The sequence below is a fragment of the Nicotiana tabacum genome, chromosome 22 (assembly GCF_000715075.1).
Source record: "Nicotiana tabacum cultivar K326 chromosome 22, ASM71507v2, whole genome shotgun sequence".
NCBI classification, from domain to species: domain Eukaryota; kingdom Viridiplantae; phylum Streptophyta; class Magnoliopsida; order Solanales; family Solanaceae; genus Nicotiana; species Nicotiana tabacum.
In genome coordinates, this window is record NC_134101.1 from 91,350,657 (window position 1) to 91,422,745 (window position 72,089).

A 72,089-nucleotide genomic window follows, 5' to 3' on the forward strand; every position below is an offset into this window, starting at 1 on the left:
ATCATAAAAAGATCACCATATCATCTTTATATGGTGTCTTAGTAAATGAATATTGTCTTTAACAATATGAGTTTAACTTAAACTCAATATTCAATATGTGCGCACTACCATATATTTAACTACGCATTCTTTTTAATTAATGCAGGATTGAGTTGAAGTCCCATTGTTCCCAGCGTCAGGCTTTTAGTAATGGGGAAGTCTCCGGGAAAATGGATCAAGGCTGTGCTTTTTGGGAAAAAGTCATCCAAGTCTAGTTTCACAAAGGTGTGAGAAGCTTTTATTGTACGTTAGTGTTCTTGGCTGTCTCTGGCTGCAATAGTCAGTGTTTTCTTGTCTTATATATTGCTACCGGGCTGGTGGTCGAAGACAATATATTCTCTCTCTTCCCTGCTCTTGTTGTTTTCCCTAATAAAAATGAATCCTGGATGCATGAAAATTACTTTCTGGCTGTGCTTTAAAAGTTATACGTTTTTGATCTCTTTTATGAAATAATTTGCTACTTGAGTTAGATTTGACCTTTGGGAAATTAGAGACTTTCATGGATTATTAAGTAATCATCTTAGCTACTGACTGACCCCCCCCCCCCTCTTATGAAATCATTGATATTTTCATGATTTCTTTTTAGATCATTTAGGGACAATGGCTTGATGAAACTTGAAGAACAAGATTATTAAAATCAGTTACAAAATAAAACATTAGTAGAGTTCAATGAAATTCATATGATTTGGTTGTGAGAGTAAAGAAGTGGGATGCAAATGTAATCTCTCATATATTACGTTCATCAGCTACTTATCTTAAAAAATTAATACTCCTTCCGTCCCAATTTATGTGTCATACTTTCGTGTTTAGTCTGACCCAAAAAGAATGTCATACTTCCTTTTGTAGAAACAAATTTACTTTAAGTTTCCTAATTTACCAGTCATAAGATGATTTATAGCCACACCAACTTCTAGGAGCTGCTACGCGCCAAGACCCAGAATTCAAGTGAAAATGGAGTTCTTCCTGCAATCAAGCAGAAATAATATGAATAGCGAGCCAGTACTCTATTTATAGATTGGAAAAAAGGGACTCTCTGAAGGGGATGAAGGCCCACATATTCAAAATCTCGGCTCCCCTCAGGGAAAAAGCGGGATACTTAGCTGAAAGGGTGAACAAAGCCGAGCACCTTCAAAGGTTGCTCTAGTTGCGTAAAGCCTTGTGGATTGATTGGGGGTGATGGCTTGTTTTTTGACCACAAGTTTCAAAAGTCCTCCTTTCTTTCTTAAACTCCGTGCCTAGTCAAACACCGCTATATAAATTGGGACGGGGGAGTAGTAAATAACCTACGTACCAAGCCTCAGTTTTAAATTATTCCACTGCTTTAACTCTAGCAATTTAAGCCTGTACACATTTATTTGAAATACTCTTTAGTCCAAAGTTTCCTTTTCTTCGTATCTATAATTTTGCTTAAGAATATTTTTCGAAATATTTACCATCTCAATCTGTGTTCCATATGTAGGACATCAGCGGTGAGAAAAGGTTTGTGACAAAGGCATTTGCGGGGGATCTTGCCCCTAATCCACCAATCCAGAATGTTGATAGGGGTTCTGAGACTGCAGTGGAGAAGGGAACAAGTATTGGCATCACATGTGATAGTGCTGCTTTATCCTCTGTGATACAAGATATAGAGTCGCAAGTTACAAATGGAGCACTTTCAGCTGATGATGCGGAGTTAAAACGGCTAGAGCAAGCTGCAACAAAAGCACAAGCAGCCTTTAGGGGTTACTTGGTAATGTTCATAGCACATCATATCACTATTTGATGAACAGTGGTGTCTTCACTAAAAATGCCAATATTCGTTGGTTAATATTTGACTTAGTTTACACTTGCGAATACATTCTGCATGTACATCCGTATATGCATAAATTTCTAAAAGTAAACAAAATATAAAGCCTTTTATTCTGTTTATCAGGAGTTTTTTTGATGTTCTATGATCTTCTGCACTGCTATTTTCTGTGTGACTAGGACTGTTATTCATCAAACAGTGATTGGGGACTTGAGTTAATGCATCCTCATGATGATCCAAGTTTCAGATGCATTAACTGGGTGTTTTTGTGTTTCTTATTTCTTTTACTTTGCTTTACTTCAGATACTGGATAAGAGAGGTGTTTCTCTTTATGTATATCAATTTTCAAATAGAATCCGATATGAAGTCTAGAAGCTAAATCTATATATCTTGCTTGCCTGCCTGCCTGCAGGGTTCAGTATTGCTATAGGTAGAATAAGTGGTTTACTAAAAACTGAAGAAGCTCCAATGCTTTTAGTTTCTTCTAATTACAACCAAATAACCCACCTTGAATTGTTCTTTTGTTGAAGGGGACCATGACTTATGTACTTGTTTGTCAGGCTCGTCGGGCATTTCGAGCGCTTAAAGGCATTATACGGCTGCAAGCTCTTGTTCGTGGGCACTTGGTAAGGAGGCAGGCAGTTGCTACTCTACGGTGCATGCGAGCAATTGTTAGTGTTCAGGCATTAGCTCGTGGTCAAAGGGCTAGACTTTCAGATCCCACCCATCAAGTCCTTAGGAGGTACAATTACGGAGAACATAAGGTAACTCTTGGAATACATGTCTTATTAAATGCTTTTGTGAAAATGTCCTCCTTTTTCTTGCTCATCTCCCGCCGCTATCCTCGTCCTGTTACGTGAAAGCATTGTTATAAGAACGAGACTGACTCGATCTTTATGAGCAAAGATTAAAGAGCTAGTTTGATGTATTATACCTGTAGGTTAGAAGAAAGTTCTATTTAACATTTGTTGGACCCCAGAAACATAGATTGCTGGTTTAAGCTTGGATAAATGAATTTGATAGTTTAAGTTATAAATTTATGATTTCATATTTTATAAAACTTAAAAAGAATTTTTGACAGTACCTGTGTTTCTAATAGTGTGTCAATCACTAAGTTGTTCCAAAATGAATAGTGTCACATAGAATTGGATGTGGGATTATCTTCAATTGCCATCTTTTTCTTTTGGATGAAGAATCTTCAATTGCCATCTTTGAATGCATTATTAAAAATATGAATCTTACATAAGCAGAGTTGTTTCTTATTGAAGCAATCACGATCAAATATTTTTTTAAGTTCTGTATTTTTTTTCCTACTTTCTTTAAGAGTTATTGAACGATGTATGAACTTTTTTCAATATTTGCTTAGTTTCCATCCCAATTTGCTCCATCTAATTTCCCTTTTCGTCATCTAAATCTACTTTACCAATTTCCCCCAAGTATTCTGCCTCTTAAGAATTCAAATCAATAAAACGAGTCTCTTAATGGGACCAATTAAATTTGGACATAGTTCATGGTTTTCTTATATTGAGCATACCCTCTTCATCCAATGTTTTCACTTTGAAAGTATGAGGTCCCTTCCCAAATGGTGTTTTGTCACTTTTGATAATGTTAGCGGAGCACAAAATGCAAAGTTTGACTTTGTTGCCACTGATCACCATGAACACGTATCAGATCTGCTAATGTGCCTCTGTTCCTATTCTTTTACCTTGATAAGTTTCTGGATAGTTTTCATGTGTTTTACACATGATATATAATATGTCTGTGCTATTGACCCTGCATTATGTGTGTTCTCTGTTTGAGCAGGATGCTAAGCAGGTGGATTTAACTGTTGTAAGCATGTCTGTTAGGCCAGAAAAGCTAACAGCTAGTGCATTTGTTTGCAAGGTATTGTTGACCTTTTCTTCCTCAGATGAAACAAAACAGAAAGAATCCATCTTAGAAGGTTAGAATAACCTGGTATCTGATATATCTTCAACTTTCTGTTTCTTTAATATATAAAAAGTTGATTTTATAATAAGTTGTAATAGAGTAACGCTGTCTTTTTATTTTTTCCCGCATTGTGAATTTTGCCTCTTCTTGATGCCTTAAAATGAAATCCATTACCTTATCTAAAAAAAAGTTGATTTTATAAAAAGTTTTGTTTTGTTTTATTGGATAAAGAGATTTGATATTCTGCACATATGCCCAAGTTCCTAAATAATCCTAACTTCCTTCGCATCATGTCCATCTTTTACTAACTCGCCTTGTCTGAATGAGTATAACTGATGCCTCTTTGGCCCTTTAGTGCTCTGGAGTATTTTGGATTTGTCTTTATTGTGATGATAGTCCTAGTCTTCTCAGGTCAATTTGATAGTGCCTTGATGCCTTCCAAGTCAACTGAAACCAGAAAGTTGTGATACTTCATTTGCCGAGGAAGTTAAATATGTGTAGTACCAAATCGGTCTTTGATGCCTTAATCCTTGGAAAAGAGTTATTTACTAGTTGAGAGGTTGTTCAGGTTCTTGTTCATGGTATATTAAGAGTTGTGAGGTATCAATATAATCTAAAAAGTGGTAGGATTACGGTAAAGGAATAAGTGTTCACACAGAGGGAGGAAGGAGGGGAGTTGCTTCAATTGACAAAAGCTAATACCATATGATGTACATCACTGAGCTCTAATGATATTTCTTCTGAAATGGATGTGAAGGATAACAAATGAACGTAGTAACTGATGACAAGTAAATAGTAAAATATTCTTTCTCTAGACATGAATATAATTTGACAGTTCTATTGTTTCTTGTTTTAGCTTCTTGCTGCAGTGCCAATCGCCATGCCCTTGAGCCTTCAGTATGATGAGTGTGAACCTAATTCAGTTCGGCAGTGGCTTGAGCGCTGGTCGCTATCTCGCTTTTGGGAACCACTTCCACAAGCGAAGAAAGTTGTTGACACAAAGTCACAGAAAAAACAAGCCAGCGGACAGAGTGTTGGGACAGAAGTAGTAAGATCAAAACGGAGTGTCAGGAAGGTTCTTTCAGCAGCAACTGGTGATGTTAGTACTGTAAGTTCTTCTGATCCTGAAAAACCCAGGCGTAACATAAGGAAAACCACAACTCATCAGATAGAATCAGTGCAAGATCAACCTCAAAATGAACTTGAGAGGGTCAAACGGAATCTAATAAGAGTTACTGCAGCTGTGGCAACACCTCCAGAAAAGTCAGATGCAGAAACTGATAAGGCACGACAGATTCCTATTCCAGCTCAAGCTCAGGCAAAAACCTCAATATCCTCAGCTTCTAATGTTGGTGAAGTACTGGTGGTTAATTCTCCTGAGAAAACGAGTGATTCAATTTCTGAAATTGACAAGTTAGCTTTGACTAAAGCTCCTATCAGTGATTCAATTTCTGAAATTGACAACTTAGCTTTGACTGAAGCTCCTATGCAAGTAGCTGGGGAGGAACCAACTGATGTGTTGCATGATCATCCTACAGTTGAGCAACAGCAATTACAAGAGGAAAATGTTGGTAAAAGCAAGAACAGTCCAATTGTTAATGAGGAGCTTAGCTCCAAAGAAGATCAAACTAGTAAAGAGAGAACTAGGAGGAGGAGATCTCTTCCATCAAAGGAAGAGAACTCCGAGAATATCTCTCAAAATACACCAAGTGTGCCCAGCTATATGGAATCAACTCAATCTGCAAAGGCGAAGCTTAAAACACAAGGGTCTCCTAAGGTAAGTGAAGATGGAGCTGAAAATGTTGTTGTCCGGCGTCATTCTCTACCATCCTCTACCAATGGAAAAATCAGCTCATTGTCTCCTCGGGTGCAAAGGCCCGTTCAAGCAAATGGAATAAGTGGAAACAAGAACAACAGATCAATGCCAGCTTCTAGAGATGGTAAGAAACTAAGAATACAGACTTCTCTTTCTTGTTGAGTTGTACGGTTTAAGTTTTGAAATTTCCATTTGATGATGCAAAGCTGCCTCAAATTAGTACACCTTCATTATTGCTTATATGTTAATTGAAATGTTTTTTTTAGTTTAAATAAATCAGAAATGAAGTTGCTTATCAAAAAAGTAAATCAATATTGTATTTACAAGCTTGTTCTTAGTCAGATCAAGTAAGCTATATCTGGAAAATTTCTTCTTCTTAATTAACTTATGGCAATCATCGATGATTAAAATCCATTCTTTAAAACTGGGTGATGCTGCGTCATTGTTTCTTTGGGTTCATGAAATTCTCTCTCGCTCGCTCGCCAATTAGAACTATCAAACCACTTGCATGTGTATAATGGAGTAATGTGTATTTCTTTTCTTGCTGTGTTTATGATGTCCTCTTTCTTGTTTTCTTCTCAATTGGTTCTTGTAGTCATTAGATCAGATGTTTATGAGCTCTTTAATTTTCATTGACTTCAATAATGTCACCTTTTGATAGAATTGTATGGATATAGAGGACATATATAATTGACTCCAACAAGTTTGAGACTGAGGTATCATGGTTGAAATGTCATCAACTCCTCAAATGATTACCTTTCTTTGCGTTAGCAGAAAAAGCGCTTCAACCTGGTTGGAGGAGATAAGTTCAACAATTTGCTCAATCAACAAACAGTAATGGTGCATGTGGTGGCAATTTTGTTTCTTGTGCTATCTTCAAAAGTTTGAACTGCTAATTCGAAACAGCTGTTGTTTGATATCATAAGCATCTTTATCATGTTTCCATTAGTGGTGTGGGTTTATTTGCATGAGAATGTACAGTTGGTTGTAGACCGAGAGAGAATGTTTCAGTTAACAGCATGTGTATGTTATTTTTTAGTTACTGTTTTTTCTAACTGATGCGGTAAGCCCCATATGCTTTGACATAATTACCTTTTTTTTTTGGTCAGGAAAGATAAACATATATTAGATAGTAAACTATTACATGGAGCTAGTAGCTAGAGTTACATAGTTACTACATAAAACTATAGGGGAATCTCTAGGGAGATTCTGACTTGGGGTGTCCCCGGAGGGACTAACATTTGTCAGTGCTTATGGTGGATATACAAATGGGGAGGGTGAAGGGGAATAAAAGAAGGAATTTTTACCTCCTATAGCAAAGATTAACACCTTATTTATTTTAAATAAATATCATTTAAAAAAATTATATTCTATAGATACTTTTTTAAGATTTATAGCAAAATATTTAATTTTGGTTATCTCCTAGTCCTAAGCCACTAAATACGCTAATCAGTTACACTATTTTCTTTCTCTCTCTACTTTGATACATCTCATTCTCTTCCCCTATCCCATTAAAATTTCCCATCTCCTCCTTCCACCGGATTTGTGCAAAGCCCACTTCAGAAATTGCTCCGGTTCCCGCATCCGATGACTACAACGGCATATTCCTACAGCTAGAAAACCCAGGGGATCGATGTTTTTCGTATTGTTAGAATTAAGAGAAACTTAATAAGTGTTTAAGGTTGAAACGTTGGCACATGAAGATCTGCTAGTGATGAGAAAAGATACGTGCAATCAAGTACATACACTTACTTCCTTTTCTTCCTTCTCGTAAATTATCCCTCACTAACATTTTGATGAACTAACTTGACTCCTACTGAGTTCAAGAAAACTTCTGTTATGATGTAGAGGCCTCGTGAATACAGTCCCTGCCAATTGAAAAAATTTCACTGCTGTATAAGCTGGCTCCACTAGCCTCGTGAATACCGTAAAATTGAGATATGGATGTTGTACGATGATTTTCTGTTAATATATGTCAATATATTTTATATGTCAATGTATTTTCATGTATTTCATTGTATTCATTGTCTTTTTTTTTAATTGTAATTCAATGTATCTCGTTGTATTTCATCTATTTCATTGTATTCACTGTCTTTTTTCTCTCATTGTATTTCAATGTATCCCGTTGTATTCTATGTATTTCATTGTATTCACTGTCTCGCTATATGCCATGAATTTATTCATAAGTTTTTTTTAATTAATATAATTTATGTATTCAGATGTATTATATAATTTCTCTGAAGATTGCTATGTTTTTGGGTATTTTTCGGTTGAGAATCTTTTTTATAACTGAAAATACAAAATTTGTGTGTTATAATTGAGTTTGTTGAGTTATATTAGGAGTCTATTATGTTAATTGATTCACTTTCCCTTTTAAAAACAGTGTAATCCCCTATTTCACGCCGTGAATATAGTCGAATACAATAATCTGTCCAGCTGTAATCCCATATTTCACTCCATGAATACAGTCGAATACACTCGAATACAACAACTGATTAGCTGGACTTCCCTGATTCACGCCTATTTTTGCTACTGTATTCATGAATACAATAGCTTAAATACATGAAATACATCTTATAACCACATAAAAGGTATCTATAATCCGTAATATAGCAAATGGTATCTATAGATGACTAATTACTACTAAAAGATAGTGTTTTATGAAAATTCCTCATAAAAAAAACAAGCCTTGACAAAACGTTTAGTAGCTACGCCTTTTAGGTCTGCTTGGTATGCACATGGCCGTACGGAGGATTTTGTGTAAACAGTGTCGACATTTAAAAATGTGATCAAATAAATCAATTATTGTAATGACATCATATAAAAAATTAAAAATACCATCTGTGATATATAAATAAAACACAATTAAATATATTATTACAATCCTACTAGATTTTTTTAATATATTACATTCTCATTAGAATTAATACTAAATACTGTGTTTTCCATATTCATTTTAAAATTATTTATTATGGCCTTAATATTATAGGCAATTAGTGATGTAGTGGTAACTTTGCCCTTAACTAATGGTCGAGGGTTCAATATCTAGATTTTTATCCTTTTAGCATACAATATATAGGGAAAAGAATTTCTAAAATACAATATATAGGGGAAAAAAATTTCTAACACTAACAACACACGCACACGCAGCTACAAGGAATCGAACTTCTGATGACTGCAACGCCCGACCAAGTGACCTAGGAGCTTTTACGTTAATGCAATGCCACTTTTTTTTATTTGTCTCATCTTTGCATATCAGTTAGATATTCATATACTATTTAGTAAACATTTCCGACTAAGTGGTGTCAGATGATACCGCTTGAGACAAGGTATGTCCGCCCCTGGATATGCATCCAGTGCAACAAACGTTGGTGACGACAAAAGCAGCATTGTAGTATCCGGAAGGGTGGTGCCATATTTTGCTAGGTGGTCAGCGACCGTATTTTGCTCCCTGTAAATATGCGTAACAGTAGGCTCATTTAGCATGCGTAGGAAGTACCTGCATGATAAGTGAGTGGATTTGTTATAAAGTGAATGTATGATTACCTTAGCATCCATTTTTACTTCCAAAGGTTGGAAGTTAAATTGAAGAGCAGCCAATTGAAAACCGCGTAAAAGAGCAAATAATTCCATGTCATTGTGTGAACCAGAATGTAAATGTCCAGCAAAACCTAGAAGCCATTTCCCATCAGAATTTCGAAAAATGCCGCCATAACCATTAGAGTTATTTGAGGAAGCGCCATCAGTGTGTAACTGATAGATTCCAGGTGCGGGAGGGTGCCATTTCACATACATGGGGAGTTTGGGTTTGTATCTAGGCATAGAAGAAGTGCAGTGGTAAAATTCTACTGCTCTAGTGGTGATGGTATGTGAGTTGGGGATATGACGTAAATTGTGAAAGGAGTTGGAGTTGCGAGAGAGCCATAAATGCCACAAACAGAATGGTATAAATGTAGATGGGGGTAGGGAATAGGGTAATGGTGCTGCCTTAAGGTGGGTAATAGCGTGAAGCCATTGGTTCCAGGATGTGTGATGGCTATACATACGTGTTAGGTTTTGGAAAATATTGAAGGTGTTCCAAAGTGCTGTGGCATTTTCACATTGCAGGAAAATATGTTGAATGGTTTCTTCCTGATTACAAATATGACATAAATTATCTGGAGTGATACTAAGTTTGTACAAGTAAGCTTTAGTGGGCAGACGTTTATGGTATAATAGCCAAAGGAAATGGGCTATCTTAGGAGGAATATGGAGGTGCCATATCCAACTAAAGTGGTTAGTATTGTCTGGCTGTAGCAGCGTATGGTATGACGAGTTAAGAGTGAAAAAGGAGGTTGGAGTAAGAGCCCAGGATAGGTTATCAGCGGTATTAGAATGTTGAGGGAGGTAGATGCTGCAGATTTGGTTTGTGATATTTGTAGGAAGGTCAAAAGAGAGGGAGGAAAGGTTCCAGGTGTGATTGCTGATGAAATTAGCAACTGGGTAGGGTTCCTTCTCTATGAGTGAGGGGTCCACAAATAAGTGGTCTTAGTGTTGTATTTGGTTTAATCCAAGCATCATGCCAAAAATTGATAAAATTGCCATTAGATATTTTCCAAAGGGCACCCTTTTGACAAACGGACCATCCTTGTATTATGTTGCGCCATATAAAAGAGGGGAGGTTTGCTCGACGTGTTCGGGGTTTACAATATTTTGAGATAAGGTTGGATGCCCAGAAAGTAGTGGGAGAATGGAATAGACGCCACGCGAGTGCTGCGTGCAATGCTTTATTTTTTTCAGATAGTTTCTGAATACCCAAGCCTCCTTGTGATTTAGGGGTAGTGACGACCTCCCATTTAAGAAGATGTAAACGTTTTTTATGTTCAGTAGTACCCTAGAGGAAGTTACGCTGGTATCGTTCAAGATGCTTTATGATATAGGGGGGAAAGCTTAATGTATTGCATGACATGATTTGACAATGTATTTAAAGTACTTTTTATAAGGGTGGTACGACCTGTCAGTGAAAGAAAGTTAGTTTTTCAACCTGCTAAGCATATTTTAAAATTATCCAAGACAAATTAAAAATCTCTTTTTTCTGGTCGTTTGAGAAAAATGGAAAAACCTAAATATTTTCCAAATGATTTCCCTTCTTCCATATTGAAATATTGGAGGATTGAATTCTTGGTGTGTTGAGGGCAGTTATTTGAGATTTTTTTTTTTTTTTGGACTTGGCTAGATTAATCTTCATGCCTGGCCATTCACTGAAATGCCGTAGAGTATTAATAATTGTAGCGCAAGAGGTGGGAGTAGTGCAGGATGCGAGTATAATGTCATCCGCGAAAAAAAGATATGATATGGGAGGAGCATTGGGAGATAGAGTGATGGGGTGCCATGAGTTGTAATCCAGTGCATTTTGGATACTTCTGGACAATATTTCCATACAAGGATGAATAAATACGGTGATAAAGGGTCTCCCTGGTGAATGCCACGAGCGGGTTGAAAAGTAGTAGTAGGTGCACCATTGAGCAAAATGGAAAATGAAGACGTGGATACACAAGACATAATTAATTGAATGAGTTGTGTAGGAAAATTGAAGTAGGTAAGGGTATGTTTTATGAAAGATCATTCAAGACGATCAAAAGCATTTTCTAAATCAAGTTTTAGTAACATGCTGGAGTTAGCACCTCTCATTGTACGAAATTTATTGAGAATTTCCTGAACAATAATAGCGTTGTCTGAAGCTCTTTTGTGTTGTTGAAAACTTGTTTGAGTAGGGCGAATGAGAGTGTCCAAAAAAGGCTTGATGCGATTGACCATAATTTTTGTGATGATTTTGTAAATAGTATTACATAGACTAATTAGACGATATTGGTGGACCCTTGCTGCATTTTTAAATTTTGGAGTGGCATAAAAAAGTAGCACTTATATTCTCAGGGATGGTGCAAGAATAGAAAATTTGGTGGCAAAAGTCAAGGACAAGTCCTTGGATTTCAGGCTAATATTTTTGGTAGAAGAAGGGATGAAGGCCATCCGGACCTGGTGTCTTAAGAGGTTTGAAAGAACGTAACACAAATATAACTTCACTATCCTCTAGGGGCCTCTTAAGAAGGCTGCGCGCTTCAGGTGGGAGAAAATGGTAATGAGCTCAAGGGAAGGTGGTGTGGGAAGAAACAGATTCAGTGGTGAATAATGCAGTAAAGTGTTGCCAAAGAGTGTTATGAATTGAAGGTAAAGCGTAGTTCCAATTACCCGCTTCATCCTGAAGGGTTGTGATTCTATTTTTTCTACAACGTTGAAGGTAGTAAGGTAAAAGTATTTCGTGTTGGCGTCGCCCTCATTGAGCCAAGTGACGCGTGACTTTAAGGCCCAAAATTCTTCTTCCAATTTAAGAATATGATTGTACTCGTGTGTAAGTTCACGTTCAAGATTTTGTAAGAAGGAACTAGTGGGGTAGTGACAGGAGGATTATATGCCTGCCAGTCTATTGAGTAAGGACCTTTTGGTTTTAAATATATTACCAAAGGTAGTTGTATTCCATTTTTGGATGATATTAGTGAAGCACGGGATAGCGTGAAGGTGGTCAGAATTGTCCTTCCAAATTGTAGAAACCATAGATCAGACATCTGGGTGTGAAGCCCACATTGTTTCAAACCTAAATACCTTAGTAGTTGGGGGGGGGGAGCCTGTAAGTGAAAGCTGTATGGGACAATGGTCAGAGTGCGTTCTAGGTAGATTAGTGACTATCGCATTTGGGAATAAATTTATCCAATCATAATTAGCAAATAAGCGGTCTAATTTTTCTAATATTGTATGACCTTTGGAGCGTTTATTAGTCCACGTAAATTTACTCCCTTTAAAGCCTAAATCAGAGAGACCACAGTAGCTTATACAATTCAAAAAGTATTTGAGCGCGAGAGGCAAAGCCCATTACCCCCAAATTTTTCAGTAGCATGCAGTATTTCATTAAAATCTCCACTCACGAGCCAAGGACCCTTATAAGAGTAATCATAAAAGCATTTAAGATTTTGCCATAAAATACATCGATCAGAATGAACATTACTAGCATATATCGCAGTAAATAACCATTTATGAGGAAGAGGAAGTACCTGAACCATGCACTGGATTTCTTGATGTGTCATAGCTATCTCATCAACAGTAAGCAAGTCATTAAGCCAAAGAGCAATAATACCACCAGAATGCCCCTCAACAGGCACTTGGGCCATGTTAGTAAAATCGAACTCGTCTCGAATAGCAAGATGATCAGTAAGGTGAGTCTCTAGGAGTGCTACTAGGGCTAAGCGATGGTAATCAAGTAAGTAACAGAAGTTTCTACGAAAGTCTGGTGAATGAGTACCACGACAGTTCCAAATGATGACATTCATATTAGGGGGAAGGGGGTGTGGTCGTTCCACTGCATGAAGTGTGGGGTTCAGAACCACCGCATATTTCCCCACTTTCGGATTGGTTGTGGGGCGTAGAATGATCGAACAGTGGTGTAGATTAAAGGGACAGATGAGAAACAATTTTTTACATACTGCTCTTTGAGGACACATACTTGGATTTTGCGGAGATAGATTACCTCCGTTCTGGTTTCTCTGTATTGGCGCATTATGACAGCCGTTTCCATTAGGTCGGGATCTTCTGGTTCGTTTGGATTGGGATGGAGTGGCCGTGGAGCCGCTTGGACATTGTGAGTTGGAGAGTAAAGTTCATGCGGGCTGGCTGGAGATGGTGGTAAGGTTTTCAAGAGGGTAGAAGCTAGTATGTAGGGTTGAATCCAAGGAGTGGGAGGGATTTGAGGTGGGTTGGGGTAAAAAGGTAGGTTGAGAGACCGCGAAAGATGAAAGTTGGCTTGGGATGTCGTATTGGAATTGAGGGACTAGTTGTGCTAGCTGTAGAGATCCATTGCTAGTCACAGTCCCTTGGTTACTATTTGAGCAAGATCGGATGGATTGTAAAGTAGTATCATTACCTCCTGATGGTTGACTTCTATCGTGAAGGTGAGGGCTTGATTTTATAGAGCTAGTTCCAGCCAAGACTGGGGTTCGAACGTCGCATGGGGAGTTTGGGCTGTGAAGATTCGCTAGAATGGGAGCGTATTTGGTATTGGGGGGTTTATGTTGAGATGATGAGTGTTCTGGGGTTGAGCGGGCGTGGGGGAGATCCTGGAGGATCGACGACGTCTGTGATAAGTTTGGAACGGGGATGGTGTTAATAATCTGTATTTGTAAAGCAATTCTGGAGAAAATAAAATAACATAAACAGAAATGTAAATGAAATTAAAAAAAACAATTCAAGCCCACTGAATTCACAGTGTTTTCTTAAGAAATTTAATCCCCTCCTAGTACCCAAGGTTATGGATTACTTCCTCCCAGGATAGAACGAATTACACACTGGTGTAGTGGTACTTCAAACCCCAGTGTTTCAGCAAACACAGAGTTCGGTAGCAAATCACACTTACTGTTGCTTTGTTTGATGTTACAAGTATGCAGAGAAGGAGGAGAAACTCAGAAAATCGTATGGAAATTCTGAGCAGAATAAACTTGTATTTATAGCCAAAGTTGGGCTGAAATCTGAAGAGGTACAACTCTTCAGAATGGCTGTTTATGCAAAACGGCCACAACATAAATGCCATAACATAAATGGCTTTTTACTCAACAATAAAGAGGGAAAATAAAGAGAAAATACTGAAGAGGGTAGTTTAATTTTCAGTTACATAACTGAAAAACGGATTGGATTTAATATTAATATTTATTTTAATATTAATATTCTGTTATCAAAATAAATATTTAATAATATTTCTGTTAATATTTTACTATTAACAAATAAATTTGGTCCAAAAAATTAATCAATCAATCATTTGACCGAATCCGAAGCTGATCCGAGCGAGCAACGACGACGGCGACGGTGCGAGGCTTGCCTTCTTCTCAACTCTTTAAGAGCTAGAAGAAGACCAATTGCTTATATACCCATAAAAAATCTCTTCCTCTTCCAATATGGGACAATGTCCCTTTGCCAAGGGGGGAAACTTAAAATTTCACTTAAAAATTTCATTTCCTTCAATTTCTCATTCACCCTATTTTAAGCATATCATATACTTAAAATCCCAACAATCTCCCACTATATCACGAAAATATGCATGAAGGACTGTGTGAGTCGCAAGCAATGATTAATTATATCTGGATAAGTAGGTTTCCCTTTGAATTTTCTGTAGTGAACTTATGTCGGATATACTCGGTCAATCGGTAGATTTGATATCTTTGAACCGTCGAACTTTGGTGTATACCTAGACAACCATAAGTCACACAACCAACCCTTAACCGTCTTTGGTTCTCATTGTTGTGTTCGTTTCAGCCATGAACACCACCTGATTTCATAAGTGCATAGAGAACTGGCCTTACAAAGTTCTCCTTGAAGCGGCTAACACTTCACACTTACATATGTGATTCCTAAACGTGTCATCCCGTAGATACACTATTTGATATACCCCGTATCAAATTTAGAAATCATTAAAAAGCCTTAATACTTTATCCTTGGTACTGAACATTGTCTCATCACGAGAATGGACCAAAATTTTTGTTGACAATGTTGAACCGTCATTAATGACTTTGTTTGATCTCCTTGAACCTAGATCTTGGGATCTCCAGTCTTCTAGGTAGAGTTACCGCCACTATGACTTGTTCTCGGCCATAGTCCCATTCCCCTTGATGATTTCTCAACTACCTCTCTAGTTAGGCCTTTTGTAAGTGGATCCGACACATTATCACTTGGCTTTACATAACCAATCGTGATAATTCCTCTAGAGAGTAATTGCCTAATGGTTTTATGTCTTCGTCGTATATGACGAGATTTACCATTATACATAACCCTCCCAGCCCTTCCAATTGCCACTTGACTATCACATTGTATGCATATTGGTGCCAACGGTTTGGGCCAAAATGGAATGTCTTCTAAGAAATTCCGGAGCCATCCAGGTTCTTCACTGACTTTATCTAAGGCTATGAACTCAGCCTCCATTGTAGAGCGGACAATAAAAGTTTGTTTGGACGACTTCCAAGATACCGCTCCTCCACCAATAGTGAATACATATCCACTTGTGGACTTAGAATCAGTTGAACCGGTGATCCAATTTTTATCACAGTATCCCTCAATCACCGCAGGATATTTACTGTAGTGCAAAGCAAAGCCCCGGGTATGTTCTAAATATCCCAAAACTCGTTTCATTGCCATCCAATGAGATTGAACTGGATTGCTCGTGTATCGACTCAATTTACTTATAGCACAAGCTATATCTAGTCATGTACAATTCATGATGTACATTAAGCATCCCAACACACGAGCATAATCCTTTGTGATATGCTTTGGCCTTTATTCTTTGCTAATGCAAGATTCACATCAATTGGAGTCTTTGCAACTTTAAACCCTAAGTGCTTGAACTTTTCAAGTACTGTCTTAATATAATGAGATTGTGACAATGCCAGACCTTGAGGAGTCTTATAGATCTTAATCCCCAAAATTAAATCAGCAACTCCCAAGTCTTTCATATCAAACTTGCTACTTAGCATACACTTAGTAGCATTTATGTTGGCAATGTCATTACTCATTATCAGCATATCATCCACATATAAGCAAACAATGACTATGTGATTTGGAACATTTTTAATGTACACACATTTATCACATTCATTTATCTTAAACCCATTTGACAACATTATTTGGTCAAATTTCGCATGCCATTGTTGGGTGCTTGTTTTAGTCCATAAAGAGACTTAACAAGTCTACATACCTTTTTTTCTTTACCTGGAACCACAAACCCTTCAGGTTGTTCTATGTAGATTTCTTCCTCCAAATCTCCATTCAAGAAGGTCGTCTTAACATCCATTTGATGAATTTCAAGACCATGCACTGCAGCTAATGCTACTAATATCTGTATGGACGTAATTCTTATAACTCGAGAGTATGTATCAAAGTAGTCAAGACCTTCCCGTTGTCTATACCCTTTGACTACAAGTCTTGCCTTAAATTTATCAATAGTGCCATCATATTTCATTTTCCTCTTAAAGATCCATTTAGAACCCAACAATTTATTTCCAGAAGGAAGATCAACCAATTCCCATGTATGGTTGTTCAATATGGATTCTATTTCACTATTGACTGTCTTTTTCCAAAATAATGATTCCGAAGAAGACATAGCTTCTTTAAATGTTCGAGGTTCATTTTCCAATAAGAAAGTCACAAAATCTGGTCCAAATGAAGTAGACGTTCTTTGACGTTTACTACGTCTTGGATCCTCCTGATTAAATGTACTTTCTTTTGTTTCTTTCCGAGGTCGTTTAGATCATTCACCAATCGACTCACATTCCTTTTTATACGGATATATATTTTCAAAGAACTCAGCATTATTTGATTCTATAACCGTATTATTATGAATGTCAGAATTTTTTGATTTATGAACCAGAAATCGATATGCTTTATTATTGGTCGCATATCCTATGAAAACACGATCAACAGTTTTCGGTCCTAATTTTAACCCTTTTGGGTTTAGGAACTTGCACTTTTTCCAAACACTCCCACACTTTAAAATAATTCAAGTTGGGCTTCCTTCCTTTCTATTTTTCATATGGAATAGATTGTGTTTTGATATGGGGTACTCGATTTAGTATTCGGCTAGCCATAAGAACGGTTTTCCCTCACAAGGCAAACCAGAACTTATCAATAATGCGTTCATCATCTCCTTTAATGAACAATTCTTTCTTTCTGCAATCCCATTGGATTGGGGCATACAAGGGGCCGTTGTTTGATGAATAATTCCATATTCTAAACATATTTGTTCAAAAGGAGATTCATATTTACCACCACTATCACTTCTTATCATTTTTATTTTCTTGTTAAGTTGCGTTTCAACTTCATTTTTGTGTTGCTTGAATGCGTCTATTGCTTCATCTTTATTATTAAGTAAGTAAACATAGCAATATCGAGTACTGTCGTCAATAAAAGTTATGAAATACTTCTTTCCGCCACGAGATGGTATTGATTTCATATCGTAAATATCTGTGTGAATTAAGTCTAAAGGATCTGCTTTCCTTTCAACTAACTTATAAGGATGTTTAACATACTTAGATTCCATACATATTTGACATTTTAATTTATCGCATTCAAATTTAGGCAATACTTCCAAATTAATCCTTTTTCGCAAGGTTTTATAATTAACATGTCCCAAATGTATATGCCATAATTCATTTGACTCAAGCAAGTAAGACGAAGCTAAAATTTTATTATTATTTTCAACAACCATTACATTCATCTTGAAAAGGCCCTCAGTGAGGTAACCTTTTCCTACAAACATCTCGTTCTTACTTACTACAACTTTATCGGATATAAATACACATTTAAAACCATTCTTAACAAGAAGTCCAGCAGAGACTAAATTCTTCCTAATCTCGGGAACCTGAAGGACGTTGTTCAAAGTCACCACTTTGCCGGAAGTCATTTTGAGAAATATCTTTCCACATCCTTCAATCTTGGCCTTTGCAGAATTTCCAATAGAAAGCGTCTCATCGGGTCCAACAGGAGCATAAATAGCAAAAGCTTCTCTAACAGCACAAACATGGTGAGTGGCTCCAGAATCAATCCACCACTCTTTAGGATTGCCCACCAAGTTGCATTCGAAAAGCATGGCACACAAGTCATCAACATCATCATGCTTTTCAACAATGTTTGCTTGACCGTTCTTCTTGTCTTTCTTCGGAGCACGACACTTCATAGATTTGTGTCCGGCTTTTCCATAGTTGTAGCAATTTCCACTAAACTGCTTCTTGCTTGGGTTGTATTTCGGTCCAAAAGCCTTCTTTCTCTTTTTGTTCTCTTCAACAATATTTGCTCCCATTATTGTTGAGTTTCCACGGCCTCTCTTGTTAGTAGATTTATTGTCCTCTTCGATTCTCAACCGAACAATGAGATCTTCAAGGGACATCTCCTTGCGTTTGTGTTTCAAAATTTTTTTGAAGTCCTTCCTCAACGAAGGCAACTTCTCAATCATCGCTGCTACTTGGAATGCTTCATTGATGACTAGACCTTAAATGAAAATTTTGTTAGTAAACATAATTAAATTAATACTACCAACACTAGTATTAATTCTACTTATACCTTCAGCAAGGAGATCGTGAATAATCACTTGCTATTCCTGGACTTGGGTAATAACAGACTTGCTATCTACTATTTTGTAGTCCAAAAACTTTGCAGCAACGAACTTCTTCAACCCGACATCTTTAGTTTTGTATTTCTTTTCAAGCGCAATCTACAATTCTTTTGACGTTTCCACGTCACTGTAGACATTATACAAAGCATCCTCCACCCCGCTTAGAATATAATTCTTGCACAAAAAATCTGAATACTTCCACGCCTCAATTACGAGAAAGCGTTCAGTCTCTAAAGTTTCATCGGACAACACAGGAACATCTTCCTTGATGAACTTCTGGAGACTTAGAGTAGTCAAGTAAAAGAACATATTTTGCTGCTAGCGCTTGAAATCAATTCCGGAAATTTTTTCGAGTTTCTCCGCCGGTGCCAATGCTGCCGGTGTTGTCCGGCTCGTTGAGGCATCGACAATTACCATCGCAACATCTTGGTTTTCGTTGTCATTCGTCATTTTTGTAAAAGAATGACACAAACGTTAAAATCGCATAGATTTTAATCTCCAATAGAGTACAAAACCACAAAGGTTTTACTCTCCAGAAATAGTGAGTATAACATAAATACAGAAAATATATTAAATTCCTTAAGCTTGTTCGTAATCTGTATTTGTAAAACAATTCTGGAGAAATAAAATAACATAAACAGAAATGTAAATGAAATTAAAAAATAAACAAATTCGAGCCCACTGAATTCACAGTATTTCCTTAAGGAATTTAATCTCCTCCTAGTACCCAAGGTTATGGATTATTTACTCCTAGGATAGAACGAATTATACACTGGTATAGTGGTACTTCAAACCCTAGTGTTTCAGTGAACACAAAGTTCGGTAACAAATCATACTTACTGTTGCTTTGTTTGATGTTAAAATTATGCAGAAGAAGGAAAAGAAACTCAGAAAATCATATGAAAATTCTGAGCAGAATAGACTTGTATTTATAGCCAAAGTTGGGCTAAAATCTAAAGAGGTGCAACTCTTCAGAATGGCTGTTTATACAAAATGGCCACAACATAAATGCCATAATATAAATGACTTTTTACTTAACAATAAAGAGGAAAAATTGAAGAGGGTAGTTTAATTTTCAGTTACACAACTGAAAAATGGATTGGATTTAATATTTATTTTAATATTAATATTCTGTTATTAAAATAAATATTTAATAACATTTTGTTAATATTTTACTATTAACAAATAAATTTGGTCAAAGAATTAATCAATCAATCGATCATTTGACCAAATCCGAATCCGAAGCCGAGCGAGCGACGACAACGGCGCGAGGCTTGCCTTCTTCTCAACTCTTTAAAATCTAGAAGAAGAACAATTGCTTATATACCCATAAAAAATCTCTTCCTCTTCCAATATGGGACAATGTCCCTTTGCCAAGGGGGAAATTTAAATTTCACTTAAAATTTTCATTTCCCTCCATTTCCCATTCACTCTATTTTAAGCATATCATATACTTAAAATACCAACAGATGGCATGATAATGAGAGGATGGAGAGTCGTTGAGATACTGGATTTTATGATGGGTATTTGAAAGATGGGTAGTATCAGTGAATTGGAAGGGTGGGCTTGTAGGTGGGCTAGATGGTGAATTAATAGTAGTGGATGTAGATAATACAAGGGATTTTTGGGATGAGCCCATTGGGAGATTAGAGGTGGCAGAGAGATTTTGGATGGGCTGGTCGGGAAAGCAATGATGATGTTGGGCAGCAGGTTTGTCGGATGGGGGAGGCGTCATAAGAGGGGTGTGTGGTAGGGGAACTAGGGTTGTTGAGTCATTGAAGTTGGGCGTGGGTGAGGTGTGCTGAGGTGGAGTAATTGCCAAATGTATATTAGATTCTGAATTTAGTGGGTTTTGGGAAAGGGAGAAGTTGGGTAGGGGCCTAGTGGGGTTTGGTAATGGATCCTGAACATGGTCTAGTGGGCCTGTTAGTGGATGAGTGATAACTGAATTTGTGGTAGCTGATATTGGAGTATTGTGCTCTAGTTGAAGAGGGTCCATATTAGAGATTAAATCCAAGTTTTGTGAATTAAAAAATTTAGGAAAATAGAGTGACTATTGTGGGGGAAACCAGTGGTTTGGGGAATAACTGGGGTAGGGTTAGAAAACTTACCTGGTTGAATTATAGCTGCCGACCTCTGAGGAATTTGCCTGAGTGCTGGATTGCCATGTGAAAGTTCTTGGCCATGCGATTTGGGTGGAGGGGATCTGTTATGCCTCATAGGGAAAACCACAGTTTTCCATTCATCTTTCAGAGTTAGTGTAGAGGGCGAAGTTTTTTGGCTATCAGTGGAAAGGACAGTAGTATGGCTTGATGGGGGTGCTGATGTAGATGGAGCGTAGGTATGTGGAGTTGTACATTTGGTAATTAAGTGGCCCATCTTGCCACATTGGATACAAAGCATATCCAAACTTTCATAGTGAATGATTTGTTTGTGTAATCCGATATAAAGTTATATTTTGAGTGTGTGATCTAGAGAAACTTCAACACATAAGCGAGTGTATCTTCCCCGCGAAGTTGAAGAAGTGCAGGTATCAACTTTTAATAGTTTTCCAATTTTATTTCCTACCCGTGTTAAGATGGTCATGTCGTAAAATTCTGTTGGCAATTCAAATAGCCGTACCCAGATAGCTAAGTAAGTGAGGGGAGTGTTAGAAGCAATGAATTTGGGTTCCCACCTGTGCACGGAGAGGAAATAGTTGAGCACAAACCATTATCCATCATGGAGTGCTCTTAACATATTTTCCTACGTTGAAATTTGATGAGGAAGTAATCTGAGCCCAAGTCCATGAGTGGAAGATCCTCTGTGGGTTTCCATTAAGCATAAATTTTTTGTTTGGGCAGTTGATGACCTACCTTGCGACCCACAACTTTGATGATAATGGAATACCTCCATGGTGAATAGAGGCGATTCTTCTTATCCGCAGTTAGCGGTATAAAATTGTCAGGGTCAGTGGTGGTAAGTTCATCTGTGAGGTCTAAGTTTGCATGGGTGGATGGAAGATGGAGTGTATCGGTGGTTATTTGGGTATGAGTGATTAATTTTTGGCAAAATACATACTTTACCCATCGACCTTGTCTCCAAATCCCTCTTACACACCTGTTAAAGATGAGAATAATATTACATACCAAAACTTTTTAAGGTGTGTCAATTACACACCACTTTGATGTTTGACCACATCTGCTTAAAGATTGCTATTACACGCGCCAATCGGCGTCTTACACGTGTCATAAATCGTTAAAAAAAAAATTGAAAAAAACCTCTGCCCCCACCACCACTCCTCATCTTCCCAAAGAAAAAAATACAGAAAAAACCCCACCCCCACCTCATCTCCCCAACCCCATCATCTTTTCCACCACCAACCCTTCCATTACAAGCACCTTCTTCTCCAACTGTAGATTCAACTCTTTGCCCAATTTTTAATAAGTTTTAACAACATCCATCACAAATCCTTACAGAAATTTCAAAATCAAGCTCAAACCCAAAGCTTCAAACTTGTTAATGGTGTTTTTAAAATTTTATCAAAATTAATCACCTAAGTAAATTTTTATTCAACAATAATCACGAATTCATACTAATTTTCTAGGTCATGGAACACCAAAATCAACAAGACCCGATTAAATTTTCAAGCTTTTTCAAAAGGTCAATAATGGTGAATTTTACAAGACCCAATAGCTCCTCTTTTATTCTTCTTTTTCTTTTTCTTCTTAGTCATGGGGGTTGAAGAGACGAAATATGAGGGGGTATACAAAATTAGGATGGAGGTTCGGAAAGAAGACGAAACGGGCGGGGGGGGGGGGGGAGGGGGGGAATCCCCTTAGGATTAGGGAAGAAGACATGAGTTATATTTTTTTCTTTAATTTGTAAAGAAAATAGTTTAAAAAGGGAAAATAAAATAAAAAACTTAATTTCAGATGAATTTTGTAGTTTTCACGCGCCTTTTTTTGTGTAATACACGCGTGTGATACATGGCAAAAGAGGTGTGTAATTGACATATTTTTAAAAGTTTTGGTGTGTAATACTATTTCCGTGTTTACCAGATGTGTAAGAGGGATTTAAGTATAAGATCGATGAGTAAAATATGTATTTTGTTTTAATTTTTGGAGAAAGGATGGGTTCTCGGGACTTGGAGTGGAGTAGTCAATTTGCATGAGAGGGGTGTCAGTCATTGAATGAATGTTTTGGGTGATGTTGCTCATTGGATCGGCCATTAAGAGGGAGGGGAAGACACATTTTAAAGTTTACTTTTCTAAACTAATGACATAATTACCTTGAAGAGTACATTGTGCATTCATAAATATGGGAATAATGGTTTTATGACATATTACAAGTGTTCTTTTAGTTGTGTTATCCATTGTAATGTCATTTTCTTCCATTAATTACGTCAATTTCTTTTCATATCGTGCATTTTACTATCTAAAAAGTTTTTCATTCAGATTAGAAAGCAAAAAAGAAAGTTTAAATTACTAGAGAGACATGTATTTTTGGAATATTCATTCGATAAATGTGGCAATATAATGTGACTCTGGTGTCAGTTTGTCTTTGTGAAAAAGAAAGTTCTTGACTTTCTTCTATTCCAGCTCCCATTGCTACCGATTCTCTACCAGTTGTGAGTTGTGACGTTCTTGGTGGGGAAAAGAAGATAGAGTTGAGTCTGATGCATCAATCATTTATTCTTGTACGAGTTTACAATGACTATATGAGATGGACTTTGATTTGGTGAATTAAAATCCGGCTTAAGTGTAATTGGACTCTCAGCACGACGTATACAGACGGAGAGGAATAGAAGTGATTGACACATGAGCTGCTATAAGTGTTCTGGTCAGAAGAGGCGTGCCCCATTTGTTCTGCTCGCAACAATCCAATAATTTCTCTAGGTAAAAAAAATATTAGACATTCCATCTTGGGTGCTCTTAGGGGCAGAGCTAGGTGAAGAAAGTTTAATTGAATCCTCTAAATCTGCTATATTAATAAATTATACTGTGTAAATAGGATAAATATTTTTGTGGTTATAAATAAATTGTTGAATTTATACAAGACAAAGTTCAGTTACTTATAGCGCTTGGTGGGCAATAAAAGAAAATAATTCATGCAAAGCTTGATTGGCGACACTAATTAATACTCACATTAAATTATGTTTATATATTATTTTATGCGGGATAAAATGTGAAAAAATAATATGAGTATCAGCCCATACAGAGATAAAAGTATTTATAGGCAAAAATGCCCTTAAAGTAGGTAACCTTTGCATGACATTCCATGTATTGCTATTATTATTCATTATATAGTAATTCTTTTATTATTATTCATCGTATAAGTAATTTATTCATTATAATCTTCCACATAACTAACATGTGAACCAAATAATCCTTCAATTATTTAAATATTTATGTTCATATATACACATATTCTTATTTCATATTTTATTTCATGTAATATAATACATAAATCACATAAATATTGTGGATATTAAACTTAATACCGTCAATCAAAAGAGACTTATAAAAAAAAATTTAATTTTCTTACGCAGCCAACTAAATACGAAGATTGTTTAAGTTATATGCATGGATTAGTGTAATGAATAATCAGTGCCGGCTTCATGGTAAAACACGTAAGACACTTGCTTTAGGCCCCCAAATTTGAGGGGCTCATTTTTTTTAGCAATAGTAGATTTATAGGTTTTCTTTAAAAAAAGTATTAAGTACTTTTAGTAGAAAAATAAAACTTTATATAAATGGAAAAATATTTTTGTTATATCTGTGATATTAGAATTATTATTATGGGATGTATGAATAGTTATAAATTTTTACACTTTCTTTCTTATTTTTTTTAAGTCATAATTTTTCTTTTTGGCTTATCTGGTAAGATTACATACTTTTCTTTTATTTCTTTCCTACTTTCTTCCTCCAAGAGTTTAAAAGTTTAATAGTTCAAAAATTTTAATGGTAAAAATTTGAGATTATTGGGTAAAGGGAATTTAAAAAACACTATCTTAACCTTGAATGTTCCTTAAAATATAATATTCACTCTGATTATGATGGTTTAAATTTATTCCGAATTAAAAGTGTTAAAGAAAATAGTACAAATAGAAGATAATACTCTAATCAGCATATTTATTGGCAGAGCCAGAATTTTCATCAAGGGGTGTCAAAATATAAAAAGTTAGATACACCAAAAAGTAAAGGAGCCAACATGCAGTAAATATATATAAAATAGAAAAAACTTATCTAGCAATACAGTGTAATTTTTCAGCAAATGACCTTTGCTGAATGTGGCTCCGCCATTAAACATATTTAATCAAATAAAAAGACTTGATTCATTTATAAATGCTTATATTTCTTATACAATAATATTACACTTTCTGTAACAGTTGTCTCAACAGAAAGAAATTTTCTAATATTAAAATTGATAAAATTTTGCCTAATTAAGATCAACAATTCTCAAGAAAAATTAAATGAGTTGACTATATTATCATTCGAAAAAGAATTATTAGAAAAAATAAATACTAGAAAATTATTAAAAATTTTGCATCTCAATCAGTTAAAACAATAAAAAATTTTGGGAAAAAAATATTTTTTTTATTTTTTAAATTTAAGGCCTCCAAATAAATTTTGGCTTCAAGTCACTAAAGTGCTTTGAGGTTTGAGCCGCCCCAGAATGAATTTTACTACTTGTTGTAGGTTACTTATTAAGTATCAGTTATCAATGAATACTAATTAAATAGAATTATCTGAAATTACTTGTTATTACTTTTTTAATCAACGAATACTGATTAAATATTATTTTTATAACTACTGCGACCAATCAAACCACCTCAAAGAGAAATCAGTTAAAAATCGAAACCACACATTTTCGTGTGGGGACAAAAATGTAATCTACTACATAGAGAAAAACAGGAACGGTGCTTCGGCTTCCTTGATGATCAACAGAAATGGCTATAGTCTTACCTTTACTTTCTGTTTCTCACCCTAAAGTTCCAGGTACTTCAACTCACGCTGTGCAATGTTAAATAGGTCAACAATACAAAGTATCAAATGGTGATTCTTTGTTTTCTTTTTCTGATTAATTATTTGTAGGTAAATGGAAAAATTGCAGATACGCTGATTTCTCCAGTAAAAAAGGAACAATATCACGTATTAATAAAATGTGTGCAATTACAACATCAAAGTCGAAGAAAATAGTATGGATATGGACAGAGAACAAGCAAGTGATGACTGCTGCTGTGGAGAGAGGTTGGAATACTTTCATCTTCCCTTCCAATCGTCAAGATCTTGCCCTTGACTGGTCTTGTAAGTGTAATTTTTTTTATTTGTTTTCCAGTTGTTGGTAAATATGTATAGAGTTTATGACTTATATACAATGACAGTGCAAAATATTTTTACACCATCCAGCCAATGTAACCGGTTATAACAAGTTATTCTTCTATTATCCAGGTTACTGTTTCAGGCTTAGCTAAGACTTACCAATTGTTGTAAGTGAAATTAATATAGATTAAAGAATCTATACACTGACTGTGCACAGAACTAGAGTTTAACTTATATACACCGAAAGTATAAAAAGAATTTTATACTATCATGTTACACAAAAGATATTTACAGGTAACTCTTCTAATAGGATTTGCAATCTTGAAAATAAGGCAGGTTACCTGCTACAATAGGTAAAAGTAACATAATAATGATTAATGTAAAGTTCTCTACAATGTCATGTATAAGTTAAATGAGTCATAACCGTCATAAAAATGAGGCACAACTTGTTCTGATTTGAGCTAAGGTGGATCCAGAATTTAAGCAATGAATATATGTACACTGACTAAAGCAAATTTGAAAAAATATGTATATGTAATTTAGAGGTGGATCCAGGACTAAGCTTGATGAGCTCAATCTTAAGGGTTTTAGCACTGAACTCATTGCATCTTTAAAATTATGGATTCAGAATTTTATATTTGTGAAAGTTTTAGTACTTTTTCACATATATACCTATACTACGTATCAAGCGTACTGGGATCGGTTGAAACTGTAGTCAGAACGCTACATCCGCCTCTTTATCTATTAGTTTGGTGACTTATATTTAGTGGGGTATTAGGTGTTTTTTATTAGAGTAGTGGCTGCAAGAGAGCAGATTGTGCTACCCTTGCATAGTCACAATCTTTTTTATTATCACAACTGGTTGTTTGTTGTAGTCAATAAGGTTCAAACTTTCTCAAATTGAAGATTTTTTTTTCCGCTAAAAGTTTAAACCTTTTTCTCTCTTTTTTTAATTCTATGATAAGTGAAGTTTAAACCTTTTATTTTCCTTGTAAAAAAAATAATTAAATTTTCCGGCAAATACTTCGAATTGGGAGGAATGTACCCCAAGTTTCCAGCAATAAACAAGTAACCACTGTCTTTAAATCCCAGACCTGCCAAGTATGTGTTAGTGAGAATTTAGGATGTTTGATAGTAAGTGGCAAAATTCAGAATTTCCAGACACGATAATGAGAAACAAGAGGGGCTTTTCCTGATTCTATATCCTGTACATGTTTTTTTCCAGATTACCTATGAATGTTGAGCATGTATGTGCATTTTGGAATTAGAACTGTGAGGTTTTATATAATGTTTGATTATTTTGCTGCAATTCTGGTTCTATCACGTGCAGCAATTGCAATGATATCTCCTCTCTTTATTGAAGAGGGGCGTCTCTTTGATCTCGAGCATCAGAGAGTTGCTGCATTTGCTGAGGTTTCTTCTCCTCAGCAGTTAGAACAGCTACAGATATTGGAGGAACAGGCAGATAATGTTGTTGTTGATCTATTAGATTGGCAGGTACTTATTGCTTTTCTCTTCACAAAGTTATTTGCATTTGTTCCATAGGTGGGTTGGACGAATTGGGTTGTATGTATTAGCGTATTGAATTTGTATGGTTCATACTGGTTCTGCCTCTAGTTGTTTTATTTGGATGACCCTTGCATTGCTCCAAGTACATTAACTTCTCCATCTTATATGAGTCCACTTCAACTGCTGGTTTGTGTTTGTTTATTCCATAGGTGATACCTGCAGAAAACATTGTTGCGGCTTTTCAAGGCACTCAGAAAACTGTACTTGCAGTCTCAAAGACACAGTCAGAAGCTCAAGTCTTTCTTGAGGTAGTAAAATTGGTTGAACTTTAAGTCATAAGAAAGTAACTTCTCGCACAAAGTAGAGGACTTTAAGGCGCTTAAAGTGGAATTTGCTATTCAAAAACACCAAGTTTCACTCATCCTTTCTTCTTTGCCAGGCCTTGGAACACGGTTTGGGTGGTGTAGTGATGAAAGTTGAGGATGTCGGGGCAATCCTTGACCTGAAGGTAGTGCCTTTCAGAAAGGCAGTCTTCCTTGGCGAAGATTTGATTTTGATGTCAGTTATCATTGTTAGGGTTATTTTGACAGAAGACATGAAGTGGACAGTCTGTTGAACTTGACCAAAGCCAAAATAACTCGTGTTCAAGTGACTGGAATGGGTGACCGTGTCTGTGTGGATATTTGTAGCCTCATGAGACCTGGTGAAGGACTTCTGGTTTGCTCCTATTTTTCTGTCTATTTCTGTTTGTTTACTGTTTACATATGGATTCATTTTTGCATCTTAGTTTATGGAATTTCAGTTTCATTGTATTGTTTTTTCCTTAGGTTGGATCCTTTGCAAGAGGCCTTTTCCTTGTTCACTCTGAATGCTTGGAGTCAAATTACATTTCTAGCCGGCCTTTTCGAGTAAATGCGGTGTGTCTCGTACTAAGCCATTTAAATGTTCAGGAATGGAAAAACTAGAACTAACATTGAACAGATAAGTTGATGGTGAAAGTGTCATTGGTTATTTCAAAGTTTCATTATCATTTCTGGTGGTTTGTGAAATAGTTATCTTCACAAACTGGGCTTGATGCTAACTTCCAAGAGAAGAACTCTAGTATTACCTTAATTGCATTTTCCTGGTAGTGGCTTCTATAAGCTATTTGTTCCAGATCCTCGACCTTAACTCTTGTCAATGAGTTGAATTTTGTTAATGCATCTCAAACTAGAATGTATGACAATTGTTTGGACTTTGGCAGGGGCCTGTTCATGCATATGTTGCTGTTCCAGGAGGAAAGACTAGCTATCTCTCGGAGCTCAAGTCTGGCAAAGAGGTCATTGTGGTTGATCAAAGGGGTATGCAGCGAACAGCTATTGTTGGACGTGTAAAGATTGAGACTAGACCACTTATCCTTGTGGAAGCAAAGGTGTGTGATGCATTCCGCCTTATGCTAAATAAAATGTTCTGTACCTTCTTTGCTTTTTAATTTAACTTTTGAGATGTGTGCTCGTGTAACTTTGACATTGTGTAACTATGGATACAAGCATGAGACAACTATTAATCATAAGGAATCTCAAATAGGATAATAGAACAAATTAGCTGGATGCAGTAGTTTGACAAGGATACCATAGCTTTTGCTTTTTTTTTTTTTTTTCCGGAAAAAAGCAAAGTTGCTATCTGCAAACATAGGTGTACACTTGATGTACTTGAAGTATTTAACTTCTGGATGAAACTTCTTGTTTTCAAGAGTAAAAGAATTGGGCGTGAGGCATGAGTGCACCAGCAAATGATCAGTTGGCTCTGTCTTGACTCGTGTAAGTCATAGAACTGTTCTTAAAAATGGTTTCAGCATCTGCAACTTGTAACCTGCTCATACATGAAAATGTAGGATAAGATTTAATCTTTTTGACTGGGTTAATCTTTTAGCCGGGAACATTTGTCTACTTGACCCTAATGTCTAATTTGATTGGGAAATTGTATAATGCAGGTAGAATCCGAAAATGAAAGTTACTCTATACTCTTGCAGAATGCGGAAACAGTTGGATTAGTCTCTCCGCTTCAAGGTAAATCTTTGAGATGCAGCAGCTTTTTCTCTATTTGCTCCTTTTGAGGTTTAACATTCCATATACCCCACATCTTTGGTCCGGTGGTAAGAGCACTATATGTGATATGTGGGTTAGGTGCAAGTTACGGGTTTGAATCTTGCATGCACAAACGAGTATTTAAGTGGAGAAGGATAGAGGGATAGGCCCATTATCCACCGAGCTTTGGACCGTACTTCACTAACTTTCGGGATTCTTGGTTAATTAAAAAAAGGTCTAACATTCCATATATTTTTGCAGACGAGGGATATCAACGAACAACAATTCCTGTGACCTCACTCAAAGTTGGTGATGAGGTTTGCCTCCTAGTACAGGGAGGTGCTCGGCATACTGGAATAGAAATTAAAGAATTTATTGTTGAGAAGTGAATTAGTTTCTGTGCATTTGAGCTTTTTTTGTTGACAAATGAGTGACCTTCAAGCTCTTGATGATGATACTAATGTAGGAACCTGGCTATGGCATTTAAATTAAAGATCTCAGTTAAAGGATTCACTCTCCTAAAGCTTCCAGGGGTTTGGTGATGTGTTGGTTAGACGCAGGTCACAGAAGTCGGGTATTTAAGTGGAGAATAGTAGAGGGGAGCCATTATTCACCAAGCTAGCGTAGTGCTTTGTAAAATATGGACTCAAAAGACTTCAGTATAATGCAATATAATTTGTGCAAATCATAGTTTAGTTAAATGATTGCACTTTGTCTTAAATACACGAAATTCTTTTTGGGAAAGAGGTGTATGTCAGAAGCGAGTCCCTAACTCCATATGGTTCATGCCCTATTTAAAGAGATGACCTGATCTTATCTGAACATTTAGTTATACCTTTTGGCTATCTTTGGTCCGGATCTTATGTATAACAAGAGTTTAGTGCACCGAATTATCTATTTTGTAAAACAAATTTACTTTTTTAAAATTCTAAATAATTAAATACTAAATATCACTGCATTCACTACTCAGATAAGTGCAAACTTATTATGAATCTTTATTTTTGACTATATAAACAGTTTGAGCTAAATATAGTGATCCGATCACTCCCATTATCAAATGCTACTTCCATATAACCGATCTTTAGCTCTTTAACTGTAAACATTTAATCAATTATTATTGGTAAAAAGTTATTGCATCGGATGTTTATATCAAGTAAGTACTGAAAGTAAAATATTTAATTTGGTATAAATACACTGGTGCAGATAAATATTTGCCGTCACTAGTTTATAGACTTGACCTTTATGATAGCTGCAAGGACAACGACAATAAATTCACTAGCATGAGCTAGCCCGTTTTTGAATAGGTAATCGAAAAATAGCTAGTATTTGCAAAGTCATTAAAAAAAGCTAGTCACTATTTTACGCGGAAATAAAATTTGGACAAAAATTCCTAGCCAAAATACGGAAAGTTACCAGCATAATATGCTGGATTATGAAGTTCCTGCAAATTATGCTGCAACTACAACACAATATGTTGTGAAGTTGTATAAGTATGAAAAGTTTCTTTTATTAATTACTATTATACATCACACCGGATGTAAAGTTGATACCAATAAAAAAATGAGTAACTTACCGGATTTATCACTATAAAAATATAAAATAGCTGTAAAATAAACTTCAATTATATACAGTATTGAATTGAAGTTCACTTTACCGAGTCAATGAAAAACTAGTCTCACTGTTATCTTTTTGATAAACTGTGAAGTTGCTGCTTGCTAGTGGGATGCGTTTGTTGGATGTCCATGATTATTTACAACCATGAGATCTACTGGAACAAAGAAACTAAAAAGAACCATTATTTTATATGTTATGTGCATTACTGCTTTGATAACCTAAATTCTTAGACAGGTAAAGAAATTTCACATGCCATAAAGTGATGGCCATAATCTGAAATTACGACCTAGGAAGCAGTCGCCGTGCACTAATAGTAGCTCTATGTTCCATAACCAACCCTAGCCTCTACATCATCTAAACATTTAACCGGGGTAAGTTGACAAGAATTTAGTTGTACAAATATTCGGCGCGAGTAAATTCTTATCATGACGAAATATGCAATCTCTAATATTGAATGCAAACACATCATGTTTTCGATATTTACTATATGTCTGCTCGATTTTTTTCTTAAAAAGAATAAAAATATACAATGAATATGTGCTTATTAATGTCACAAAATACTAATGAAACAACATTTGTTTTTGTATTAACTGATATAAAATGGAGGCGGACATATGCTTTACCAAATAGGCAATAAACCCTTAGGCATGGCTGATAGGGGTGTCAATGAATATTTGAAAACGGACTAAATCGACCGAATCGTATCATACCAAACCGATTTTTAGGCTTCTTTTAATAAAATCGTAGATTTTTATATAAATCTATAACTATACCGATAATTAACGTAGGTTTTTTATTTTATAAAAATAAACTGAAAAAATACCGAACCGTACCGAATAAATTTACAAAAATATATTTATATGTTAAGTTTAAAAATAATAAAGCATTAAATTTTTTCTTGGGCCTTGGAATTATGAAATAGTTACAAGCCAATAAGTAATTAAACTCTAAATTCTAATTCCCAAACTTATTATGCTACTTCTATTGAAACGAAATTATTTCCAGCATATATTCACTAGCAAGACACAAGGTATTGTAGCGATTAGCAGGGGCGGATGCATACCTAAGGAAGTGGTGTCACATGACACCGCTTCGTCAGAAATTTTTACTAAATATATGTATTAATACTGTGAGGAAATGGATAAGTAGGAAAAAATGACACCAAATGACATAAATTGTCTCTTGGTGTGTTGGCTACGTGCTTGATTTTACTCTAAGAGGTTATAGGTTTGAACCTCCACTAGTTCACTTTGTTTAGCGCAAACATTTGAGAGAGCATCTTTTTGTTAAGAATTGTGATCAAGTAGAATCGAACATATGACATTTTCTAACTTAACACTCAACAAAATCAATAGATTAGGGCTATTTCTTGTTTAGAAGTATGATAATTGAAGTTATTATTCTCATTATTCATCTATAAAATTCGACACCCCTTAAAAAAAATTCCGCATACGCCCGTGGCGATTAGGAGTAGCAACCTACAATATATTGAATATATTTACTTTCGTATGAATTAGATTTATCTTTTTAAAATGTTTAATCTTCTATAGACTTTATTCTTGAATCCCAACTTGGTTAACATCTTTCCACTCGTGTGATTTATATTTTTTTTATTTGCTTAGCTTCGTTTACGCTGCTGTAGAATATTTGATGGATCTATTCTTTAGCCATCTTTTATATTTTCTTGATTCATCACTTTTTAAACTGTAAAAATATCTAAAGAGTTTTGTTAAGTCATATAAAAGTACGTATGTTATTGCATACTATTTCTACTAGTCACCTTTAATGACATTTAAAAAAATTACCGAACCGTACCGATACCGAAGAGAAACTGACATGATTGGGACGGTTTCGAAAAGTCTAATTTTAGTTATACATAATAGAATAATCGAAAAATTGATACGGTACAAAATTCATAAAATAACCGGCCGAACCAAACCATTGACACCCTTAATGGCTGTATACATATATCGAGTAATTCAAGGTGTAAGTGCGCACAAGACGTCTTTTAGGATGTACTAGACGAGCAACTCAAGCATAATATATGTACAGGGCACATATTTCACCATCAAGATGTTAGTCCAAAATTGAGACTTAAGTTTAATATACGATCTCTTCAATCGTGTAAATGTTATGTTGATTTGAAGCAACTTTTGGAAGAGTACTAATTTTATCTTTAAAAATATTCTTTACAAGTTACCAATTTTATCGGATGTCCACAAAAATTACCAAACCAATTTTATAAGATGTCCTCGAAGGAACAAAAATTACCAATATTTACTTCATTGTTAGATGGTCTATCACCATCCCACGTCTAGAGTCATACAAATTAATGATGACAAAGATCAACAAATCCAAACATATAAGCAACAGGTGAGAGAGCCCTAGTGTGCAGTTGCTGGAAATTAATAAATGTTGATTATGACTCATATGGTCAATTTCATTTTTGGATCAATAACTTGTCTTTAAGTTTGCAAATGAAACATTTGTAAATTGATTTCTATCTCCTCCATATTTCCTTCTTCGAGGCCACAAAAAGTGGTTTCATTTTTTGTGCTGCCTCCCAATTGTTTAAACTTTTGAGCCAAAAGTAGCTTTAAGTGGAATAATCCACAGTTACCTGATATGATTTCTGTCTCCTACTCCATGTGTCTTCACAACTTTCTAACTGTTTTGACGTAATGTCTTTGCTCACTCATGGGCGGATTTATAATATGAGTTACAAATTTAGTCGTGTCATGATAAAAATCAAAATGTGGATGTCTACTCTTCCTCCGTGATCTTTCTCTCAAATGGTTAATGACATATTCAATGACATATTTTCTATGTTCAATGACATATTCCATGACATATTCCATGACATATATGTTGAAGTTTGGCAAAATGCCAAAGTCCCACATTGGTTGGGAGTTAAGTTTGGAAGGGATTTTTCCCCTATAAAAGAAGGCCTAATGTTTAGGATTGAAACACACCTCTCATTTGCCTTCTCATCTGTTTAAGGCATTTGTATCTTCTCTCTTTAGTATTATTTCACTTGTATTTTTGGAGTGGAATAAAATATTGGTTGTGTCCGAGGAGTAGGCAAAATTAGCCGAACCTCGTAAATTCTGGTGTTTCCTTTATTGTTGTTTTATTGTCTTATTTATTATTTGGTGGCTGTCATAATTTTTGGTATAGTAGTTGTGACTTATTCACACTATATACATTTGGCTTCCGCAACAATTGGTATCAGAGCCAAGGTACTGTCTAAGTATGCTCTGTGGTTGCAGCATAGTCTGATCTTCCACATCAGAAAAGATTTATCTTGGTAACTGAGTCAAGGTTCTGTCTGAGTATGCTCTGTAGTTGCAGCTTAGTCTGATCTTCTACATCAGAAAGGAAATAATCTTGATTTGTGTCGTCAGCTATTAAATAATATTTGTGTCAAATATGGGGGACAATAAACAAGAAGAATCTACATCAAGTGTCAACAATACGTCATCATTGGCATCTTCGCTTATGACAAGAATTGTGTCAAATGCGAAATTCGCGGTAGAAATTTTTGACGGGTCCGGACATTTTGGGATGTGGCAAGGCGAGGTTCTAGATGTCCTTTTTCAACAAGGGCTAGATCTGGCCATTGAAGAAAAGAAACCAGATGTTATTGGAGAAGAAGATTGGAGAATTATCAACCGTGTTGCTTGCGGTACCATTCGATCCTACCTTGCTAGAGAGCAGAAATATCCATACACAAAGGAAACTTCTGCAAGTAAATTATGGAAAGCACTGGAGGATAAATTTTTGAAGAAAAACAGTCAAAATAAATTGTACATGAAGAAGAGACTGTTTCACTTCACCTATGTTCCTGGTACCACGATGAATGAACATATCACCAGTTTCAATAAGTTGGTCACAGATTTGCAAAATTTGGATACAACTTATGATGATGGTGACTTGGCCTTAATGTTGTTGGCGTCACTTCCTGATGAGTACGAGCACCTTGAAACTACTCTACTCCATGGAAATGACGAAATTTCTCTCAGAGAAGTTTGTTCAGCTTTGTACAGCTATGAACAAAGAAAGCGAGAAAAACAGAAGGGCGGAGAAGGAGAAGCACTGTTTGTGAGGGGTCGTCCTCAAAATCAAACGAGGACAAAGAAGGGAAGATCCAAGTCAAGATCCAGACCCAGCAAAGATGAATGTGCCTTTTGTCGAGAAAAAGGGCACTGGAAGAAAGACTGTCCGAAGTTGAAGAATAAGGCCAAACATAACAATGGAAAGGCTATTATGGATTCAAATGTAGCTGATTGTGATGATTCAGACTTCTCATTAGTTACAATAGAGTCATCAACATCATCAGACATATGGTTGATGGACTCGACTTGTAGCTATCATATGTGTCCCAACAGGGACTAGTTCGTGGAATTTCAAGAAGGAGAATATGGAGTCATCCACACAGCGGATAACAACCCTCTTACCTCATATGGCATTGGTTCAATACGATTAAGGAACCATGATGGAATGATCAGAACATTGATAGATGTTCGATATGTACCGGATTTGAAGAAGAATCTCATCTCTGTGGGAGCCCTAGAATCAAAAGGGTTCAAAATCATTGCAGAAAATGGAGTGATGAGAGTATGCTCCGGTGCACTAGTGGTAATGAAGGCTAATCGGAAGAATAATAATATGTACCGCTATCGTGGCAGTACAGTTATTGGGACAGCGACAGTAACATCCAGTGACGACAAAGAGGCAGAAGCAACCAAGCTATGGCACATGCGCTTGGGACATGCTGGAGGAAAATCCTTGAAAACTCTATCAGATCAAGGATTGTTAAAAGGAGTAAAGGCTTGCAACTTGGAGTTTTGTGAGCATTGTGTTAAAGGGAAACAGACAAGGGTTAAATTTGGTACAGCGATCCATAATACTAAAGGCATTTTGGATTATGTACACTCTGATGTTTGGGGTCCTTCCAAAACACCTTAATTGGGTGGGAAGCACTATTTTGTAACCTTTGTTGATGATTTTTCCCGAAGAGTATGGGTGTATACAATGAAGAGCAAAGATGAAGTGTTGGGAATTTTTCTCAAATGGAAGATGATGGTGGAGAATCAGACAGGCAGGAGAATCAAGTGTATTCGCACAGACAATGGAGGTGAATACAAAAATGATTATTTCAATAAGGTCTGTGAAAATGATGGCATCATCCGACACTTCACTGTTAGACATACACCACAACAGAATGGAGTGGCAGAACGTATGAACCGGACCTTGCTGGAGAAGGTACGGTGTATGTTGTCCAATGCTGGCTTGGGCAAAGAATTTTGGGCTGAGGCAATTACATATGCATGCCACCTCATTAATCGTCTACCATCTGCTGCTATTGATGGCAAAACACCATTTGAAAAATGGTACGGAAAACCTGCTGTAGATTATAACTCTTTGCACGTGTTTGGCTCAACTGCATATTATCATGTGACGGAGTCAAAATTGGATCCAAGGGCAAAGAAGGCTATTTTTATGGGAATTACTTCTGGAGTCAAAGGATATCACTTATGGTGTCCTATGACAAAGAAAGTAATGTTCAGCAGAGATGTTACCTTTGATGAATTTGCTATGGTAAATAAGGTAACAGAAGATACCAAACAAAATGAAGGTGCTTCTAAGCAGGTGGAGTTTGAGGGAAAATTTATTTTTCCTACACAAGAAGCAGAGGAGGAAACAAATGAAGATTACCCTCTGGAAAGAGAGCCAGTAGAGGAGATTCCAACTCAGGAATCTCAACAACAACTTGAATCAATAGCAACCAGCAGGCCAAAAAGAACAATAACGAAACCTGTTCGTCTCATAGAGACGGTTGCTTGTGCAACCTCAATTGTAGCTGATGATGTTCCTACTACTTACAAAGACGCTGTCCAAAGTTCAGAAGAAGATAAGTGGAGGATTGCCATGAATGATGAAATACAGTCCCTTCATCAGAATCATACATGGAGATTGGCCAATCTCCCGAAGGGAAAGAAAGCAATTGGGTGCAAATGGGTATTTGCAAAGAAAGAAGGATTTCCTAACCAATTAGATGTTCGCTACAAAGCAAGATTGGTGGCCAAAGGATATGCTCAAAAGGAGGGAATTGATTACAATGAAGTGTTTTCTCCAGTTGTAAAACATTCCTCCATTAGAATTATGTTGGCTTTGGTAGCACAATTGGATTTGGAACTAGTTCAGATGGATGTAAAAACTGCGTTTTTACATGGAAACTTGGAGGAGGAAATCTACATGACTCAGCCAGAAGGATTCAAAGTTGCTGGAAAATAAAATATGGTGTGCAAACTTGAAAAATCGTTGTACGGATTGAAACAATCTTCTAGACAATGGTACAAGCGATTTGACGAGTTTATGTTGCGGCAAGGGTACAAGAGAAGCAAATACGATCATTGTGTGTATTTGCACAAGCTTAAAGATGGTTCCTTTGTATATCTTCTCCTATATGTTGATGATATGTTGATAGCTTCCAAGAATTTGGAAGAAATTGATAAGTTGAAGATTCAACTGAAGAAGGAGTTCGAGATGAAGGATTTGGGTGAGGCAAAGAAAATTCTTGGCATGGAGATAATTAGAGATAGACGTTCAAAGAAACTCTGTTTATCTCAAAAGGAATATTTGAAGAGAGTACTTCAACGTTTTGGCATAGATGACAAGACTAAGCCAGTTAGTACTCCACTTGCTTCCCATTTTAAGTTAAGTACTACTATGTCGCCAATGGATGAAGCTGAACGAGAGTATATGTCAAAGGTACCATACGCAAATGTTGTTGGTAGCTTGATGTATGCAATGGTTTGCACAAGGCCTGACATTTCACAAGCTGTTGGAGTTATTAGCAGATATATGCACAATCCAGGAAAGGAGCATTGGCAAGCTGTGAAGTGGATTCTACGGTATATTCATAATACTGTAGATGTCGGGTTAGTTTTTTAGCAGGAAGACAATCAGTCTGTAGTTGGATATTGTGACTCAGATTTTGCGGGTGATATGGACAAACGAAGATCAACTACTGGTTATGTGTTTACTTTTGCAAAGGCACCAGTTAGTTGGAAGTCTACTTTGCAGTCAACAGTTGCTTTGTCTACAACAGAGGCAGAGTACATGGCTATTACAGATGCTGTGAAAGAGGCAATTTGGCTTCAAGGATTGCTAAAGGAGCTTGGTGTTAAACAAAAAGGTATCACAATTTTTTGTGATAGTCAAAGTGCTATTCAATTAGCGAAGAACCAAGTTTATCATGCAAAGACGAAGCACATTGATGTTCGGTATCATTTCGTACGAGAAATCATAGAAGAAGGTGGAGTCACGGTGAAGAAAATTCATACTACAGAGAATCCTGCTGATATGCTGACAAAGATGGTGACTGCGGTCAAGTTTCAACATTGTTTGGATTTGATCAACATTGTTGAACACTGAAGATTGAAGAAGAAGACACAACCAAAATTTGTTATTGAGAGAGAATTGAAAATGTGGAATTTTGCCAAGGTGGAGATTTGTTGAAGTTTGGCAAAATGCCAAAGTCCCACATTGGTTGGGAGTTAAGTTTGGAAGGGATTTTTCCCCTATAAAAGAAGGCCTAATGTTTAGGATTGAAACACACCTCTCATTTGCCTTCTCATCTGTTTAAGGCATTTGTATCTTCTCTCTTTAGTATTATTTCACTTGTATTTTTGGAGTGGAATAAAATATTGGTTGTGTCCGAGGAGTAGGCAAAATTAGCCGAACCTCGTAAATTCTGGTGTTTCCTTTATTGTTGTTTTATTGTCTTATTTATTATTTGGTGGCTGTCATAATTTTTGGTATAGTAGTTGTGACTTATTCACACTATATACATTTGGCTTCCGCAACAATATAAAGGCCTTGTAATAGATAGGAAAATACACACAATTGAAGAAGAAAATTTCTTCCTTTCTCTCTATCTCTTTCTTGTTCATGTTTTACTAAATTGCTTTTATTTCATAACACGTTATCAGCACGAGTCTCTAACCAATTGTATATATATCTACAAAATTTTTCCTACATCCGGAAAGATTACAATTAGAAGCTATACATATCATCATATGGTTAAATGTAAAGAGAAACTACATATGGTAAGTAATGAAATGTAAGAAGGTATGATTATCTTATACTTGTCATTCCTCTAAAATCCCATATGCACACAACTTCGTACTGCACATATATTACATAAGCACATATTAATATTCATCTTTTATATCACATGAATGAAATAAAATTTTCGAAGTTCTATATGTGAAAATCATAGTAGCAGTTAATTGTTGATATGATGCATGTCATGGTAACCAAGGATATTTTATATAAATTGTCTTATGCATATTTGTGTGTTAACTATCTTCAATCTGTCCTGCCGCTTTTAACATTTTCTTTTACTTGGATGAATATTTTTTTTTCCTTTTGGATTTTTACACTTGCATATAGTACAAAAAAAGAATAAAAAAAATGGTCATACTGATTAAAAGCATAAATCACCTTGAAGAAAACAAAAAATACTTCACATCTTTATTTAGGTTGATTAATTACTTCGTTGAAATTTGGAAAACAAACCAGCTATTGAGAAAGTATACTTCATAATTTATGGTCGTATCATTTGAAAGCAAACAATGATTAGTATGACTACTAGAAGAGGTATTTTTGAGTATCCATGACCTATTTGATGCTTGCTACTGACTTACCATTTTTAAGTATTTTATATGAATGATGCACAAGCTACAACTGGTAAGTTGTTACCTATAATGTCACTTTTCAGGTAATATAAATACTGAATTTATGTATTAGTATTATATGTGTGTTGTTACCTATATGGTGTACTTTTGATAAATTTATTCACTAATTGCTTGGTTGAATTGAGTGAAGGAAAGTTATGGCGTTAAATCAAATCCAATAGGTAGGATATACCCTAAAAACAATAATATTTTTGAGAGAGACTCAATAAATATTATGACAATGATTTTATGATCCTTTTAAACTCTACTACAATTTAGAAGAAATATTCTGACTACAAACGGTTGTATTTCATATAGATGCTACAAATAATTAATAAAGCTTTACGCTGATTTGAGATTTGTACACTTATTTAAGAAAGCAAATTTGATTTGCTAAGTTGCAAATTAGTTGTGTATAACTTTTTTTGGCATGTGATTGAAATTAAGGCTTAAGAATGAATCTCAATATTGTTTAGTCTATTATGCCACTAATTGAGGAATAGACATCGGGATCAAGTCCTGATGCTCCATAATGATAAGAGTTGGGTTTGAGTCCCAATTTATTATGGCCTACCATGCCTTTATATTGGTAAGACATTGGGTTTGAGTCCTAATGTACCATATTGATGATATAATGATGACTAAAGAAAAATAATATATTTTTCATGAAAAGGCATGAAAATTTTCCCACTTGATTTGCTCCATTCTTGAAGTGAATGTGATAACAATGCATAATAAGTTTCAATGAAGACAAGTGGTTGAACAATGAACGTGAGCGTTCCAAATATCAAAATAATAATAATCATCACTATGATTATAAAAGGAGAACAATAAGGGTTCTCAAAATAGTCCTTCAAAATGTGAAAGCAATGCTTACCATTAAATTGGTATGAAAATAATAAAACACGTCGCTGATTATGATCCATTCCTTGAAGAGAATGTGACTTATGATAAGCATTGAGAATGCAAACCCATTCCTAAAGTTGAATGTGACAATATGTGATAAAAACAATGAATAAAGACATGCAATTCATGATTATATGAATACCACACAACTCACCTCTAAAGGAGGTTTGAGTAAAATAAAGAGAATAAATATTATTGTGTGGTTACATGAATATGTCATTGGTCGCGTACATGTGATATGCCAAATATTATTTTGTCATGCCTTATAAAAGTTATTAAAGGCAAAATTAAAGCAAGAAATGATTTTGCTTATGATGATTTTGACCATGATAATTTATTATGATATAATTTTCTCCGTGAAGGAGACATTTACCATATGAATGGTATGATAAAAGATCTTGTAGTACAAAAGTTGTTAAGAACTCCGAAAAAACTAATTTGTTACTACCCCGATGAATAAACTTATTCATGACATTGATATTGTAAAGTCTCAAAAGAAACTTTTTGAGTTTCAAATATATAAGTCAAAGTGATTGGCATATTGAGACTATAAATGAAAGGAAGATTGAATATCTTCATATTTCTATAATCATACCGGGTAAATATGAAAGGTTACCCGATCTTCTTTCTATTTGTACTACACAAATATAAGCATGATGCTGGAATCATATGCCACAAGTAAACTAGAGATTTACTAAAATAAATATTAATTGGCATGACCGGTTGACCATATCGGTTCAATTATGATGCGAAAAATTAATTAAGAATTACATTGACACATATTGAAGAATAGAAGATTCTTCAAGAATTCTCTTGTGCTGCTTATTCTCATGATATACCAGTTAAAGGTTGGGATTGAATCCTTTGATTTCTGGAAGGAATAAAAGGTGATATATATATGGGCCCAGTCACCTGCCATGTGGACTGTTTACTATAATATGATTTTAATAGATGCATCTATTTTATGGTCACATGTGCATTTGTTATCAACTTGCAGTTTGGTTTTTGCAAGATTGCTTGCTCAAATTATTAGAGCACAATTCCAGAATATAAATTATGATGATTTATCTTAATAATACTGGTTTAAATCCAAGTTGGTTTAGCAGAAATTGTATGCCTCCAATTATAGCTAAATCATTGGTTATGAAAACAAAACTTCCAAAAATAAAATTTGGTATGAGATTTATTATTTAATATACAGCAGCACTTGTACGCATCTAGCCAAGTTATAAAAAAATTTTCCCTATCACAATCGGTTCAGGGTCAGGAACCAAATAATTTCTATATAGAAATATGGATGTGCTATATGATTTAATTATGCCACCAAAATGCACAAAGATGAGTTCCCAAAGATGGTTGGGAAATGTGTTGGTGATTCCAACATTAGGGGGAGAAAATGGGCAGCTAAAAAAGTGATACGTTAAATGAATTATTATGAATACATATAGATCCTCGTACAAGAAAATATAAACTTGAAGTTCAAGTGATAATTCATTTACAAATTATTGTCAGACGCATTTGCTGACCCAAAGCTAAATGTCATATTTCAGCTGCTAATGCTCCAAATAGAATAAAATCCATGAGGGATAGAGTCTATGGCACACATGAAGTGTAATAGACCAATCGGTTCCAAAGATAAAACTCCTTGAAGAAGGAGAGGGGCAAATATTCAAAATGGTCATAATAAGGAGGCAAGTGCCCTAGAAGAGCACCATGACATAACACTTTATAAGACCTCATGGGAGAGGCTCAGGTACCTGAAAATAATGAAATAAAGAGATCTCAATAAGTTATGTCTTTATTGGGTAATAATGGAACCGACATAAAATGATTGTCGACGATATTATTAATATAATGTAGCGCTCAATATGATTAATATTGACGAGGATCTTGAGATCAAATCTGTCATGAAATTTGGACGGATAAAAGATTGGCCAAATAAAAAATACGCAATGAAATTTACTTCACTTGAAAAATGTGAAGTTGGACGGATAGTCCAACACCTAAAAGTATAAAGTCAATTGAGGCATAAATGTGTTCTTGTGCGAAAGGTTCAAGTCGATAGACATAAAGACGACTTGTGGCACAAGAAAATTAGTAAATATCCTCACATTGATTATATGGAGACATGTTCTCTTATAGTGGATATAGTCACTTCAGGGTTTAATCTGGCAATATATGAAAAACTTGATATGCGTATAGTGGATATCATTGAAAGATTTAAATTGTCTTGGAGCATATTAAGGTTTCCAAGAAATTTATTAAATAATGCTTCAAAAATCCTTATACGGATTGAAACAATCAGGGTCCATGTGGTATAATCGCCCGAGAGAATACTTGTTGAAAGAAGGGTATAAGTATAATTCAATTTGTCCTTGTGTCCTTATAAAAGGATATGGATTTGAATTTGTTATAATCGCCATGTATGTTGATGATTCAAATATCATTAGAACTCCCGGAGAGCTTCCTAAAGCAGTAGACTGTTTAAAGAAAGAATTTGAAATGAAAGATCTTGGAAAGACAAAATTTTGTCTTGGTCTACAAATTGAATATATGAAAGATAGAATTTTTGTCCTTCAATCAACATACACTAAAAAGATTTTAAAGAGCTTCTATGTGGATAAAGCACATCCATTAAGTACCCCGATGGTTGTGAGATTACTCGATATAAATAAAGATCCACTCCGACCTCATGAAAATAATGAAGAGCTTCTTGGTCCTAAAGTACCATATCGTAATGCAATTGGTGCGCTAATATATCTTGCTAACACTACAAGGCATGACATAACCTTTTCAGTTAATGTCTTAACAAGATATAGCTCCGCTCAAGGATAAATTGGAAAAAATCAAGCACATATTGCGTTATCTAAGGGGGATTACCGATGTGGGCTTATTTTATGGCAATGATTGCAATACCGATCTTGTTGGTTATGTCGATGTGGAGTATTTATCTGACACACACAAGGCTTGATCTCAAACATGTTATGTGTTTACATGTGTGGCACTGTCATATCTTGGCGATCGACTAAGCAATCAATCGTGGCTACTTCTTCTAATCATGCTGAGATAATTGCTATTCATGAAGCAAGTCGAGAATGTGTATGGTTGGGGTCTACTATACATCTTATTCGAGACAAATGTGGTTTGAAGTGTGATAAACTACCCACAGTTTTGTATGAAGAAAATACAACATGCATAGCCCAATTAAAGGGAGGATTCATAAAGGAGTTAGGACAAAGCACATTTCACCTAAATTATTGTTCACACATGATCTTCAAAAGAATTGTGATATTAATGTGCAACGGATCCGTTCAAGTAATAATATGGCTGATTTGTTCACCAAATATCTACCGGCGTCAACCTTCAAGAAACTAGTGTACAAGATTGGGATACGAAAGCTCAACGATGTGAACTGATGATCTCATCAGGGGGAGTTAATATGCGTTGTACTCTTTTTCCCTTACAAGGTTTTGTCCCATTGGGTTTTCCTTGCAAGGTTTTTAACGAGGCAACCAAAAGGCGTATTTCTAAATATGTGTACTCTTTTTCCTTCATTAGGATTTTTTTCCCATAGGGTTTTTTCCTAATAAGGTTTTAACGAGGCACATTATTTATGGATATCCAAGGGGGAGTGTTATGATAAAAATCAAAATATGGTGGATGTCTACTCTTCCTCCCTGATCTTTCTCTCAAATGGTTAATGACATATTCAATGACATATTTTCTATGTTCAATGACATATTCCATGACATATTTTCTTCAGTTTTCATGCCTATATAAAGGCCTTGTAATAGATAGGAAAATACACACAATTGAAGAAGAAAATTTCTTCCTTTCTCTCTATCTCTTTCTTGTTCATGTTTTACTAAATTGTCTTTATTTCTTGTTCATGTTTTACTAAATTGCTTTTATTTCATAACAAGTCGGACTTAGTAATTTTGGCTAAATTATGTATATGTATTAAAAATATATTAAATACGTATGGATTATAAATTTTGAACCTAATAACTCAAATGATCAATAAGTTTAGTGACATTGTGAACCTATAAAATTCAAATTCGGAATCCGTCTTTGTGCTCATTTCTAGAGAAGCTTGTCTAAATAATAATTTGTGTATATTTTAACAATATTTTATCACTTTCGTTACTGGAGATTATTAACTTTATCTTTATGTATATAATTTAAAGTAAAGAAAGAATTGTTAAACAAAGATTAGGCCCTTGGTAGTTTATACTTTATAACGTGAAGCACCTTTTAAGAGAAAAATTCCAACTCTATCATGTAAAGTCTCAAGAAAGTGATGCAATATATGCACATCAAAGATTGTGGTAAGATGATAAAGTACCCTCTATCATTATTATTGCGGAAGATCAAGTAGATAGATAAGAAAAAAATAACAAAAGGAAGCCTAATCCTCGGGCAAAAACATAGAGAATTTTTTGGTATGAATAAGAAGAAAAGCCATCTTTAGAATCCCTAATCACAATCACTATATATAGATCCTAAATAGTCCCAAACATATAAGAAAAAGGTTTACCAATCCGAGAAGGACACTAAATTTTTCTTTCCCAAATTTATTAGAACAATGGGTTTCCCAAACCTATAGGGATTATGAGTTTCTTAAAATATAAGAAAATAATTCAAGCCACAAATAACAAATCTTCCCCTTGACTTGAATTCTCTTCATCAATAGGAACAACTTCTCTCTACCTTGCCCTTAGCCCTCGAAAGGGCTTTACCCATTACCGCAAACATCAACCAAGTCTAGGCGCGCCTAAGCTTATTTAGAGACCTAATCTCTTCAACTATCAACAAATCCGTCGATCTGCTTCTGCACTCGAAATAACTTCAGGATAGCTATTACACTCAAGCACATCAACGATCTCTACAAATACTAAAGCAAACCCCACAGTTTTCGTATATCCAAGAAGATTCCCATCAATTACGTTTGCAAGCCTATGCGATCGGTTGATCACTCTCTTCTCTCTGCCTGTTGCAATGCTATATGATACTTGCGCAGGTACATCAACATTATCATCTTGATCAATATTTTGCACCTCCTCTACTTTAGAACTACTGGGCTAAGTTAGTGGAGGTTCAATTTCTAGTTCTATGCGGTCACTGACACCACAATCTGTTTCTACTATTGTTTTCTCCCTCTGACTGTCCAGTGAGGCAGATTCATTGAATGTCACATCCTCACTAATAATTAACCCTAGAGTCTTTTGATCTGTGCACTACAACCTAGAACCTTTCACTCTAGTTGTATACCCCAAAAATATGCATTTCTTTATCCTCAGCTTAACTTTTCTACCCTCACATGAGTATAAGAGGGCAATCAAATATCCTCAAATTTGAATATTAGCAAGCGAACTAGACGATATCTCAAAAGGAATATTAAACTCAATAGACGTGGATGGAGATATATTGACCAAATAACAAGCTGTATTGAATTACTTCAGCCCAAAAATCCTTGCTAATACATGAGAGTAAAATCATGCTTCGTGCCCTATCACAAAGCATTATGTTCATATGTTCTAAAATAACATTCTATTGTGGTGTTCTAACATAAGTGCAATATCTCATTATACCCTCTTTGCTGCAGAAATAATTAACTAAGAATTGCAAAATTTCAACCCATTATCAGTCAGAACATGCTTAACTTTTTTTTATCTGCCTCTCAACTATCGTCTTCTATTTAAAAAATGTTAAAAATGCCCCATCTTTTGTTTTTAGAGAATACACTCACACTATTCATGAGAAAATTATCAATCAAAGTCATAAAATACCTGGTATCACCCTTGGAGGAAACTTTGTTTGAACCCCACAAGTCTGAATGTATATAATCTAACTTGTTTATGGTCTTCTGCTCTACTTTCTTACTGAATTTCACCATTGTTTGTTACTAAATACACTGTTGAAGTTTTCAAATATCCCACATCGATGATTGACACTTTTGTTTGGGAAATTTTCCCTATAAAAGGAGGCCTAATGTTTAGGATTTAATACACACCTCTCATTTGCCTTCTTATCTTCTTAAGACATTTGTATCTTCTCTCTTTAGTATTATTTCACTTGTATTTTTGGAGTGGAATAAAATATTGGCTGTGTCCGAGGAAGTAGGCAAAATTGGCCGAACCTCGTAAATTCTGGTGTTCCTTTTATTGTTGCTTTACTGTCTTATTTATTATTTAGTGGCTGCCATAATTTTGGTATAGTAATTGTGACTTATTCACACTATATAAATTTGGCTTCCGCAACAATTGGTATCAGAGCCAAGGTACTGTCTAAGTATTCTCTGTGGTTGCAGCATAGTCTGATCTTCCACATCAGAAAAGATTTATCTTGGTAACTGAGTCAAGGTTCTGTCTGAGCATGCTATGTGGTTGCAGCTTAGTCTGATCTTCCACACCAGAAAGGAAATAATCTTGATTTGTGTCATCAGCTATTAAATAATATTTGTGTCAAAGATGGGAGACAATAAACAAGAAGAATCTACATCAAGTGTCAATAATACGTCATCATTGTCATCTTCGCTTATGACAAAAATTATGTCAAATGCGAAATTTGCGGTAGAATTTTTTGACGGGTCAGGACATTTTGGGATGTGGCAAGGCGAGGTTCTAGATGTCCTTTTTCAATAAGGGCTAGATCTTGCTATTGAATAAAAAAGACCAGATATTATTGGAGAAGAAGATTGGAGAATTATCAACCATGTTGCTTGTGGTACCATTCGATCCTACCTTGCTAGAGAGCAGAAATATCCATACACAAAGGAAACTTCAACAAGTAAATTATGGAAAGCACTGGAGGATAAATTTTTGAAGAAAAATAGTCAAAATAAATTGTACATGAAGAAGAGATAGTTTCGCTTCACCAATGTTCTTGGTACCACGATGAATGAACATATCACCAGTTTCAATAAGTTGGTCATAAATTTGCAAAATATGGATGCAACTTTTGATGATGGTGACTTAGCCTTGATGTTGTTGGGGTCATACGAGCACCTTGAAACTACTCTACTCCATGAAAATGACGAAATTTCTCTCAGAGAAGTTTGTTCGACTTTGTACAGCTATGAACAAAAAAAGGGAGAAAAACAGAAGGACAGAGAAAGAGAAGCACATGGTTGTGAGGGGTCATCCTTAAAATAAAACGAGGATAAGGAAGGGAAGATCCAAGTTAAGATCTAGACCCAGCAAAGATGAATGTGCCTTTTGTCGAGAAAATGGACACTGGAAGAAAGGCTGTCCGAAGTTGAAGAATAAGGCCAAATGTAATAATGGAAAGGTCATTATGGATTCAAATGTAACTGATTGTGATGATTCAGACTTCTCATTAGTTACAACAGAGTCATCAACATCATCAGACATATGGTTGATGGACTCGGCTTGTAGCTATCATATGTATCCCAACAGGGACTGGTTCGTAGATTTTCAAGAAGGAGAATATATAGTCATTCAAACAGCGGATAACAGCCCTCATACCACATATGGAATTTAATACGATTAAGAAACCATGATGGAATGATCAGATCATTAACAGATGTTCGATATGTATCGGATTTGAAGAAAAAACTCATCTCTGTGGGAGCCCTAGAATCAAATGGGTTTAAAATCATTGTAGAAAATAGAGTAACGAGAGTATGCTCCGGTGCACTAGTGGTAATGAAGGCCAATCGGAAGAACAATAACATGTACCGTTATCGTGGCAGTACAGTTATTGGGACAGTGACAGTGACATCCAGTGACCACAAAGAGGCAGAAGCAACCAGGCTATGGCACATGCGCTTGGGACAAGCTGGAGGAAAATCCTTAAAAACTCTATCAGATCAAGGATTGTTAAAATGAGTAAAGGCTTGCAACTTAGAGTTTTGCAAGCATTGTGTCAAAGGGAAACAAACAAGGGTTAAATTTGGTACAACGATCCATAATACTAAAGGCATTTTGGATTATGTACACTTTGATATTTGGGGTCCTTCCAAAATACCTTCATTGGGTGGGAAGCACTATTTTGTAACCTTTATTGATGATTTTTTCCAAAGAGTGTGGGTGTATATAATGAAAAGCAAAGATGAAGTGTTGGAAATTTTTCTCAAATGGAAAATGATTGTGGAGAATCAAACAAGCAGGAGGATCAAGTGTATTCGCACAGACAATGGAGGTGAATAAAAAATGATCATTTTAATAAGGCCTGTGAAAATGATGGCATCGTCCGACACTTCACTGTCAAACATACACCACAACAGAATGGAGTGGCAGAACGTATGAACCGGACCTTGCTGGAGAAGGTACGGTGTATGTTGTCCAATGCTAGCTTGGGCAAAGAATTTTGGGCTAAAGCAATTACATATGCATTCCACCTCATTAATCGTCTACCATCTGCTGCTATTGATGGCAAGACACCATTTGAAAAATGGTATGGAAAGCCTGCTGTAGATTATGACTCTTTGCACATGTTTGGCTCAACTGCATATTATCATGTGATAGAGTCAAAATTGAATCCAATGGCAAATAAGGCTATTTTTATGGGAATTACTTCTGGAGTAAAATGATACCGCTTATGGTGTCCTATGACAAAGAAAGTAATATTAAGTAGGGATGTTACCTTTGATGAATCTGTTATGGTAAATAAGGTAACATAAGATACCAAACAAAATGAGGGTGCTTCTAAACAGGTGGAGTTTTAGGAAAAATTTATTTTCCTACACAAGAAGCAGATGAGGAAACAAATGAAGATTATCCTCTAGAAGAAGAGCCAGTAGAGAGGGAGATTCCAACTCAAGAACCTCAACAACAACTTGAATCAATTGCAAATAGCAGGCCAAAAAGGACAATAACAAAACATGTTCGTTTTATAGAGATGGTTGCTTGTGCCGCCTCAATTGTAGCTGATGATGTTCCTACCACTTATAAAGACGCAGTCCAAAGTTCAGAAGAAGATAAGTGGAGGATTGCCATAAATGATGAAATACAGTCCCTTCATCAGAATCATACATGGAAATTGGCCAATCTCCCGAAGGGAAAGAAAGCAAATGGGTGCAAATGAGTATTTACAAAGAAAGAAAGATTTTCTAACCAAGAAGATGTTCCCTACAAAGCAAGATTGGTGGCCAAAGGATATGCTCAAAAAGAGGGAATTGATTACAATGAAGTATTTTCTCCAGTTGTAAAACATTCCTCCGTTAGAATTATGTTGGCTTTGGTAGCACAGTTGGATTTGGAACTAGTTCAGATGGATGTAAAAATTGCGTTTTTACATGAAAACTTGGAGGAGGAAATCTACATGACTCATCCAGAAGGATTCAAAGTTGCTGGAAAAGAAAATATGGTATGCAAACTTGAAAAATCATTATACGGATTGAAACAATCTTCTAGACAATGGTACAAGCGATTTGACAAGTTTATGTTGCGGCAAGGGTACAAGAGAAGCAAATACGATCATTGTGTATATTTGAGCAAGCTTGAAGATGGTTCCTTTGTATATCTTCTCCTATATGTTGATGATATGTTGATAGCTTCCAAGAATTCGGAAGAAATTGATAAGTTGAAGATTCAACTGAAGAAGGAGTTCGAGATGAAGGATCTGGGTGAGGCAAAGAAAATTCTTGGCATGGAGATAATAAGAGATAGACGTTCAAAGAAACTCTGTTTATCTCAAAAGGAATATTTGAAGAGAGTACTACAACGTTTTGGCATAGATGAGAAGACTAAGCCAGTTAGTACTCCACTTGCTCCCCATTTTAAGCTAAGTACTACTATGTCACCAAAAGATGAAGCTGAACATGAGTATATGTCAAGGGTACCATACACAAATGCTGTTGGTAGCTTGATGTATGCAATGGTCTGTACGAGACCTGACATTTCACAAGTTGTTAGAGTTATTAACAGATATATGCATAATCCAGGAAAGGAGCATTGACAAGCTGTGAAGTAGATTCTACGGTATATTCATAATACTGTAGATGTTGGGTTGGTTTTTGAGCAGGAAGGCAATCAATCTGTAGTTGGATATTGTGACTCAGATTTTGCGGGTGATCTGGACAAACGAAGATCAACAACTGGTTATGTGTTTACTTTTGCAAAGGCACCAGTTAGTTGGAAGTCTACTTTGCAGTCAACAGTTGCTTTGTCTACAACAGAGGCAGAGTATATGGCTATTACAGAGGCTATGAAGGAGGCAATTTGGCTTCGGGGATTGCTAAAAGTGCTTGGTATTGGACACAAAAGTATCACAATTTTTTGTGATAGTCAAAGTGCTATTCAATTAGCGAAGAACCAAATTTATCATTCCAGGACAAAGCACATTGATGTTCGGTATCATTTCGTACAAGAAATCATAGAAGAAGGTGGAGTCACGGTGAAGAAAATTCATACTACAGAGAATCATGTTGATATGCTGACAAAAGTGGTGACTGCGGTCAAGTTTCAACATTGTTTGGATTTTGATCAACATTGTTGAACACTGAAGATTGGAGATGAAGACACAACCAAAATTTGTTATTGATAGAAAATTGAAGATGTGGAATTTTGCCAAGGTGGAAGTTTGTTGAAGTTGTCAAATATCCCACATCGGTGGTTGACACATTTGTTTGGGAAATTTTCCTTATAAAAGGAGGCTTAATGTTTAGGATTTAATACACACCTCTCATTTGCCTTCTTATCTTCTTAAGACATTTGTATCTTCTCTCTTTAGTATTATTTCACTTGTATTTTTGGAGTGAAATAAAATATTGGCTGTGTCCGAGGAAGTAGGCAAAATTGGCCGAACCTCGTAAATTCTTGTATTCCTTTTATTGTTGCTTTATTGTCTTATTTATTATTTAGTGGCTGCCATAATTTTGGTATAGTTAGTTGTGACTTATTCACACTATATACATTTGTCTTCCGCAACATACACAGTGCTAACAAAAATTTAAAACTTGATTTTTGTACCCATCCAACGAATTCTGCTTGCTCAACAAAGATAATTCATTGTCACTCATATGACCAAGTCATAAGTGCAACAACTAAGACTAATTCAGATTACCTTTTCCAGAAGTTATATCATCTTTCCCTTCAACTACACTGACTTGAAGATGATACAATTTAGAATGTCGTTTACTCTTTATGAGTACCATGTGCCTTTACACACTTTAAGTATTTTATTTTTAGAGTTTATATCCTTGATCATCCAAAGTCGAAAGAGAAATCAAATTTCTCTTTATCCGAGGATAATGCCAGTATTTAGTATTTATGATAATTCCATCCAATATTCTCAATTTGATGTTACCAATCACTTCTACTCGTAATAGTTTATCATCTCCCATGCAGATAGTCCTGCTCATATGCTTGTAAGTTGCAAACCAATTCTTGTATGTGCACATGTAGGAAGTAGCACCAGAATTAAGAACCCAATAATTCTGCCCATAACTAGAACTCACGACACAAACGTGCGCTACATAGTCACTATCATCAGAATTATTGTAAGTGTCAATAATATTTGTAGAATTATCTACTTTTGCTTCCCTCTTTTCTCTTTCAGCTTATGATAATTTCTCTTGTAATGACCTTGTTCCCTGCACTCATAATAATTCTATTTTTTTTTCTTTAGACTTCGATCTGGTTGTTGAATTTTTTCTATTAAAGTCTTTCTGTTGTGTTCTTCCTCTACTCACAAGACCTTCACCCTCAGTTCTGCTTTTTGGAAGTCTCTTTTTCAACTTTTTAGATTTTAGTGCATTACTAACATTTTTCAGTGAAATATTGTCTTTCCTATATAGCAACATATCAACAAAAGTATCGTAACATAACACAATCAAGGCATTATCCTACTTTCAACTTTGATATTTGCATTCTTCAAGTTCATTTATTATTAAATTAAACTCATCAAGGTGAGTTTTAACAGGTGTACCTTCGTTCATACGGAGATTGTATAAGAAGCGGTTTTGTTACCTATTTCTTAGAATACAGATCTTCCAGCTTCTTTCATGCCATTGATGCAGAAGTTTCTTCAGTAATTTTCCAAAAAATGCTCTATTTGTAACGCTCATGAAGAACGCACTCAAAGCCCTCTCCTTCAGGTCTGCCTTTTCTATCTCTTTCATCTCGTCAGGAAAATCCTAATCAATTGCTTCCAACCCCCTTGTAACACCAGAGACGATTTCATCCTAATCTTCCATAGACTGAAGTAGACCCCCTATCGAATTTTTCTACTTCGTACTTTGTTGAAGATGATGAAGATATCTTAACTCTAGATTATATATAGAAACCCGAACCTTGCTCATATTTTGACCACCTTCTTATAAAGAACCAATAAAGCGGCCCTCATCACCGAGGGTTGTAGTATGAATACATAAGATCAGTTCATCCTTAATTAGATCTATTTGATTCGTGTTATGAAATGGAAAAATCCTAGCAGTAATATTTTTCCCTTTAATAGGTCTTATGCGGCGTGAATCCGAACAAGTCGGAGTCCCAACCCGTATGCTGGTTATCAAATACCAATAGGAAAATCAAAAAAATAAAGTAGCCCCTCCACTTCTCTTCGTCTCACACAAAAAGAGGTTTGCGCATGGGGCAACTGAATTTGCCTAGAAGCCACCACAATCCTTTCTTTTCATTTTTTTGTTCTTGACATCTTGTATATCCACCATTTCTCTTTTCTTCATTCATATTATAAAATCAACCCCTCTCCAGAAAAAAAGGTTTGATTCATTTTTAACCACTCATTCTCATCCTAGCCTAGCCACTAACAGGGTCTTTTTTGGTTTTGTCCATTACCCCTCTTTTTGTACACAAAAGAAAAAAAACCCACCAATAATCTTTAGAGAGATAGAAACATTGTTTTCAGGGAAGGAAGAAGAATAAAATAATAACTCCTGAAAAGGTTCCTTCTTCTCCCAAAATTCTCTCTCCCTGCCTATTTTTCTCTCTTTCTTTTCTTCTTATTCATAATCTATACGAGTTTTGTTTTTCTTAATCCTCTGATGCACTTTGTTTTTAAGGTATCAATTGATATGTGGCATTGTCTTCTTATTGATATTTTTGTCGTCTCGTCAATTATGATAAAGCTGTTACCTTTTATAACCAATCCATTGATGCAGATTTTAGCACAGAACAGAATCTTCCAATCTCTCAATCTCTCTATCATTAATTAATCTTTTCTTAAATACTAAAGGGGTACAAATTATAATTATCCTCGTATTCTGAATTCTTGTCATTTTTATTTCCTCTATTTAGTTTCTTATTTTCGAACCCCTACACAATCCATTATCTGGCATATAGTAGCATTCTTTTTTTTCTTGTACCAAACTTAAGTTGTCGGTCAAATTATCAATAATGGGTTGTGCAACTTCAAAGCCAAAAGTATGTCAAAATTGCCATACACCATATTCCCCTGTACGTAGAAGCTACTCAATGTACATACCACATAAGAAAGATCATAATGAGAGTGAACAACATTTGGTTAATCTCACTTCCTCCACGTTAGGATCATTGAAACTTGACTCAATGAACCTGAGTCAGAGTCTCGAAGATGATCAATTTGCATTCGAAATCGACGACTACGATGCAACAAAGGGAAATAAAGATGAGCTGATGATTGAGGCAAGAACATGGTCCCAAATGATCAATGAAAAAATCCCAAAAGTTGTGGTTCCAAAGACACCAGTAAGAACACCACCAGGTGAGCCAGAAACTATTAATGCTTGGGAATTAATGGAAGGTCTTGAAGATATTACTCCTCTTAAACCTCATCTTGATCATAGTTTCTCTTTCCCTGTTTCTCATAATACAAATATATCTTGTTTTGATGATCATCAGCTTAAAGAAAATGGCGAAGGATCGCCGAAAATGCCTGATAATGAGTCTAGTTTGCATTCAAATGATACATTTATAGTGTCTGATTTTGATCCTGAAGTGATTTCTACATTTAGAAAAGCACTTGAAGAGCTTCCACCTGCTAACCCTTTTCATTTGAAGCCATTAATCGTCGAAGATCATCAGGGATCGGATGATGAGGCCGAGTCAAGAAAGGACTCGAAGATAGAAAATGGAGAAGTACTAACGGAGTGTAATAAATTGGTGTCTCGTGAGATGGAAAAATTGGTTATTTACTTCACGAGCCTAAGAGGGGTGAGGAAAACATACGAGGATTGTTGTCACGTCCGTGTGATTCTAAAGGGACTTGGTGTTAAGGTTGATGAGAGGGATGTTTCAATGCATTCAGGGTTCAAGGAGGAGTTGAAAGAATTATTGGGAGATGGATTTGCTAGAGGGGGATTACCAAGGGTGTTTTTAGGTAAAAAATACATTGGTGGAGCTGATGTAATACGGAGAATGAATGAGGATGGGAAGCTCGAGAAGTTAGTAGAAAATTGCGAACGAATAGAGAATGGTGATGGTGGTGGTGGGATTGGAAATGGAGTTTGTGAGGCTTGTGGAGATATTAGGTTTGTACCATGTGAGACATGCTCAGGGAGTTGTAAAATATACTATGAGGGAGAGCACGACGAATTGGAAGTTGAGGACGAAGAATATGGCTTCCAACGTTGCCCGGATTGTAATGAGAATGGACTGATAAGATGTCCAATTTGTTGTGATTAAGGTTCATCAACATTGTCCAATTCTTTCCTTCTTTTTAATCCTTTTTCTGGTTAATTGTCTTGATGTTAAGATAATTGTTGTATAGTAAGGAGTTTTTATTGTGTTAGGAAGATAATGTAGTTGCAGTATGATAAACCAGAAACCTATTCCAAGCTCCAGAGTTGTGTTAGACGAGAATGTCATGTAGTACAGTTTCCATGTTTCCTGGTAAAAGATAAGAACCTCATAACATTTTCTCTTAGTGTAAAGCTTATTGCTCATACTAATGTAGCAAGGATTTTAATTTGTATACACAAGAATTTGTTAGTGTATTTTAATTTACTATAACAGGTAACATGCCTTATTTTCAGGTTACTAATTCGACTTTTATGAATGGTTTACCTGTTATTATCTTTTCGTACATGATCTATTAGTATATACCCCTCCGTTCCAGTTTATGTGAACTTATTTTTTTGGTTCGTTAAAAAAAAAATGACCCCTTTCTAAATTTGGAAACAATTTAGCTTAAACTTCCAATTCTACCCTTAATGAGAAGCTTTTATAACCACACAAATACTCTGGCATGTTTACTACCATAAGTTTCAAAAGAATTATAGCCATACAAATATTCTAACTTGTTTAGGACCACAAGTTGCAAAAGTTTTCAATTTTTTCTTAAGCTTCGTGACCAGTCAAACAGGTTCACATAAATTGGAAGAAAGGAGGGAGTATAACTTAAACTCTAATATCATACTACATACTCTTAAGTTTCAGGTGGGCAATAATGATTTTTGACTGGTGTGTACCATTTTATGCCTCAAGTAGTAGTGGTATTGATTCAAGAATTGCATTTCCAAAAATCATCTGGTGCCAATTGCCAAATGCAATAGCAGGATTCTTTGCTTTGTTGCATAGTATAATTCTTTCACTCCCCGGCTAACAAACCTCTTCTTACTCTACCCATGATCAAAGTCACTTAGTTGTATACAGAGGCGGACTCAAAATTTCAATTTGATGAGTTTAACTTTTAGATTCTTTACCATTGAACACATTACACGATTGAAATTTAGGTTCAGAACCAAATATTTATTGAAATTTTAGTGATTACATATATAATCCACTGATTATGTGCTCTAAAGAAATGGAAGGAATTAGTGCGGAAACAAAGCAAATTAATTTGTAGTATTACTAACACTAGCTTTGAATGTTGTCAAGTGCCCAAAAGTGACACAGACGGTGTAATCATTATGATTGCTTTATCCACATTACACTTTTCTGGGGTAATTGGCACTTTTACAGTTAAAGAATATAGTTATAAGTAAAGTTTTTGACAGAGAGATTTGGAAGTTTCCACTCTGATTGTAAAGAAAGAAGACAGATTGGAAAGCATAAAATCTGGGTTGTTGACAAGTTAATGTAATTCTTTTGATAGAAAAGTGCTAAAGTTAAGATTTTTTTAGCTTAGTCATATATTCTCCGCTGATGACATCTGCTTCACTGGCTTGCCTCTCCAATTTATAGCCCGTTTGGCCAAGCTGCAAAAATCAGTTTATTTTGGGAAATATTTTTTTTCAAAAGTATTTTTGGTGAGAAACAGTTTGTGTTTGACTAATTAGTTTGAAAAGTACTTCTGAGCAGCAATTAGTGTTTGACCAAACTTTAAAAAACTGTTTCTAAGTGTATTTTTTCTCAAAAGTGCTTCTCAGAAAAGTGCTTTTGGAGAGAAACTATTTTTCTGCTTCTCCAAAACTGCTTCTGCTTCTCCTCAAAAGCACTTTTTTCCTTCCAAAAGCTTGGCCAAACACCTCAATTTTTGGCCAAAAGTGCTTTTGGCCAAAAAAGCACTTTTGGCCAAAAAGAAGCTTGGCCAAATAGGCTATTAATGTCATCTCTGAAACAAACTCCGTCTTGCGTTTAACTCTCAACAATTGAGCTAAGGCATAATGAATAAGAGTAGGGGTGTACATAAGTCAGGTTAGTTCGATTTTTTCGAGGTTTTGTTCCTCGTTAAAATTTTCATAACGCAAAATATATAATTTGTGCTCCTCATTTTTCTTTAGTCTTAGTAAGATACAACTATATAAGGTATTTCCCAGGAAAATAATACAAAATGTGAGAGGATTCATGGTATTATACAAAAAATAATAAAATTATATAAAATAAATATTGCTAATTAATAAGTCATAATAAAAATAATCATAATCCAAAAGTACTAAATCATGCTAAAATAAGTATGACTAATAAATATTAATACATGACTAAACTCTAAAGAAAAATAAAACTAAATTATGCATTTTTACTATCTAAATCAATGCAAAACCAGAAAGTAGACATCCAACACTATTGCCATTTAGTATTGAATTGAATTTCTTTTGTTAGCATTAATATTGATTTGATTTTGATTTGGGCCTTATTTGAGTTACTAACATCTATGGGCTATAAAACTTATTGAGTCATTCAAAATTCTAAGTCAAAGCTTGAAATAATATTTTAAAAGATAAAAACTATGAAAAATATAAGAATATTTATAAATTACAAGAAAATAAATACTTTTAAAATTAATTACATATAATATTATATTGGTTTGGTTTTGGTTTGATTTCTTTTAGTTAAAATCAAACCAAGCCAATTATGGTTGGATTTTCTTTTTCAATATCAAGCCAAATCAAACCGAACCACTAGTCGGATTTTTTGCTGGTTTAACTCGGATAATTGATTTGATGCAATTTGTCGATTTTCTTCGTACAACCCTAAATAAGAATAGTAAAATTTCCACATTGCGCGCAGAATGACATGAAGAGGGTTCTGGGATACTGTAGTTCATGTCATGGTTAATTAAAATGTATGTTGCTATAACCTAGTTCATGTCACGATTAATTAAAAACCTATGTTTACTAGTATTAAAGGATGTAACCTAACAAATGAAGGTGAAAAAACATGAGAAAAGTAGAGACAACAAATATTAGGTGATTTCTCTCATATGCTATAGAATTGAAAAAGTTATGATAGGTTGATAATTAGCGTAAAATTTAATTTAAATTATGACGAATTTTCCAATTACATAATTTTAGTGGTAAACAACTGGTTTACCATAACTGGTAATACATGTGGACTTGATGGTAAAAGCAAAATGATATTACGATATTTAAGGCTACTTGTGACCCAAAATTATTGGTGCTTGGTCCATTTTTGTGCCATCAGACAAAGCAACAATTAGTATTGAACAAAATCAGCATTACTTACAATCATGAAAGCCAAACAAGATAAAATCCACGCACTAACATTTCCATTTCCTATCACGTCTCTCGCGTCAACTGTTTACACACTCACACATACTCTTTTGTTTGCTAGTTTTCGGTTCAATTTGTTCAATCAACTCGAGATATGTTATGAAACAGACACATCGATGATGATGGTCCAACTTGAGAATCCAATCCAATATTTTGTAAGTGTGAAAGAATTTGAGTATTCAATCCAATATTTTGCTTATAACATCTTATGTGACTAACTAAAATCATCCCTTAAAATGAATTTTTCCCTAGTTATATTATATTAGAAACTTATTTATTCCTACTAGAGAAGTTTTAACTTAATTAGTATTCCTTGCGTTGCACCCTATTTCATAGAAGTTAAAATAAAATGCAAATTTATGGAGTCGCCACCCAGTAATTAAAATGTATCAGGACACCTAAAGCAATGCTATGTTAAACTCTGATTATGAGTTATAAAAACGTATGAGATTCTAGGTAAGGATTCAAGTAATCCTAAAGGAAAGGGGTTAGACATCTTTTAGGATCCACGAAAATACATTTAACGATTTGGCCTAATTTAATTAAAAGGAAAATTGTATGAGGAACATCTAGTACATAGTCAACATAAGATGCATCTCGGAGGATGCATTGGTTCCCTAAGCTTGCTAACAGTTGCCAGGCTTCATTACATAGTAGTTTTTCATGGCATGGGTAGTGGATTCAAGTCTATCACTTTCCACAAAATCTATTACATCAAGAGGTGGTTCAACAAAAACTTTTTTACTGGACTTTTGTGCTTTACTTCCTCCTGCCACTCCAAAAACTTGATTGTCCCTATCTAGGATCCCTTTTGGTAGTTGATGGGCAATCCTATTCCCCTGCCTGAAAGTGTGCTGGAGAGTAACCCTCTGCTGGTGCATTGAGGACCTGCAATCATTAACAGTTTTGTTAAATAATTTATTATTGACTTGTATTGCCTGGATTAACTCTGAGCAGTCTGTCTCAATCTCAAGTGGGAAGAGATTTCACTCCTTTGCTGTTCTTAGACCTTCTCATAGAGCTTTTAATTCAGTTGCTAGTGAGCCATTTGCATGTGTTAGTTTTGCAAAACCAACTACCCAGCTACCTTTTGCATTTCTGAAAACACCACATACACCACACAATTTTGGTTATAACTATGAAAACTAGCATCCACATTCAGTTTGAACCAACCCCTAGAGGGTTTGAACCAATTGATTTTTATAAGTGATTTGGGAGGGTTAATAGAGATTTTTTCCGTGAATAATTTAAATTCAATGGCCCTTTGCAAAATTTGATAACCACTGATTTGGTTGGCAGTGTTATTGTGGTTATTACTGTTTCTATTAACCCAGATATGCCAAATGATGAAGGGAAAGAGGGTGTTCCAGTTTATGAAGTCATATTTAATAGGAAAGTTGAAGTCCTTTATTTGGAGAAGCCAATGTTTCCCATTTTTATTTATAAGGTGGTTCCCTTAAAGGTTGCTCCAGAGATTGCTGACAACTCTGCATTCAAGGAAGATATGCTCTATTGACTCTTCCTTAGGGCTTTTACAGATTGGACAGTTAGGGTCAATGTTTAGTCCAATCTGTGAAAGGTATTTCCTGCAAGGAATTCAATTGTGAAGGCATTGCCATAGGAAAAATCTGATTTTATTGGGACAGTCCAATTTCCAAATCCACTCAAAGTCTAAGTTAATGTTATTAGGAGATTCCAGCAGTTTATAACAAGAAGTAGTAGTAGTGGTGAAAGACCAAATAGGTAAGTCAATTGAAGGATCCTTTTGACGGATTTTTGTTTTGGTGATATTAGCTATCAAATCCGATGGGGGAGAGAAGGTTAAACGGTTTAAATTCCAATTGGTACTATCAAAGATATCTCTAATTTTTATGGAAAAATCTTTTGCTGAAGGAGGGCCTATAATTAGGTCCCTTAGGTTATCAATATTTGGAATCCAATTGGCCTCCCATAGATTAAGCTTGGAATGAATGTGGGGGGACCATATGATGCCCTTGGAGCAGATGTCCCACCCTTTGCAAATGCTTTTCTAAAGGAAGGAGGATCTATTCGTAGAGGAACTGTTGCAATAGTAAGAGATGATAAGCTTTGCCCAAAGAACTAGAGCATTTGTGAGAAGTCTCCAACTTAAACTAGCAAGAGTACAAAAGTTTTTATTAAGAGCATTATGGATCCTTAATCCACCATATTTTTTGGGTTGGCATATAGTGGGCTAGTTTACCAGGTGAATTTTCCCTTTCTCTATTGTACTACTCCATATGAAGTCCCTTTGGACTTTGTCAATCTCTTTAGGGTTTTCCTGGGGAGGAGGGTGCATTGCATGTAATGGTTTGGGATGGAATTAAGGCATGATGCCACAAGGGTTGTTCTTCCTGCCAAACTAAAGAATTTCATTTTCCAGGATGCAAGTTTGGTTCTCATCTTATCAATGAGGAATTGGTAGTCCCTAGGTTTTGTGCTATAGTGAAGGATAGGGAAACCTAGGTATGTGCCAAAATTGTTACTCTTTTTAATACCTAACGAAGTTGTAATGTCACTGATGATTGAGTGGTTGCAATTTTTTGAAAAAAGTATTTTCGACTTAGTATTATTGATGCTTTGACCTAATAGAGAGCAAAATTGGGCAAGTCCATTTTTAATAGCTTGACAAGATTTAGCATAAGCTCTAGCCATTAGAGAAATGTCGTCAGCAAATAATAAGTGGGAGATTTTTGGACATTTATAACCTAGGGTAATGGGGTCCCAATTTTTGATGTCCACTTGATGCTCTATGTATCTAGTGAGCATTTCTAGGCAGAGGATAAAGATATAGGGGGAGATGGGGTCGCCTTGTCTAATACCTCTACTTGGTTGAAAGTAATTTGTAATAGATCCGTTGACTAAGATTGCTATTTTACTGGTAGAAATGCAGCTCAGCAACAATTTGGAGAATTTTGGAGGGAAATTAAAGAAATCCAGGGTGTAACGGACAAAAGACCATTCAAGACGATCAAAAGTCTTTTCCATGTCGATTTTCAGAATCATATGGCCCTGCTTGCCTTTTAGTTTATTAAACTTAGAAATCATTTCCTGGATGATGATAGCATTATCAGACGCTCTTCTATTTTTCATAAAGCTAGCCTGATACGGACTGATCAATTGATCTAGGAAAGGTTTAAGATGGTTGGCTAGAATCTTGGTGATTATTTTATAGATAGTGTTGCATAAGCCAATGGGTCTGAAATTTTTAATGTTGTTTGCATTATGGATTTTAGGAATGAGGCATAGAAATGTTTTGTTAATATTCGGAGGGATTTTCTGATTATTAAAAATATCATGACAAAGATTACTAACAGAATTCCTTATATGGTACCAATATTTTTGGAAAAAGAAGGGTGTAGACCATCTGAACCAGGAGACTTGAATGGTTTGAACGAGAAGACTGCTCTTTTAATCTCATTATCTAGGGGAGGGGTATCTAGATGATCTAGGTTAATCATATTACATCTGGATTGTGGATTTAGGGGGTTAGTCCAGGTAGAGTGAGAATGAGAAGAGGTAAATGCAGAGGTAAAGTAACTTTGAACATGAGGCATAATATGGCTATGATCATTTATCCAGTTACCAGCCTCATCTTTGAAATAAGTAATTTTATTTCTTCTTTTCCTATTAGTGGCTGAGACATGGAAGAATTTTGTATTTGTGTCTCCATCATTAAGCCACATGATTCTAGACCTAAGTTTCTAGTAGTCTTCTTCTATTTTTAGAATATCATTGAACTCATTTTGAAGATCTAATTCTAATTTTTAAGGAAAGAGCTGGTAGCATAGCTATTAGAAGATTGGATGCCTTGGAGTCTAGCTAATAATTTTCTCTTCCTTCCCATGATATTCTTTAAAGTAATCACTATCATTCCAATTATTTTTAACAATAGTCTGAAATTCCAGATGTTTACACCAAAAGGTTTCTAATCTAAAAGGAACCTTATGAGGAGACCTATTCCTTGGAATTAATTCTACCAGGATAGGATTGTGGTCAGAGTGGGTTCTAGGCAAATGGATAATAGAGCTTTTAGGAAATAGCTCAATCCATTCCTCATTTCCGAAGACTTTATCAAGTCTTTCTAAAACAAGACCCTTCTTGTTGTGTCTATTATTTGTCCAAGTATATTTGCTTCCCTTGAAGCCTAGATCAACCAAGTTGCACTTATTTATTTTGGACCAAATGTACCTAGCTCTACTATCTTTAATGGGGTTGCCACCAAATTTCTCATTAGCGGCTAAAATGTCATTAAAATCACCACCTACTAACCAAGGTCCTTTATAAGTATTACTAATACTTTCTAGGTGATCCCATATGATATTTCTATTATGAATACTAGTACTAGCATAAATGGAAGTAAAGAGGCAGGGTTTACGTGTATAGGATGTACCTCTATGGTTGCATGGATCTCCTGACCTCTTCTAACAACATTTTGAACGTTGATTATGTCATCCTTCCACATCATAACCATACCACCTGACTGCTCCTCCGAAGGAACTTCAATCATCTCAGAGAATTCAAATTCATTAAGCATGGCTACATGGTTGCCCATCCTTGTTTCCAACAAAGTTACCAAACACGACCTATGGGTTTCTAGCATCTCTCTAACATTTCCCCTGAAATTATCATTATTCCCTCCCCATATATTCCATATTATGAAATTAGTGGGTTGATTCATGGCTAAATTGGAGTCAGTGTTGATCATCTCCCCATTCTCCCTTATCCCCCCCGCTTCGACACGGTTTCTCCTCATTGATGGAACTAGGATCATTGCCTTGTTGCCCACAGTTGGGTCGTGTGGAGGACGAATATCCATCGAGCATTTGTATAGGGCCAACGGGCAGCTGAGAACATATCTCTTCTCGTGACTCTTCGTGAAGAGAATTTTTTTTATTCCGTCTAGGTTTGAGAGTTCTAGGGTTGGCCCTAAGTGTAGGTTTAGGGGGACATCGTCCTCCTCCATTTCTGCCTCCATTGGCCGTGGTATGAGGTCGTCGTGTTGTTGAGGTGGGGGTACTGGAAGGGGTGGGGGTGGGTGGGGGGTACCATCCCTTGGTTCCCCAGATTGACATCCCAAGAGAGAAAGATGGGGTTTAGGTGAGTGTACATCTCTGTTGGAAAGAAGGGAAGATCCAATGGTGCATTTTGAGGGTTTATGGGGTTGAACTGGGGTGGCATGCTCCATTGTTCTCTCATCGTTTGAGCCATTTGAGGGTTCAATGATGGAGCCATCGGGTGGATAATGTTGTTGAGCCATACTTGGTTGAGATAATCATTCATCGCCAACCTCATTCCCTCCGTGATGAGTTGAGCTAGATATTGAGTGTTGTGTAGGATCACAATGGCCTCTTGACCATTGATCGGGACTATGAAAGATAGTGCATGGCCCATGAGACCTAGCTCCATCCAACTCGAGGGTTGATAGTCTTGGGCTTGGGGTGGTTGAGCATAAATAATCTGAGGTTGTTCTTGGGGATAGAGGGGGGAATGTTTTCCATATTGAGAGGACGGTGTTGTCTTAGAATTTGGATTAGTCGAGTTCTTCTTCTTAGGGTTGAAGGAGCTCTTGGCATCTTGAGTAATGGAAGTTGTATTTATTATACTGGAAGTTAGCGTGGGATTTTGGGTAGGAGAAGGGGTTATCTGATTGGGCGGGGAAATGATGATTGCTTCCTTCAAGTTTATGTCTTTTGGTTGCTCTAGGTCATGATTTATAGGACACTTAATGGCTTTGTTTGAGTTTTCTCTGGGAATGTCCATTTGGCTACTTTCTTCTATAGCCGTTGTCATTTGGCCAACATGCATGAAGGGGGGTTGATCTTGCCATATCTTAAAGAATGATTTTGTGGAGATCCTTTAGATAACAAAATATTTAAAAATATTATGAAAAAGAATTTCATCAAAAGAATGGTTGATTATGAGTATGATTAAGTGGAAAAATAATACTCCGTATAATTAAATATGTAATAAAATTTATGCTAAAGAATAAGGTACAATAACAACAACAAAAAAAAAACAACAAACCTTGTGAAAGCTCGCAATGGGGTCTGGAGAGGGTAGTGTGTACACAGATCTTACCCCTACCTTGAGAAGGCAGAGAGGTTATTTCCAATAGAGCCTCGGCTATAGTGAAGATGAAAATAAACAGTGACAACAAGTAATAACAACAGTAAGTTACTAAGAAAACCGAAGCAAAAAATAGCAATCAACAGTAAATAGTAATAGCAATTTACGAAGAGGAAGGATATTAAACTATCACTAATGCTACCAGTCTAAGAAAAATACATGACTATATACTAACCTTCTACCTTAATCCTCGACCTCTACACCTTTTTATCAAAGGTCTGTGTCCTTGGTAAGCTCCAGCTGCACCATGTTCTGCCTAATCACCTTTTCCCAATACTTCTTTGGCCTGTCTCTACTTCTTCACCTACCTATCAAGGCCAACCTCTCACACCTCCTAACTAGGGCATCTATGCTTCTCATCTTCACATGCACGGACCATCTCAGCCTCGCCTCCCGCATCTTGTCATCTAATGTGGCCACTCCCACCTCATTCGGAATAACTTCATTCCTAATCATATCTAACCTGGTATTCCCGTACATCCATCTCAACATCCTCATTTTAGCTACTTTTATATTTTGGACATGAGGGTTCTGGACTGGCCAATACCCTGGCCCAGACAATATAGTATGTCTAACCACCACGTTATAGAACTTACCTTTAAGTTTTAATGGCACATTCTAATCACACAAGACACCTAATGCGAGTTTCCGTTTTATCTACCCTGCTCCTATACGATGTGTGATATCCTAAACAATCTCCTAATTTTATTGTATCACTGACCCAAGGTACTAGAAACTTCCTCTCTTGGGGATAAATTGTGTATCAAGTCTCACATCCATGTCCGCTTCCTCTGTCGCGTCACTAAACTTGCACTTTATATATTCTGTCTTGGTCCTGCTCAACTTAAAACCTTTAGACTCTAGAGTCTGTCTCCAAACCTCTGACCTCCTTTTAACACCATCTCGCGTCTAGTCAATCAGAACTATGTCATTTGCAAATAACATACACCTTGTCATATCCCTTTGAATGTGCCACATCAACGCGTCTAACACCATGGAAAATAATAACGGGCTAAGAGTTGATCCTTGATGTGACCCCATCACAACTGCAAAATATTTAGAGTCTTATCCTACTGTCCTCACATGGGTCTTAAATCCATCATACATGTCCTTAATCACCCTAATATATGTTATAGGTACACCTCTTGCCTCTAAACATTTCCACAGAACCTCCCTTGGGACTTTATCGTATGCTTTTTCTAGCTCCATGAATACTATATGCAAGTCCTTCTTTATTTCACTACACTACTCAACCAATCTTCTTACAAGGTGAATTGATTTTGTAGTTGAACGACTCAACATGAAACTGAACTGCTTCTCCGAAATAAACACAATCCTCCTCACCCCCTTCTATCACCCTCTCCCAAACTTTCATCGTATGGCTTAGGAACTTAATACCCCTATAGTTATTGCAATTTTGAATATCACCCTTATTCTTATACAAATTAAATCATTGTACTCTACCTCCATTCTTCGAGCGTCTCCTTCGTCCTAATAATGACATTAAATAACCTAGTGAGCTACTCCAATCCTGCCCTACCCTCGTTCTTCTAGAATTCCATAGGGATTTCATCCGACTCGGTTGCTCTACCCCTGTTCATCATACGCATATCCCCCTCGACCTTCTCAACTCTTTTGTGCCTATAATGCCTAAAATCTCAATGATTCTCTGAGTGTCCCAGTTCACACATTATAATGTTTCTATCCGCCTCCTCATTCCAGAAGTTATGGAATTATATCTGCCATATTCGCCTAATATGTGCCTCTCCCACCAAAACTCTATCCTCCTCGTCTTTGATGCACTTCACTTGATCCACATCACGAGCCTTTCTTTCTCTCACCTTGGATAGCCTATACAACTTCTTGTCCCCCTCTAACTCCAAATTCTTCATGCAGATGTCCAAGTGCCATAGTCTTAGCCGCAATAACCGCTAACTTCTCCTCCTTCTTGGATTTTCTATATTGCTCCCTATTCGTCCTCTTCTCCTCCTTGTCTATGCTCTCTATAAACATCAAATACACCACTTTCTTGACTTTCACTATTCCTTGGTCCTTTTCACTCCACCACCAGTCTCCTTTGTGGTTGCTGGAGAAACCCTTCAAGACCCCTAACTCCTCTCTCGTAGGTTCTCTAATACAGTTTATTGTCATGGTCCATATACAACTCGCATACCCACTGCTCCTCCAGGCTCCATAACCATCTCCCTCAACTCCTGAGCTTTGTTCTTAGTTGTCACGACCTAAAATCCCAACCAATCAGGGTTGTGATGGTGCCTAACACCGCTCGCTAGGTAAGCCAACACAATAAACAATATGAAAAAAGCAATAAATATGTGACAGTTGAACAAATAACATAACATAACATAACATAAAAACAACTCTATGATAACATAATAAGTTCTAAAACCAATAACTAACGTAAACCACCCCAAGATTTGGTATCATAAGTAAAATAGAAATAATACAACGAAAATAGGAAAGTGACTCTAAGGTATGCGAACAAGACGCAACTCTACCTCGAATTACTGTCTGGTATTCGCTAAGTACCTCTCGGGACTTCGCTGGTACCAATGTCAAAATCTGTACAAGAAGTGCAGAAGTGTAATATGAGTACAACTGACCCAGTATGCTTAGTAAGTATCGAGCCTAACCCCAATGAGGTAGTGATGAGGCTAAGACAATACACCTACTAAAAACCTGTACAATTACAGACATAAAGCAACAGAACAACAAATAAAGCATCAAAGTAACACCGGGGTGGGGACATGTAGAAAGGGGCAATAAGTGGAACAATAAGTAAGAATCACCAAGTAAACCTCTTTCAAAATAAATATTGAAACCATCAAGTCGAGTCCACATTTCAAATATCAAGTCAAAGCAATAAAGTCAATAAATTGCACGACATCACCCTTCGTGCTTTTACTCTCATCCTTACCATGTATCATACATGCAAGTGCATGGCATCACCTTTCGTGCACTCTCACCCTTACCATGTAGTGTAACTAAGCATGTGCACGACATCACCCTTTGTGCTTTAGCCTTACATTCACTCAAGCAACGATATCAATATGCAAACAAGGCAGACCAATGATTCGTTTCACTCTTCCTCACCAAGCAATTACAACAATACAATAGCAAGCAAGGTGGGAAGCAAATTCAACTTTAACAATAGTATTGAACTCTACTCGTCATATGAGAATCTTTCCACAATTAGGGCCAACAACCAATCAATAATTTCCACATTTTCCACACCAAATATCACAATAATCTCTATATATGTAGTAACTTGAAAGAGAGTAATCAAAGAATTGACAGTCTATCTAAGTCATGAAAGACACAATAAGCAAGTAACATGGTACAAGTAAGGCAAATTCCACCCGTATGCTTATCCCATGACCCCCGCATATACACTCGTCACCTTGCATATACGCCACCCCTAACACTTAATTCACATAGGAAATAGACTCAATTGTACCATAACTCCCTCAAATAAAGGTTAATCAAGACGCTTACCTCTTTCTAGAGCGAGTCAACAATCAACCACAACTTTTCCTTTAGAACAAGCCTCCAAACCAATCGAATCTAGCCAATTATCATTCAAACAATTCAAAACAAGCTTTAGAAACTACTTACCAATGAAAAATATTCAATTTTGATCATATTTGAAAAGGTCAAACCCGGGCTCGCTTGATCAAAATCCTAGATTCCGACCAAATCCTGATTACCCATTCATCCGCTAGCCCGGTTATGTGATTTGTTTCGAAATCCAACCTCAATTTGAGGTCTAAATCTCAATTTAATAAAATTCCTAAATTCTACCCAAAACCCCTAATTTCTATTTTGAAATTCATAAATTTGATGTTAAAATTCATGGAAAAGTAATTGAAATTGATTGAAAACTAGTTAAAGTTGCTTATTAATGAATTTGGAAAGAAAATCCTCTCCAAAAGCCGCATCTAGAGAGCTTAGGGTTTAAAAATGGTGTAACATGAGCTAAGTCCTATTTTCCCAACTTTTACCCAACTGCAGACGTTGCATTGCGAACTCTTGTTCGCAATTGCAATGTCATCTATAGCGAACAACTGACCGCAAAAGCAACTAGTGCAACAGACCCATAGATGTCGCAAATGCGACTTACACTTCGTATTTGCGAAGGACTCCTTCATCGCAAATGCGGACTATTCACTTTTGTGAAGTTTCTTGTCCCCGCTTAATGTCGCAAGTGAGACTCCTGGACCACAAATGCAACCACCTCCATGTTCGCAAATGCGGTCCTATATTTGCATTTGCAAAATCTTCAGTCCCAGTCCACTTTCGCATTTGTGAGCCTGACATTGCAAATGCGAGGCTCGCAATTGCGATCATGTTCTCGCAAAAATCAGCTCTATCAGCAACACTTGGATCTGCACATAAAGTGCATAGTGTAGTATGAGTAAATTCGACCCTATGTACTCAGTAAGTTGCAAGTCTAACCTCGAATTGAAGACGGTGATGATATTGGCAAAGTTCGCTGCTCACTATCAACAATCAACAAAAGCAGTAACAACAAAATAATGATAATAAAGGAAAAGATGCTAAAGAATAACAAGTTCAACTTATTCACATTAACAGAAAATAGGCATGCTTTCCAGTCAAATAAGTTAAGTCATCAATTTTGGATATAGAATTTCAATTAACATGAGGAAAATTACATCTCTAAGCCTGCATGAAAAGTAAAAATGCCAAAATCAACTATTCACATTTCAATCATCAAATAAGCACTCTCAGCGTTGTAGGGGTGCCTGGCATACATCCCCTGACTAAGCACATACCAAGTACCTGCATTCACAAGGCCCAAATACTATAGGTTTCACGTGACTCCAGAGGGGCAGATCCTAGCCCAATAGCTGATCGGATCAAAATTCAACGATTATCATATCTCAGCCTAAATGGCCTAGTGTACGTGTCACCTTAATATCAATACCACTCAACCCAATAAGGGTCATGACGTACGCATCACCTCAATATAATTATCAATACGGCTCTATGGCCTCAGTTCAATTATTAATCCTCTCAAATCATAATATACCACTATCTTACAGTATCGAAAATCAATAAACCACAAAAAACTATACCAAAGTGCCACAAATCCACTCCAATCCGTAGCACTCAAGTAAGGAAATCAACAACACATGAAATAACCGGTAGAAAGTACACATAAATAATGATAATATACGCGGATATAATATCATAACTGATGAAAGTATTACTGCAATCAAGGCAAACAACTCAATATAAAAAATAACCTTATATGTCTCAAACGGATAAGCATGTAACCTAGACATAATTTCTAGCATAAAAAATTGTCCAAGTTGTCATACAAGTAAAGAAAATACAGTAACATGAAGGCATGATAGCAAAACAAGGCACGTAATAACCTAAGTTCTACCCGGATCACGAATAACCAAAGTGTACGCAAGTATGCTCGTCACCATGTACTCGCATCACCCCAACATATAGAAAGCATTGAAATCTATGAGGAAAATACCCTCAATCCCAGTCTAGGTAAGATAATTACCTCAACGCATGAGAATCAATACTCCAAAAAGCCCTTGCCTCTCAAATCGACCTCCAAACGTCAAATCTAGCAAAAAATAATTCAATAACGTCAAACAATGCTATAGAAATTGACTCCAAGTAATAAAGTTCCAATCTTTATCAAATAGCAATAAGTCAATCCAAAAAGTCAACTTGGCCCACCTCTTGTAACACGACAAAAGTCATAAATCCCGATCACCCATTCCAACAAGACTCCAAATATACAAGTTTTTTTTCCAAATTTAACTTCAGATCGAGGTTAAAATCCTAAATAATCACTTTCTAAAATTTCTTACAAAACCCCCAATTTTCTCCCTTATATTTAACCAAGCAAAAAGTCAAAATCAATGACAGACTCGTGAATAAAACAAATTCAAGTTAAAAATACTTACCCAATTTGAGTGGGTGAAAATCGCCTAAAAAATTATCCCAATCTAAAAATATGATAAAATGAAGCTAACCCTCGATAAAATATACTCTGCCCAGTTATTTTGCTTTTGACCCACAAAGACGCTTCAACAGAGTCGCTTTCATGACAAAAAGCTCGCTTTTGCAAGTTCCACTTGATCCCCGACCTCTCACACCTGCGGACACATATTCGTTTCTACGGCTCTGGTCCTTCGGAAATTTCTTTGCACCTCCGCCAGCGCTTCTGCGCACATCACTCTGCACCTGTGGAATTCCCTTTTTAGTCCAAACTTCGCTTCTGCGCCATCATGTTCGCTATTGCGGACACGCACTATGGTCCAAACCACGCAGGTGCGAAAGTACCAGAACTTGACTCCCTTCAAACTTCAAAATGATTCGAGACTCATCCGAAACTCACTCAAACCCCTTGGGACCCCGTCCAAATATACCAACTAGTTCCAAAATATAACACGAACCTACTCGAGGCCTCAAATCATATAAAATAATATCAAAACCATAAATCGCACCTCAATTCAAACTTAATAAACTAATCGACTTCCAACTTTTAAAACTCATGTCCAACCATGTCTAACGAACTCGGAATAATCTTAAATTTTTACACAAGTCCCAAATGATATAAAAAACCTATTTCAACTTCCGGAACAACAATCCAAACCCATAACATCAAAGTTAACTCTCGGTCAAACCTATCAACCTTCCAAACCTTTAAATTTTCAACTTTCGCCAACTAGAGCTAAATCAGTCTAGAGACCTCCAAATTTAAATTCGAATATACTCTTAAGTCCAAAATTATCATACGAACTTAATAGAACCATAAAGACACCATTACGGGGTTGTTTATTCAAAAGTCAATCCTCGATAAATTCTTATAACTTAAGCTTCCAACCTTTGGAACTAAGTGCTCTAATTTACTACAAAACTTCTCCAAATCAAAACCAAGCATCCTTGCAAGTCACAAAATAATAAAGAGGCATACCAAAATTATCAAATAGGGGAACGAGGCTCAAATGCACAAAATAATCAGCCGTGTCATTACATGGACTGCAAAGATCCTAGCTAGTCCTCAAATATCTAAATAGATAAAAGATAACATACGAATAAAGGATCTTCGCAGGAAACAAATGTGGAGCTCATCAATCCTCTAATTTTTTTTTCGTAATTGAAAATTCGAGGTTGAATTATATATGTAATA

At 36.0% G+C, this 72,089-nt stretch overlaps 3 protein-coding genes across 8 annotated transcripts in view; all 3 read left to right on the forward strand.

The window, feature by feature from the left end:
- The window catches only part of LOC107818162 (protein IQ-DOMAIN 31), a 9,118-nt gene extending 2,528 nt beyond the window's left edge, over positions 1–6,590 (forward strand). For 2 of the 6 annotated variants that reach the window (XM_016644103.2, XM_075243001.1), the window contains 6 exons: positions 146–264; positions 1,499–1,768; positions 2,386–2,589; positions 3,629–3,709; positions 4,611–5,694; positions 6,345–6,590. In XM_016644103.2, the coding sequence (XP_016499589.1) occupies positions 190–264; positions 1,499–1,768; positions 2,386–2,589; positions 3,629–3,709; positions 4,611–5,694; positions 6,345–6,376 (1,746 nt within the window). In that variant the 5' untranslated portion in view covers positions 146–189 and the 3' untranslated portion in view covers positions 6,377–6,590. Of the gene's footprint in view, positions 1–145; positions 265–1,498; positions 1,769–2,385; positions 2,590–3,628; positions 3,710–4,610; positions 5,908–6,231 lie in introns of those variants that run through there. The other 4 variants (XM_075242999.1, XM_075243000.1, XM_016644104.2 and 1 more) reach the window with 3 other exon arrangements.
- Positions 6,591–25,575: 18,985 nt separating this feature from the next.
- Positions 25,576–30,347, forward strand: LOC107773145 (uncharacterized). Its single transcript, XM_075243002.1, has 10 exons — positions 25,576–25,727; positions 25,824–26,036; positions 27,382–27,548; positions 27,770–27,868; positions 28,000–28,068; positions 28,137–28,277; positions 28,388–28,477; positions 28,804–28,971; positions 29,533–29,608; positions 29,888–30,347. Exons 1-10 carry the CDS (start codon positions 25,679–25,681, stop codon positions 30,013–30,015), a joined length of 1,200 nt encoding a protein of 399 aa, XP_075099103.1. The 5' UTR covers positions 25,576–25,678; the 3' UTR covers positions 30,016–30,347.
- A 23,096-nt stretch (positions 30,348–53,443) lies between these two features.
- LOC107770865 (uncharacterized protein At3g28850-like) lies at positions 53,444–55,797 on the forward strand. The gene has a single exon (XM_016590204.2). The coding sequence runs from the start codon at positions 54,210–54,212 to the stop codon at positions 55,473–55,475; it is 1,266 nt and encodes a 421-aa protein (XP_016445690.2). The 5' UTR covers positions 53,444–54,209; the 3' UTR covers positions 55,476–55,797.
- The last annotated feature ends 16,292 nt before the right edge of the window (positions 55,798–72,089 follow it).

Excerpts from the sequence above, each read along its gene's own strand:
- LOC107770865 (XM_016590204.2), top strand. The coding sequence starts at position 54,210 with ATGGGTTGTGCAACTTCAAAGCCAAAAGTATGTCAAAATTGCCATACA.
- LOC107773145 (XM_075243002.1), top strand. The coding sequence starts at position 25,679 with ATGGCTATAGTCTTACCTTTACTTTCTGTTTCTCACCCTAAAGTTCCA. Across the intron at positions 27,869-27,999 it reads AAGCTCAAGTCTTTCTTGAG|GCCTTGGAACACGGTTTGGG; the intron begins GTAGTAAAATTG and ends CTTCTTTGCCAG. Across the intron at positions 28,069-28,136 it reads GGGCAATCCTTGACCTGAAG|GGTTATTTTGACAGAAGACA; the intron begins GTAGTGCCTTTC and ends TATCATTGTTAG.